This window comes from Benincasa hispida, chromosome 1 (assembly GCF_009727055.1).
Source record: "Benincasa hispida cultivar B227 chromosome 1, ASM972705v1, whole genome shotgun sequence".
NCBI classification, from domain to species: domain Eukaryota; kingdom Viridiplantae; phylum Streptophyta; class Magnoliopsida; order Cucurbitales; family Cucurbitaceae; genus Benincasa; species Benincasa hispida.
The window spans coordinates 41096776-41168864 of NC_052349.1; the positions used below are offsets into that span (position 1 = coordinate 41096776).

At 33.5% G+C, this 72089-nt stretch overlaps 2 protein-coding genes across 2 annotated transcripts; both read left to right on the top strand.

Moving 5' to 3' along the window:
* Positions 1-9749: 9749 nt before the first annotated feature.
* Positions 9750-12889, top strand: LOC120092980 (protein rough sheath 2 homolog). The gene is made up of 2 exons (XM_039051262.1): positions 9750-11224; positions 12596-12889. Exon 1 carries the CDS (start codon positions 10020-10022, stop codon positions 11187-11189), a length of 1170 nt encoding a protein of 389 aa, XP_038907190.1. The 5' UTR covers positions 9750-10019; the 3' UTR covers positions 11190-11224; positions 12596-12889.
* Positions 12890-35787: 22898 nt separating this feature from the next.
* On the top strand, positions 35788-36610 carry LOC120092787. Its single transcript, XM_039050996.1, has one exon. The coding sequence runs from the start codon at positions 36140-36142 to the stop codon at positions 36311-36313; it is 174 nt and encodes a 57-aa protein (XP_038906924.1). The 5' UTR covers positions 35788-36139; the 3' UTR covers positions 36314-36610.
* Positions 36611-72089: the final 35479 nt, after the last annotated feature.

Sequence of the window (72089 nt, forward strand, 5' to 3'; positions counted from 1 at the left end):
TTCTGGGTATGTGTGTGTGTGAATATCTGCCACACACACACAACACAACACAAACACACTGCTCCAAAACCAAAAAAACAATTGATTCAAATTTCACACACCACCTTCTTCTTCTTCTGACATTGCATTTTACACATACATACATTCATTCATCATTCATCCCCACTCTCTCAATTCTTCTTTTTCTTTTTTAACTTCCATCTCTATCATTACAAACTTTGCCACTCCCACTTTTTATTTTTATTTTCTCCTTTTTCCCTTCTTTTAAATCTCATCTCTCTCTCTCTCTAAAAATGTAGAGAAATAATCTAAAAATGTAGGTTTTATTTTCTTATGTTTCGTACCTGTATTGACATCCAGGACCTACTTCCAAATTTGTAATAAAAAAATGTAAATTGATTGACGTTGTCCTCATTCCAATTGTATTTGAAAATTATGTTGATATCATTATAGTTATTGTTAAGCTTACAACATGAGAATTATGAATCTGTCACATTTATTGTTATTGTTACTGTTATGTTAGATCATAAACGGTAACAATAACAGTAGTTGTAAATGTGACAGATACATACGTATAAGTATACGTGATCAAAAGCTACTATTATGTCTGCAATTGTGATCCATTACTGATTGGTAGACGTGAAATTGATTTTTTGGATATATTTGGGACTGATTCTAAAATAGTTAAAATTATTTTTGTTATTTTCAAAATAGATTCTAAATATGGTCTTCGAGTATGTTTGAGAATGATTCTAAAATAGTTAAGATCATTTTTTTAAAAATTTTCAATATCACTTTTAATAATTTAAAATTAATTTTGACGATATGCAAATTGCATTTAAAAGTATAAAATTAAATATTAAACTCATTTTGAGTGTTTAAGGTGTGTTTTGAAGTGATTTTGAAAACGATAAAAATGGTTTTAACAATTTGAAAATCACTCCAAAATCTGAACTAAATAATTAAAAAATTGAATATACATAAACTAAATTGTTATTTTCGTAAAAGTGTTGGGAGTAAAAATGTTTTTTTAACCCACTATTAACTATAAATAAATGAGAGACTTTTCTCCACAACTGGGAAAAACAATTTTCTTTATTAGTTATCTTTTATATTAAAAAAAATCTTTTTATTCAATAATTAATTTCATTCAATGGCCTCTTTATGGCTTAGAAAAATGCAAAATGGACACCCATCCCTAATATTTAAAATCATTTTAATGGCGTTTCCTTTTTCCTTTCTTTCCTTTACCATGCAATTTCATATGGTATTTTTAAATTATATTTAATGGTAATATCTCTTCTTTAAAAAAAAAAATAAAAGGTAATATCGAAATTAACATTGTTTTTCCTTAAATTTAAAGACATGTTGACGATTAAGGAAAAAAATGGCAGTATAGTACTTCCTTTGGAATTTTAACAAACATTATTGATAAATGTATATATAAATATAATGGTACTGATAATTATCTTGAGATTTAAAATGAAAAAATAGTGAATAATTGATTGAAACATTATGAAAATAAAAAATTATAGAGGTTTGAACGTGGATAAAAATTAATTACGCGATGAATTGGTTGTTGTAATATTTAGTCAAGTCTAATCACTATTGCTCGAAAAAAAACCATTTGTTGGAAAATAATAAACATACAAAATGTGCAATAATGGGAAAAAAGAAGGTGCAACAGGAAGTGTGAAATACTTCTTTAATTAATAATTATCTAATTAATGATATCAAGTGTTTTTAATTTTCTAATATGTTCAAAATTAATTTTTTTTTGTAATTACAAATGCAAAACAAAATAGTTTTCCACTTTGAAATTTCAAAATCTTTTAAGCGAGTAACTAGACGTTATTAATTGAATATTGTCATTGGTTATTTATATTTTAAAAGAATACTAGAGGGAAATAAGTGTAATAAACAATTTTTTTTTTCTTAATTACAAAATTTGTGTGTCAATAAGCTTTAAAAGTTGCCATTAGTCTCAAAGTTTGATATTTTTACAACTTTAAAGATTTACTAGATATAAATTTAAAATTTTAGAGTGTCTATCATATATAAAAATTTAAGTTCATATCTAATGAGATCAATTGATTTTTCTATCATTGTGAACTTATAAGATATATTTGATACTTGTAAGAGTTTAAAAACAAAGTAAACATAAATTTCAAAAGTTTAAGAACTAAACTTGTAATTTAACCTTTTTTTTTCCTAAAAATAGTAGATTCTTTTTGTCTTTTGAAAAAAAACTTCAATAAACAACAAGTCAAATCAACCTTCTTTGTCGAAGAGAGCTAGCTGGGAGAACCAATCCAGGATAAAAGGAGAATTCCCAACAACATCTTTAGAACTAGAAGAAGAATTAGAAACAAAACAGCTCCCAATTATCCCAAAACATCATCACGCGAGCCCGACGATGGGCCAACACATTCGCATAATCTGAACGCCAAACAAAAGAGTACCTGAATCGACATGGCCCAAACCCTAATTTCCTCAACAAAACTAGACAACTCTGAAAAATCTAGATTGTTGCGAGAAATGACACCGATAAGGTCTCAGCAATCTGACTCTACAATAACAAAGGAATGAGATCCGACCACAACCACTCATAGAAGAAAATCACCCTCCTAATAACAACAAGGCTTCAAGGATCTTAACGAGCCATTTCATACGAAATCTTTCATAACCCGCCATAAAATTTGGTTTTGTTGTTAAGAGAAATTAGTTATAAGTTACTTTTCATACACACACATACAATTTTTTTTCCAATTTAATTATTGTAGAGGTGTATATTATTAATCAATGACCTTTGACATCGGTAATTTGTGTCTTCCAATAACACATACATCACTTTAATTATTCATTATTAATGCGAATATAAAAAATAATTATCAAATTTTAAACACATATTTTTTTTAAAAAAATCTATATTGAAGAAGACTTGAATTATAGGGAAAAAAAAATAAATTGACGATTATTTTTCTTATCGATATAAAAATGAGTTGCCACTAGAAAATTCCACAAGATTTTTGTTTGTACATATTATATTCAACATATCTCTCGTCCATCCTCATTCACATATTTACTATAAGATAACAACAAATTACTTTGTAGAAAAAATGACGCAAACGCAAATTCCTGAACTGTGGCCCACACTATTTAATTTATTTTTAAAGTTGGAAGCATAAGCGGCAAGTTCAACTTTTCTAGTTTCTAACTTTCACCTTTAAAATTTTAATAATAAAAGCAAGGCCTATGAGGATTTTTTTAAAAAAAAATAATATGTAAGGTAGAAAAACAACCTTCAAATATGTTTGAGTTATATTTATTTTAGTTTGGTCTATGAAGTTTAAAAAATAGACATCATTACGAATTACCATATATATATTAAGAGTGTTTAAAAAATTCAATGACCTAAAGAACCGGTCCTAACTCAATTAGAACAGTTTGGATTGAATTATCATCGAGTTAGTTTAAAAAATGTAAAATTTGTGGGTTGGGTTGGTTCATGGGTTAACCTAAAATAACTCAAGCAAACTCCAACTAACATGAATTTATTATTCATTTTAGAAAATAATTTTTTTAATACAATTATATATACATATATTTATTTTTATTTTATTTAATTCATGATTTTTTTGAATAATTTACTTTCTAACGGCTCTAAAAATAGATAGCACTTTGGAAAGAAAATTTTTACAATATAAATTGAAATCGAGTGGTTAATCTTAATACAACAATTAAATAAATTTGTTTACATATCAACACCCTTGAACACTCTTTGTCCTTTGATTTTAACAAGTTTCTTTACTTTGTTTTTGTTTAACTTCAAAATTAAAATTACATCATCACAAGTTCAATCCTTAAATAAAATCAACATAATTTTTTCCTCCCCTGTCCCGTCCCTTCCCTCATCCTTGATGATACTGTTAGGGAGTAGGTGGTTGCAGTTTCTTGTCTTTGCTTCAAAAAAAAAAAAACTAAAAAATATAACATCATCCAAAAATGCTATCTAAGGTTTTCTTTTATTTATTGCATTAACCCATCTTCTTAAATCAAAGGCTTGTATGAATTGGTTACATTACAACAAATAACTAACTTATGCAAATTTCTTTTAAAACGCCATAGTTTGATTTTAAAAGGAGGTTGCGTGTGTCATTACTTCTAAAGTGTAGCATTTGATTATATGAATTTTAGTTAGGGTGGTAGGGATATAGTTCACACTTATATGGATTGCCAATTAATAATGAATACATAAGTGACACTAAGGTTAGTTTAGATATGAGATAGATATGGTTCAATTACCTGAGTGAGAGAAGGATTGACATTAAAGTGTGATCTTTTACAAGCAAAACTTGAGTAACATATTTTTCAACATGTCTTGTATTTGTCTGCAACATGTTTCATATCGTGCAGATTTTGCCTGGAGATTTTTTTCTTTATATGTTGATATGTGTAGTGCACATTTGCTTGTTTGTTTTCCTATCCTCAGTAACATATTTTGCAATATGTCATGCCTTCCTTTTCTTATATAGATTATTTTTTCATTCCTTGAAGATCTTCTCAAGGTTAAAGCCTATATATATATATATATAATTATAGTATATTGCTGTGGTTTTGTTTAATTTAAGGGTTGACCCTTTACTAGAAAAATTGTGTGAGTGAGAGTTTGGAGCTTAGGGATTGTCTAAGCCCCAATCTTTATGTGTTGTGATTTAAAAACTTTGTATTTCCTGCTGAGGGTCTTTCGAGCAGCATTAGGCTTTGACTGTATGTTTGTGAGTGTACAAATCATCATCGGGAGCAAATGAGAACTTAGGAATGGGTTTTAATATTCTCACCCGAGTGGAGCTCAAACAAAACTCTTTGGAAAAGCTGTCTAATGAAGGTAGGGAATCTCAGCACAGAGCTAAGTATGTATAATGAGGGATCGTTGATAGCAAAAGCTTGAGAAGCTTTAATTGTGGAAGTGAGGAGAGCTCAAACTTAGGGGGAGCCTAAGTTGAAACTAAAGAGTAAAATATACATGAGTCACTAAAGAGAGAGTCTATCAGATAAACACTTTTTTGTACTTACTAAACTCTTTATATATTGAAGTTTATTTCCATCGGGTACACAACCTCCCAAAGGTAGGTGATAATACATCGAACTAGGTTATCAATTTCTATGTCATTCTATTTCTATTCGTTTCTAGGTTGTCTTCTTGTCATCCATACAATTTACGCCATTGTATATAACTTGTATTGTTTTATATAAGACTCATCTATGTTTTTACAGATGATTGTATTTTCTCATTGAATATTTGCAATACGTACACAACTAGTTAAAGTAAAAACCCCTGCACAAAAGTTTAAATAAAATATGAAACTAATAATGAATTTTAAGACACTGTTTGGTAACCATTTGGTTTTTTGTTTTTATTTTTGAAAATTAAACCTATCTCATCCACATTTTTTGTAATAATTTGCATATTTCTTAAGTACAATTGATGAATTCTTAGTCAAATTCAAAAAACAAAAACAACTTTTGGCAGCGACCTTTTTTGTTCTAAATAATTGGCTTGGTTTTTTAAACCATTGATGAAAAATAAATAACAAAGGAAGAAAAATTGGAGATAGAACTGGTGTCTATCGACTTAATTTTAAAAAATAAAAATAAAAGACAAAATAATTATCAAACGAGACCTAAAATTTCGAAAAATCATTTGGAGAAAGTGAGTGAATAAAAACCTGTTATTGTGTGGGTCTAGAGGCCTCATAGTAATTTTTTTTTTCTTCGAGCGCATATTAGACCTTTTCAAATCAATATGATGGAAAGGAAACAAAACAATTAACTTTTTTTTGGTTAAAATTCTTCCAAAACAAAATTTCCTATTTTAAATAAGATAGTTTAAATTTAAGGTTGTTTTCAAATATAAAAACATGAACTAAATTTTTTTAAAAAATATAACAAAATTTCAGAATCTATTAATGATAGCTTATAGACTTCTATCAATGTCTATCAATGACAATGATAGACACTGATGATACAAGTCTATCAGTGTTTATCAATATCTATCATTGATAGATTATAAAATTTTGTTATATTTTGTAAATATTTTCAGTAGTTTTACCATTTCAAATAATTTCCTTTAAATTTAACCTATCAGTTTTCTAATTTAAGTAAAAATAAACATGCAAGTAAGTCATCTAACAGTAAAATAAGTATATTGACCATTTAGAACCATCATTTAAACTGGACCGAAAGTGTCCATCTTTACATGAATCAAATGGATCCTTCAAACCTAACGACCAAAAGTATATTTTTTCCTAAAAAATGTATTTACTTATTTTGGGTTGCATATTTCAATTTCATAGTAATTTTGGTTACCATGTTTTCAAAATCATTACATGTTGTCTCCCTACTTTCAAATGTTTAAAAATATTTTATTATTATTATTTTTTAAAAATATATTTTAAAAATAGTTCCTGTATGTTGATTTTTTATGATAGAATTTAATTTTAGGTTTATGGAAAATATAGAGAATAAAATCAAACCATTAAATGTACATAGAAAATATTATTGCGTTGAACTGGTCAATATATCATGACATAATTTAACCGTGAAAGTTCCATTAATTTGAAAATTGTGATGGTTCACATTTTTACAATGGAAAACTTAAAAAATAATTGAATGGATCTATATAAGTAGTGAACTCCAAAAGTTATAGACAACACATTTTCTTTTTATTTTTTTTCCATCAAAATAGTGATCAAACTTTTAATATTAAACAAAATGTCTCATCTATTATTAACAGAGTGTAGCTCGATTAAGGTATGGTAAATACTAATGATTAAGACCTTGTTTGATAACTATTTAATTTTTTTTTTTTTTTAAAAATTAAGTCGGTAGACACTACTTTTGTCTCCAAATTTCTTTTTTGTTATTTACTTTTCACCAGTGGTTTAAAAATAAAAAATAAAAAAAATAACTTTTAAAAACTTGATTTTGTTTTTTAAATTTGGCTAAAAATTCAACCATCATATTTATGTAAGATGCAAATTATTTTAAGAAATGGGGAGAGAGTAAACTTAATTTCTAAAAACAAAAACAAAAAACTGAGATGGTTATCAAACGAGGCGTGAGAGATCCATGGTTTAGTTTTCCACTCGTATAGTACTGAAAAAACCCTTTGACTTTGTTTGATTAATCGATTGATTTTTTATTTTTTAGTTTTTAAAAACTAAGTATATAAACATCACTAAATTTATTATTTTGTAATCTACTTTTGACCAATGTTTTAAAAAATCAAGTCAAATTTTGAAAATTAAAAAGAAAAATTAATTTTTAATTTTTGTTTTTGTCTTGAAATTTAATTAAGAAATCTACTCTTTTATTTAAAAAAAGATGCAAATCAATATAAAAAATTGAGAAAAAATTGACTTAATTTCTTTAAAAAACGGAATAATACCTTTTTCGTCTCTAAGTTTTGGTTCTAATTTCTATTTTGGTCCCTAAGTTTTAAAATGTTACACATTTAGTCATTAAGTTTTGAGTTTTGTTTCAACTTAGTCCCTAAATTTCAAAATGTTACAATTTTACCCTTGAGATTCATATTTTGTTTCAATTTGGTCTATGAATTTCAATATTTTACATTTTTAATCTCAAATTTTCATTAAATACTTACTTTCAATTATCGACGTCAATTTTTATTAAATTAATTAAAAATAATTAGAAGTGAAAATTTAAATTTAATTTTAAAAGTGATAAAAATAGTGAAATTTAATTAATTATAATTCTAAAATTTTTAATTTATTTATATCAATTAATTCCAAAAGAAAAAAAAAGTGGGTATTTAAAGAAAAATTGAGGTTAAAAGTGTAAACCTCGAGACATATGGACCAAATTGAAGCAAATTCAAATGTCAAGGGTAAAATTATAGCCGGTTGAAACCTAGAGACTAAATTAAAATTAAACTCAAAATTTAAAGACTAAATGTGTAATATTTTGAAATTTAAGGACTAAAAAAAAATTAGACGGAAACAAAAAAACTATTTTTTCAAAAAGAACAAAAATCAAATGACTATGACTATCGACCCTACATTAGTTGAGTTAGTTTTCCTTTCCATAGTTGCATGACAATGAATTGATACTTTTAATTTACCTGATTCGGTTAACTAATTATATTCGGTTTAAGGAAATAAATGTTTAGGTTTTAGGTACGTAAAAAGAAAAAAAGAAAAAGAAAAAAAACTACAAGTGGTGCAGCTTTACCAAATCACAAGGACCAATGACGAAATTGAAAATAAGTTCAACGTCTAAAATTGAGGATTGTAAAAATTTTGGGACCAAAACAATTAGATATGAAAGTTACAACAAAAAAATGCCACCAAGAACTTAGTTGAATTGGTCAAAGCATATATTTTCTATCCACAAGTAATTTACCTATAATAAAGTTATAACCTTTCAAATTAAATAACTAGTTTAGTATTAATATCTCGTTTGATAACTATTTTTAAAAATTAAATTACATCATACTTTTTGGAAAAAAAAATAGACCTTAGAACTTGAGGTCGAGCCACGAACAAAATACAACCACAAGAATTATAACGTATAAGATAGAAAAATAGACAAATTAAATTCACTCGAATACCTCTAAAACACACCTCGAGAAAAACAAATCCCTTAATGGAGGTCGAAAGTCGCTTAGAAAAACAGAGAAACACATCAGACGGAACAACCTTGACAAATTGCCTTAGAGGGCACATGCAACACCATGGACTCGCCTCCAAATATAGTAGATGACAATATACCATACTACTTTCCGTCGTAGGTGATTGATTGCACTAAAATGATAAATTCGGTCAAGTTCCTTGTCCCATTGAGATATCTTTTGGCAACAATCACTCCATGAGAGCACATTCCCACGTAGCCTGTCTAAATGGGCAACCAAAGAATAAATGATCTTGAGACTTGCTCCCTCCAATGCAAATAACACAATCATTGGGGATATTTGAATACTAGTAACTAATACGATAATGTATTTGTAACTACAATAAACCAAATTATGAAAAAATGTCTTAAAATATTACCTCCAACCAAAAGGTGACCAAATTGATGAGCTATATTACTTTCACCAAGCCAAGTTTTAAAAACTTAAAAAAGTCTATCCTATTTAGAGAACATTTGATTTTTGAAATTAAGTCTACTTTCTCTCAATTTCTTGCAATGTTTTACATATTTCCAAAGTAAAAGAGTTAAATTTTTAGTCAAATTCTAAAAACAATAATAAGTTTTTGAAAACTATTTTTCTTTGTTTTAATTTTAAAAAATTGGCTTCTTTTTTTAGAAAATTGGCAAAAAGTAGACAATGAAACCGAAAATTTAGAGAGAAAAAGAATGTTTATAGGTTCAATTTTAAAGAAAACAAAAATAAAAAGCTAATTAGTTATCACATGAAAGAGTAGTTTTTAGAAACTTGTTTTTATTGTTTTGAATTTAGTCAAGATTTTAAATTGTTTAGTTTGAAAATATAAAAACTCTTATAAAGAAGGTGTAAGAAAATTTGCATCTATTAAATCCATGAATGTATAATTTTATTATTCATAACCCTCTAAACTTTTCAGTTTAGAAAAAAAAAACCAAAATTAATTAATGTAGAAGATATAAATTTCAACTTTATGTGAAATGATATTATCTTTTATAATTAAAATCAGGGAACTTATTTAGAATTTAAAATTAAGATAGAAAGTGACAAGGGGAATTTAGGGGAGGCGCGTGACAATGGTGAAAAAGGCGCGTGGGTCTGAAACAGAATTCAGAGCAGCATCGGAGCTCCATAATAGCAACAGTACCTATCATCATCATCATCATCTTCTTCTTCTTCCCCTGCCATTTCTCATTCTTCAAAACCCCCACTTTCCTTTCCCCCCCATTTCCCCAAATTTCCCATTCTCAAAATCTCTACAATGGCTTCCTTCTTCTTCCTCTCTCACCCCTTTTGACCTTACTCTCTCTGCACCAGCTATGGTGTCTATGAAATGAAGGACCGCCAACGCTGGCAGCCTGAAGAAGACGCTCTCCTTCGAGCCTACGTCAAACAATATGGCCCCAAAGAATGGAATCTCATCTCTCAGCGTATGCCTAACCCTCTCCATCGCGATCCTAAATCCTGCCTTGAGCGCTGGAAGAATTACCTCAAACCTGGCTTGAAGAAAGGCTCTCTTTCCCCTGAAGAGCAGTCTCTTGTTATCTCTCTTCAGGCTAAGTACGGTAACAAGTGGAAGAAGATCGCCGCCGAGGTCCCCGGTCGTACCCCTAAGCGTCTCGGCAAGTGGTGGGAGGTTTTTAAAGAGAAACAGCTTAAGCAGTTGCAGAAGGCGCAGAACTTAACTCAGAGGCGCGATTATCAAACCTCTGCCGTCGACGGGAATATTATTCCCATTGCTGCTGGTGTTTCTTCCCCTGAGAAAGCGCTTCAAGGTCCTTACGACCATATTTTGGAGACCTTCGCTGAGAAATACGTTCAGCCTAAGCTTTACGCCGCCGCCACTGCCGCTGCGTTTCAATCTCCTCATCCGCCTCCGCCTCCGTCGCCCTTGGCTAACGTTATGCCTCGTCTTCCCATCCCTGACGCGGATCCGGTTCTTTCTCTTGGATCGGTTAGCTCTACGACGTCTACTTCCACCGTTCTTCCTCTCTGGATGAATGTTAACTCCACCAGTACTGCTTCTTCTTCCACTTCCTCAACCACCCCGTCGCCGTCGGTGAGTCTCACGCTATCTCCTTCCGAACCAGCCTCTCTGGACTTGGAAGTGAACCGGATCGGAGCTCTAGTTCAGTACTGTAAAGAGATGGAAGAAGGGCGGCAGAGTTGGGTTCAGCATAAGAAGGAAGCGACATGGAGACTGAATCGATTAGAGCAGCAACTGGAGTCGGAGAAAGCGAGGAAGAAAAGAGAGAAGATGGAGGAGATGGAAGCGAAAATACAGAGGTTAAGAGAGGAAGAAAGGGCTTATTTGGGTCGAATCGAGAGCGATTACAGAGAGCAGTTGAATGCTCTGCAAAGAGATGCAGATTGTAAAGAGGCGAAGCTGATGGAAGCTTGGTGCAGTAAGCATGCGAAATTGACGAAGCTTGTGGAGAAAATTGGAGTTCAAGGACATGGGTTGGTGGTTGTTTCTGCTAATTCGAAGGATATCGGCCATTGAAGCTCTGCTTCCATGGTGGTGGGAGTTAATTGCAGGTTAGTTTCTCTCTGTACCTGGTTTTACACAGACTGTTTTTTTCTTTGTTGGGAACAATTAGATAAAATTAAGGAAGAAGAAGATTAAAAGTAAGTAATAAAAAGATGAAAAACTCATCTCTCTCTCTCTCTCTCTATCTTCCATTCCAATGGGGCTTCTCCTCAATTTGCTTTTTCTAGTTCTTGTTCTTCATAACATTGATCATATTATTAATTAATAAAATTAAATTCTAGGTGACTGCCATATTCTTATCTTTAGTCTTGTGAATAATCTGTCTGAATTGGCCTGGTGTTGATACATTACAACCATATGAGAATTAATCATCAAAATTGTTAAAAAAAAGTGTACTTTTTTGTTAGTACAATAATTGTGAAAATGGGATAAAGATCCAACCTCTCCAACTCGAAGAGAGAGTATGCTTTGGATTATTAAAATTGGAATCAATCGAGGAGGTTGTGTATAGTTTTGAATCTTTCATCAATTGGTCAAGAGTATATATATTATTTCAACGAAGCACGTCTTGAGAGGTTATAGTGTCTAACACAATCACTAAGAATTTTTTTAGAATACCATTTTAGTTATTGTACATGAAGATTTGTTGAAACCTATGTAGTACATCATGAGTTATTATTTTCACATTAATAGTTAGTTGTTGAACTGATTTAGCAATTATATATCAAGGGAATAAAACTTGCATATTCCTTTAGGAAAAAAGAGAACTTACGGTATTGGAAATAATGTCATTTATATAACTATAACACACTCTAGTAAAAGAGACTCTAACTGAAATTGATTAAATATTGTTTTATATTTGAGCATTTGATTGCATGTATTGGGATGGCTGATATCTGATTCTTTATGCCACTGATTTGACTCTATGAGTGGACTTCCAACCAGCCATTCTAGTACAACTTTTTATACCTCAATGAAATCATACTTTAAAACAATACTTTGTGTGCTAATACAATGTTGAACTGATTTTGCAATAACTAAGAAGTAATATGGTAGCCAATAAAAGTAAGGAAAATGTTTAGGTGCAGTTGCCAAGTGTCAATTTTGTTTTTTTAAATAATATTTTTTTCTTTATGGTAAAAAAAATGAGGAGGAAATAACATTGTAATTGTTTCAACACAACTTTTTGAATCAATTTGTTATATCATCTTAAATCACCTATTGATCTAAAAGTTTAAGTTGATGGATGAAAGTAAATTTAATTTTATCATCTAATAGGTTATGAAAATGGTACTTTAGGATTCCCCAAGCTAGTACAATGGAGGTTTTTCTCAATTACAATATGATTCTATAGTAAAAATAATTGTGCTTTCAACTTTGAAATTCCCTACTCCATAATGATATTTTTTGCTGCCAAGGTATTGAGAATACTCATCAAGCAAAGGAAACAAAGGTTACCTGTGTTTAAAATGTGATTATCTATCCCATGTAAGAGGCGATCATGATAGACAGAACCGAAGGCGATCGGTTGGAGAAGAGGAGGGGTTCAGTCGATATTAGTTTGAGAAAAATCCAAACTAACATTTTTTTAGAAAATTTAAATTGATCAAAATCAACCGATTGATGGCCGATTTGTACTCCTCAACAATCGGGGTAGTTTGATCATTTACTAAATCAACCATAGTCAAATCAGTGGCAATTTGGTGGGAAAATCGATTCTAACCGACTGCTACATACCCCTACCACGTATTACTAAGAATGCATAGCCAAGCACTCATATATCTATAAACAATCTGAATTCTCAAGCAACACTAATAACATAGAGCCGAAATGAACATGGTTCAATTGACATACGAATGTGTTAGTTGTCAAGAGGTTTGCGGTTCGAATTTTCTATCTCGTATTGTACCAAAAAGAAATAGAGGTAATTACATGAAAAGTTAATATAGAGAAACTTGGGGCAATGCCAATTAGAATGCTTTTAGTGTAAATGCTTTTGGTGAAATTAATATACGAAAAGTGAGAGAAATAGTTTGAAATTTGTGTGAACATTGTGTACAATGAGGCCAACAGTACAACCTAATATCAAATTTGTGATTGGGCTTAGATTAACCTTCGATCACCAAATTGATTTTGATCCTTTCATTCCCGAAAACCGGTAATTAATATCAATATTTAATAAATATCTCTAATGAATAAAATTTTAAAATATTTAATTTTTTTCCTTATCAACATCATTTTTTAATTTTCACTTTATTTTTGTTATTTAATAACTGCAATTGATATTCATTTAAAGATACGGGTCTTTTTAAATATAAAAATATTTAAAAATGTTTACACTTTTTAGTAAAAAGTTCCAAAAGTACAACCACTTTCAAAACTTTTTCCTATAAAATATAGATAATTTTGAGGTTTTTTCCATTTATAAGAATTTCCCTTAAAGATATTTCAAATTAATATTTTCTTTATTTGAGTTTTTTTTTTTTTAAAAAAAAAAAATTCTTACATATCCCTACCTAAAGATTGATTACATCTTCATTGAGATTTTAAGTATATGTTGAACATACTAGTAATATATTGTAAAATACAAATAAACATTGCATATACCATAATTTATTTTTTGGTGTATTTACAAATGTACTAGAAAATGTAAATATATATCGTATATATATTGTTCGGTATGTAAGATGATATATTATACAAATTGTTTTATTCATGTATTATCAAATGTAACCTGGTTTATTTTTATAAAATCAAAATAGATAGTGTTGTACATAATATATACATTGTTTTCTCCTTCAAAACTTCTTGTTGATTGTTGTTTTCATTAAGAGGGCGATAAATTTTCAAATTTTGTAGAAACTTTCCTTACTTGTAAATGTAACCGTTTTTCATAATCGTAAAAAACTGCTTATTTTGGTATTACTATTATCTATATGTACATACATATATAGAAAAACTTAATGGTAAAAGGGCTGGAAGTTCATAACGGAAATTTTTTTTTCCCGTGAGAAATCTGATGCCTGCAAATTGGGATGAGGACGGAGACGGAAAAGTCTTTCCCATCCCGTTAGACTTATTTATTATATAGAAAACCCATTAGATCTAAGTTTAGCCATCCTCGCAATTTCAGGAAATGACAACCTTTCTCTATCTATAGAGTCTTGGTACGTAGGCCTTATGTGGAATGGGCCTTAATTGCAGCTTATTTGGGCTTTAGCCAAAAAGTTTGGATCTAAGTCCAACCTTGATGTAGCATATAATGGAAAATTGTAAGATAGCAACAAATGAGGATTTGTTTGAATACATAACACAAATTGGAGATAATAGGATTGATGGTAAATCGTGTACAAGGCACGTGGGTGACATTTTGATGATATTTAGATTGTTGTCAGTTGATTCGTATATCTGGAATATTAAATATAATGTAAGTGTAGAGCTCGATTAATAACTGAAATATAACTACATGTACATGGAGATATTCATTAATAATCGAGATATAAATACAGTATAATTGGAAAGCTTGATTAATAACCAAATTAATCAGATTATAATCTAACAAATTCGATTTCCAAACTAAAAATGAACGTAATTATGTAATTTTCGCCCTCATTTAGAATTTGAATTTATTTTTTAATATTCAAAGTAGATTTTGATAAATACTTTATGAATGGATTCAAAATAAACCAATTTATTCCCCCTTTTTTTTTCCTAATTGATTCAAATTAGTTAGGAATTTAAACTAATCTAAATTTAGATATATAATGTAATTGTAGTGTAAAGTTAAATAGTTTATTTCCATCCATTCAAATTTAATTAGGGATTTTGTCTTTGTTACTTGTTTTTGGAATAAGTGGTGGGTTGGATAAAATCAAAATTTGGCTTAGTTTGGATTTAATAGATGTTTGATATCTAATAAATTATATTTACAATAGATTAAATTTAAATATTTTAGTTTTCAAAATTTTGAAGGCGAGTTTCATAATTTTAGAAGTTTAATGTAATTTCTTTTGATTTTGGATTTTTAGAGGAGAAGATAATTATTTTATTAAAATATGAAAAAGATGTATAGATATTTGGAATTTAAGATGAAAAAGAAAATTTTCCCTTATATATGTGTATGTACGTAAGTACGTATTTTTAAATAAGTTACAGTTAAAATAGTTTTTTTTTTTTGGTAAAAAAGAAACCTTAAGTTTTAGGTTACTAGCGCCCCACAAAGCCGCTTCCAATATATATATTTAAAAAATTATATTTAATTAAGTTTTTGTAAGTTAATATAAAACTAAAAAGAAAAATTAAAGGGAAAAAAAAAAAAAAAAGAAATCTAAGTTTCTACCGTGTCACACAAAGCCACCCCTCTCTTAACGCTGTTGTTTGTGTCATTCTGCTCGACTGCAATCTACCATGAGTCATTGACTGCCTTATGTTGCTTTTGTGCCAAGACTGCCTCCTTCACATTCACCCTCTCCTCATTTTTTTTTTCGATATTTTTTCACATTTATTTACCAGATACCATCGTTACCATCGTCGTACGGTCGTAAGAGGAATCAATATTTAGGTGATATCAAGGTTGTTTTGTAAGATTTTATTAAATTTTTGGTTTTCTATGATATGGTTAGCTTCAATTAAATTTAGGTTTATTTTAAAGTTTGGTAGGAATGTTTTTAACTTCAATACATTTTTTTAATATCTAAGACTTTATTACTTTTAGATTATAAATGTTGTAATATTTAAGTTGAAGAGTTAGACTCGTAATCTTTAAAATTTATTTTTTAGAAATTTATGAGATTAAATATTTTAATTATATCTTTATATATAAAATATCATCATTTTTATTAGAAAATTTTATAATTTTTTTTTAATAAAAAATGTATTGTAAATGATCCATTTAATATATAAAATTTTATTAATGTTGATAATAATATTAGAAGTTTAAAAAAATGAATAAATTAAAAAAAAACGAGAATTTTTTTTTTGCGAGGACCCTGTTGCCCACAAATTTCCCGTGAGGAATCCCGTCCCTATTCTTGAGGAGAATTTTGAAGTAATAGGGAATAAAATAGAGGGCGAAAATGAGGAAGCCTTCTCCGTTCCCATTCAGTGGACATCTCTGTTAGACCTATTTATTTAGACCATATACTATAAAGCCCATTGGATCTAAGTTTAGCCAATCCTCACCCGTCACCATTTCAGGAAATGACAACCTTTCCTATTTATAGTGGTACTTAGGCCTTGTGTGGATTGGGGCTTGATTGGGTTTGAACCAAATTCTTAGACTTCGGCTTATTTGGGCTTTTAACCAAAACGTTTGGATCTAAGTCAACCTTGATGTAGCATATAATGGGGGAAATTGGAGAGTTACTTATGTGATACATTATTTGATTTGTAGGTTTTGATGTCTTTTAATAGTTTGATTTGAGGATACATTTAAATTATATAATTGGTTGGTCTCAAATTTAACCGTAGTTAATGACAATTAATGATGTAAAAGTTTGTGATTGACCAAAAGTTATTGTTTCAAGGAATTGGTTGTGTTTTTTGAACATAAATAGAAAAGAAAAAGAAAAAGAAAAAGAAAAAGAAAAAGAAAAAGAAAAAGAAATCCTTTCCCATCTACTTGCTCAATTATAATTAGGGAAGTTTTGGTCAACGACCTAAAATTTTGGCCCATAATGTTAATGACCCTTTTTTTTTTAAAAAAAAAAGGTCAACTGACCCTTCCCTAACGTCATCACGATATCAGATTACAAGAATTGCCCCTCACGATATTAGTCTCGCTCTCATTTTAATAGATCTCGCTCTCGCTGTCATTCTTCCATCGTGATGTGATTGTTTGTTAGTGTATGAATGATTTGACAATTTTCACGAAATCATTTGTCTAAAATCTCAAATTATTAACACGCCAAACATATAATGATAAATTCTTTAAAATCTAAACTTCATTTGAACTGTGTTTTTTATGAATGGAGTTTTATTGAATAAGGTTTTCTAGAACGAAGTTTTTCCGAACCAAACGGAGTTTTCAAAATGGAATGAACTTTTTTAGAAGCTGGTTTCATTGGTGTTTTTTGGAACGTGGTCTCAAAAAAGGTATGAAAATAGCATAATGAAAGGAGTGTGAGTGAGAGCGATCATTACCAAAAGTACAGGGTTTTGAGTAAAAAAGCAAGAGAGAGCGACAATGAGAGTCACGAGAGCGAGAGCAAGAGAAAGAGACAACGAGAGAGATCCATGTATATTAAACGCTATTTATATGCTTGTACAATTTAATGAAAAATGTTCTCTTGCTTTGTAGGATGATAGAAAAGTGTCTACTCATTCGATACGAAGGTGCTTGGGATGAGAACCAAAATTTGTACATTGGAGGCGAGCTAAATTATTGTGCTTATTACATTGAAGTATGAAGATCTTAAAGCTCACATTCACAGGGTTACAAATGTAAGTTCTTCAGAGTTTGATGTTATCATGAGAGTTAAATATAAGCTTGACTATGAAGCCCCTCCACAGTATATACGGAACGATGGTGATGTTCGCTTCCTTCTTTTCCAGAAGATCTTTGTAGAGTTTAGCTATTTGTAACGCTAAAATCGAACCATGACGGAAATGTGAATATGAGTTATGATGATACGAGGGTAGACAGAAAATACGAGAAATCATATGAGCTTAATCGAGAAGAGGGTGATATTCTATTGTCTATGAACACTCAACCATCATCATTATCAATAGACAATGACGACACAAATCCATGGGACTTGAAAAGAGAAACTCAATGTAATGGACCTGTGCTTGGTAACGAGAGATCAGCAGGATCGACTTCAATGGATTGTGGTCCTTTAGAAGAGCATGATCCTTTCATGGTTGGTAATGAGAGATCAACAAGATTGAATTCCTTGGATTGTGGTCCTTCAGAAGAGCGTGATCTTTTCATGGCTGATAATGAGAGATCAACAGGATTGAATTCTATGGATTGTGGTCCTACAAAGGTGCGTGGACCTACAGTGGTTGTTAATGAGAGAACAACAGGATTGAATTCCACGTCTTCATATTGTAGAGGAGAATTGATTATTCCTGGTACCTCTTCATCTGAGACAGATGTTGAAGTTGGTCAACTTCGTTTTTGAGTAAAAGTGACTTGAAAATGAGATTGTATTTTTTGTCCATAAACAATAATTTTGAATATAAGATAAGGAAGTCAAGTAAGTCTTTGTTCACTATCAAATATATTGGGGAGAGTTGTAAGTGGAGCCTTCATGTAGTAAAAATGTCAGGGTATAATATATTTAAGATCACAAAGTGTATGCAGTCGCATACATGTTCTATTGGAATTTTAAATCATGACCATAGACAAGCAACAACTGTGGTAGTTGGATAGTTAATCAAAGACAAGTTTATAGGCATAGGACGTGTTTATAACCTCGTCACATCGTTGAGGATATGAGAAAAGAGTACGACATAAACATAAGTTACGATAAAGCGTGGCATGCAAGAGAAACCGCTTATGCTCTCGCTAGGGCCTTGTATTAGAGGTTTTGCAAGTTGCTGGCCTATGATAATTGTTGATGGGTTGCATTTGAAAGGAAAATACAAAAGGACCATTGTTGGTTGAAAAAGGGAGAGGAAAATAAATATGCTTGTTTTATGTTATGAGTTAATCTCCATGCGTCGACGGTCATGTGTTCGACTAGAAAATATGAAATATATGTTAAGCTCGTATGCAATGACTTTACGTTCCTATCACAAGTTTTCTTGATTTCTCGCCAAGTATAACGAGAATGCAAGTTTCTCGGGATGATCCGAGGTCGAACACAAGGACTTGTAACTCAATAATTTTTGTGAAGTAATGTGTTTGAGGTGATGAATAAAAGTAAAATGATAGAAGTTAATGGATTATGCGTTACTCCTACTCCTAACTAAACAGATTGAGCAATAGAAGTTTAACTGTGAGAATTGGTAAAGATACAACACCTGTTAACGCATAATAATGTTCATTATGTTAGGTCGCTCGAGTAATCCCAGCTCGCCACACTAACGTGTCGCACACCTCTCGGTGGCCAGTCGCATGCCTACATCTCTATAATGCATGGTTGCGTCGAGCATAAGATCGTGCCTATCTCTAGGAACAAAACTTACTTTGCTTTAATGTGTTCCACTACTTACCCTCTCGGGCAGTTAGTTGCGACTAACTAGCTCATAGACAAGCATTGCTACAGCCTTACACCAAGCGAAGAAGATTAACTCACTATACTCGTGCAACGCACACCTCTCAGTGGGTTGCTACATGTGTCTTATCTCTAGGCTGCACGACTGAATATGCGACTACCTTTGATAACTAAGCGATGAATGTAAACGATGATAAAGAAGAAGAAGATGAAGAAGATGGAGCTGAAGGAACTAAGAGATGCATTGATTATAAAATGTATTAATGTCTTAAGCCAAAATATAATACAATACAGAGATAAGAGGAGAGGTGGAGGGCTGGATGTAAGAAATCTCTTGCTTTTCATCCTAAATGCGTCAAGGCTATTGATGGCGCCATGGATGGATGGTGGAGAAGTCTCTCTCGAGCTCTATCTCCAGCGTAACTCCGGTCGTCACTCGGAATGAGCTGTGGAGGTGAAGAATCCTCAAAGAAAATCTTGCCCATGCTCTCATTTGTGATCACAAGGATCTGCCTTAGGGCAGAAACTCGGATGTTTTGAAGTAAAGATCTAAGGTGCTATTTATAGAGCTCAAACACCGACAACGTGATGATTACGTTCTGACTCACTTCTACCTTTGTTGCGGTATGGGCAATGTCAACGTCACCTTATCTTGTTGATACTCCAAGGTATGCGTTCAAGCTTGTTTCTCCTGAAGCGTCAACGTATTCCACCCACTTGGCGATAAATCTTCCATTACGTTTATTACTCTGTGGACGCAACATTCCATGCGGCAAACTAGTCTTTATGAACCTTTGTATGCGGTTACTCTTGCGGCAGACTGAGGTCGACGCATGCGGTCAATCCCTGCAATGGCTGTAAAAATAGACGCTTTGATGCATGTGAGGATTTTTGGTACTGGTCGACGCAAGCCCACTTTTCCATATGAATTCTTGGTATTATTAACACATATTCTGCTTGTTAGTCCTCATAATTCTAAGTAAAAGGCTACAATAGCTGGTATTTCTATAAGTTATCAACCATGTTGGTCGACGTTTCCATGGATAGTAACAACCAAGTATACCCACTAGCATATGCCATAGTGGATAATGAAACTGATCGAGCATGGAAATGGTTTTTGTGGAATTTGAAGTGTGCTATTGGAGAACCCCTAATTTGGTGTTCGTATCCGATCAAGCAGTATCTATTGACAATGCCATTCGTGTAGTTTTTCCTATGACATTTCATGGATTGTGCATGTACCACATTAAAAATAATATTATTTCGAACTTTAAGGACAATACGGTTGTTGGGATGTTCAAAGATGCAGCCAGGGCATTCCGCATGTCAGAATTCCAAGATATTAGAACCAACTTTGTAGTTTTCGAGATGGTGCTGTAACGAAATATTTGGAGGATATCGGTCTTAAAAGGTAGGCACGTGTTTACCAAACATAACAAAGATACGACAACATGACGTCCAATAGCACAGAGTGTTCAATTCTTTGACTAAAGAATATTGACAACTGCCCATAATGTGCTTATTAAAACAAGTTAGAGGCTTCATTCAGTCATGATTTTATGAACGGAGAAATTATTGGGCATCTCGAACGACATTATACCTGGACTACTGTGGAAATCAATTAATAAGTGAGTGTGATAAGGGCAGATGATATCGAGTTGAAAAAAAAGTACTTGCCAACCCCACAACCCGTATTAACCCTCAATTGTGCTGACCCAATTGAGGTAAGGAGTTTTTCATGGCCTTTTAGCCATGTGTTAGATTTTAAAGATGAAATTGTCCTCATGCATGCGTTAAGAGTTAGCATTTAAAAGCTTCTTCTAAGATGGTTAATCTGGAGGCTAGTAAATTGTCCATTTTTGTTTATATAATTTATTTCCGTATTAAAGAGGTTTAATCACATTGTGAAGGATGATTGGTAAATCAAACGTCATGATTCCACTCAAAGGTCGAGTACATTAAGGATAGAAACGTGTAATGACCCAAATAAGTTAATGATGTAACTTAAGAGCCAAAGAGGCAAACTAGTTTTAGTTATTATACGGATGCCCTACATAATTTAGGAGGTACGATAAAGAAGAGGTATGCTTTCCAACTTATACTATTTTTTACCAGTTGAATTAAATTCAAACCCGATTCTAACTTGAGTGTTGGAGTGAATTTGGTTCAACACCACACTGGTGTTAACTTTACTCATACTTTTGCAGGATATCGAATTACTCTCCTTCAACACAAATACAAATTTATCGTTGATGTGATTTTTGATATCGACAAATATTATCATGAGAAATTTCAACGTCATTTTCATAAAATTTCATTATTCAATCTTAACCATTTTAGCTCATATGAGTTACACATTTTAAAAATTACGTGGATGAAAATTGAAATATTTAAACACATAATTAACCCAATAAGAAGTTAATTTAATATCTTAAAGTTTGGATTTATTTTTATTTTTTAATTTTTGCAAAGGATAAAGTTTGGATATTTTGGAGAAATTAAACTAAATGTTAAGAAACCTAATTCATTGAACTGTGACTAAATATCATTTTTGTTTAATGCTCACAAAATCTTTGATTAATCCAAGACAAAGATATGGTAATTAATGTAAATGATTTAGAGATTTAATTATTATCAGGTTGTTTATTTATTTATTTATTTTTCTTTAGTCTAAATACATAAACGACTTCGTTTAGATGATTGGAAGAATATAGGGAACAAGGAAACGACATGTCGTTACAAAAACCAAGGTTGTCCAGCATGTTAAGGGCACTGCCCCTTCCCTTCACGTGCTTACCACGTGTATGAAAGTTCCCTAACTTTTGGCTCTATAATATTTCTATATTGTTATCAAATTATATAATAAAGATTCAAATATAGGCCATGTATCATCCAATTAAATAAGACATTTTTTAAGTAATTAAATTAAGACTTTATAGATTAGATTGATAATGTGGATATGTTGTTCTCCTTATGAAAGATCCCTTGCAATGGTCCCTTATACATATATGTCAGGTTATATTAAAACCCATTATAAGTTTATAACTGTCTTTTTTTTTTTTTTTTTTCCATCTATATAATCGGGTTGTTGGTTCAAAATCACTTTTGTCCCTGAATTTTCATAAAAATATAATTTAATTATTGCAGATTCTTTTTGTTTAATTTTTAACGATCAAAGTCCGGTTTCATAACCATTTAAGTCTCATTTGGTAATTATTTTGTTTTTGATATATATATATTTTTTTAAATTTAAGCTTGTGGACACCACTTCCACTTCTAAATTTCTTCATTTGTTATCTACTTTTCACCCATGGTTTAAAAAATCAAACCAAATTTTAGAACTAAAAAAAAGTAGTTTTTAAAAAGTAGTTTTTATTTTTGAAATTTGATTAAGAATTCAACTATTGTACTTATGAAAGATGCAAATTATGCTAAGAAATGTGGATAAAATATGTTTAATTTTCAAAAAACAAAAACAAAAAAAATCAAATGGTTACCAAACGGGACCTAGTTTTTAATTTTTTGTTTTTGAAAATTAAGCCTATAGACACTACTTCCACCTTCACATTTCTTCATTTGCTATCTATTTTTTTACTAATAGTTTAAAAAACCAAGATAAAATTTGAAAACTAAAAAAAGTAAAATTTAAAATCGTGTTTTTATTTTTGAAATTTGGCTAAGAATTCAACCATTGTACTCAAGAAAGATGCAAATCATTGTAAGAAATTGGGAGAAAATATGCTTAATTTTCGAAAATCAAAACCAAAAAACGAAATGATTACAAAACAAGACCTAAGTTTTTGTAATTTCAATTTTGTATCAACTTAGTCCCTAAATTTTATTACATAAATTTTTAGTTTTTGTACTTAAAAAGTTGTAAAGATGTAGTTTCTATCATAAAAAATAGTGTTAAGACATAATGAAATTTCTTGTCTAAATAGGTTAAAAAATAATTAAAGACTAATATGTTCAAGTTATAATGTCTAAATAATTAAATAATAAAAATAAACATTTAATTTTTGATAATTTTTATTTTACCAAAGAAATTAAATTGTTACGAATATATAAGTATTGAGATTAAATTGTTAATATAGAAATTAAGTTGTTACAGATTTAAAAAATATAGAAATTAAATTAAATTGTTATAATATTAAAAGTACAATTCTCCAAAGTTTTCAATTATATTGAAGGGAAAAAGCAGAACAATATCTTATTTACTACTAAAGAAAAGAAAAGAAAAAATTATTTACTCTTACAAAATGCATACAAAAGAATAATAAAGATTGTTGGTTGTATTAATTCATTAATGGGCAATATGATTTAGAAAAGTTGATGAGAGAAAGACAATCTAAAATATTTTGGTCATCCTAAATTATATTTGAAGATTATTTTAGATGATGACTAATTGAAGGGAATATTACATTTTTTTCAAAGTATATATACGTTGAAAAGTATGTTTTATAAAGGGCTGTTTTTAAATATAGAAAAATGAATTAAAATATTTATAAAATATAGAAAAATCGTAGAATTATCAATGATAGATAGTTATAGACACTGATAGTCAGTGACATTAATAGACACTGATAGAAGTTTATTAGTATCTATCAACGTTTATAATTGATAGTTTTAAAATTTTGTTATATCTTGTAAATATTTTCAACAGTTTTACCATTTGAAATAATTTTCTTTTTATAAATATATTATATTAACAAATCTGAACAATTATTTATATTCAAATATACTAAATTTACCATCAAGCACATATATTTAAAACATGAAATACAATTATATTTATATTGAATTCATTAACTTTCACATTTTTTATTTTAAATTGTCTACCAAACAAACCTATCTCATATGTTAATGTGGGGTAGCTTCTTAATTTTATCCCTATCGTTAATAGAAAAAGTTTCAATTTAAGCATTTTGATCATAACATTTATCAATTATATTCTTTTTGTCATATTGGATGTTAAATGTGACTAATAGTAAACTTATTGGGTATGATAATAAGTATATTTTAGAAGTAAATTAAAAGAGAAGTTAAGTCTCTCAGAAAGAAAAAGTCAAAATTTAGTCGATTTTTCAAGCGACGTACGAACTCATTAATCCTATGTCATCAAAAACAATTTTAAGACTAAATTGAAAATTTAACACAATAAAGATTGAATCGAAAAAAACACTAGACCATGATTATTAGGATGTAAAGCATACATTATTAGCAAGTTATTTAAGATTCAATCAATTAAACAACTAAGATGTAGCAATAAAAATACTTAATTTCAACTAAAAAACACAACTAAAATGCTTCAAAACCTTCCATCAAAATGTCTAACCAAAAACAGTGTATATATTCACACTCAGCCATAAACCTCTATAAAATAAATAAACAAATTAAAGACAATAATTCAAACTTACAAAGAATATTAATTCTAATTAATTTGACTAACTCAATCTCGAAGAAAAAAAAATTAAAAGAAACAAATTAAATTGTCAAAGGCCCAAACTTCCCCCATGGCCTAATTAGTAAAAAGATTAGAGAAATGGGAGGAACACGAAACATTATGTGGGATTATGTTGAGGATTAAGCTTCACAACACACTATTTTATTACAGATATTTTTTTTTGTGATTTATATTACAAAATCTTCTGACATAGTATAAGCTTTTGTTTTGTTACATTATATTTAAAAGGATAATGTTTTTGTTGATTTTTAGGTTGTTTGCCTGTTCATTTTATTTGTCCTTTGTCTTTGTACCCACAACTTCGTGGAAGCTGCTAACCTTCTGGGGTTCATTCACAAATTAATGTCTCTTAGTACAAAGTATAGTGTACTAAACAAAAGCCATTCAAACTTTGAGATAATATTAAGTACTTTAATTATTCTCTGTCTTGTAACTACTCAACCTTATTTATTTTATTTCTTTATATGATTTTAGTTGAATTTTGAAGATTTCAAACGTATTTTTGAAGAATGTATTTTCCCAGAAAAAAAAATAGTATAATTAATCATAAAGAGTGAAAAAGGGAAATAATAGGACTACATGTAATATTTAAGGAAGTTTTAAAACCGATCTAATATAGAATACACGCAAGTCAAGCTCGATGTCCTAGCAAAACAAATGACATGTGTGCAGAGAAACTAAATAACAAATAATAACAATAGAGATAAGGAAACACAAAGGTTGGTGATCCAGTTCGGTACAATATCGTCTATTTTGAGCGACAGTATGCATGGTGGAAAAAAGAACTTCACTATCAAAAGAAATCAAGCAATTCTAACGAGGTACTTTTCTGTTACTCCTTCTATGGTGACTCACATACAACTCACTTCTTAGTTTTAACTTAGGTTTCCCTATGTTTGAGATCCCCTCATTTCCACAAATGCGCTTCTCCCAAGCTTTGTTTGAGATCCTCTCTAATAGACTCACTTAGGTTCCTCCTAAGCGTGAGCTCCCCTCACCTTTATGAGACAACTTCTCTCGAATTAAGTATGAGATCCCCCCAATACAATGAAACTTAGACTCCCACTGAATATGAGATAAACTATTTTTCACTCATAGTGAAACACAAGAAATGAACATCGGCAACATCCTCAATAGTGAGATTCACAAGATATTTGTTATTAAATCAACAAATAAAGAACACAAAAAGGAACGTAGAGATAGAGAAGATCGACACATAGATATACGTGGTTCACTAACAGTGTGTTAGTTACGTCTATGGGCAGAGGGAGAATAGTATTATTAGGGAGAATGTTTTCAGAAAAGTACGCCCAACGAGACCCCGTACTTGATTGTTCGAAGTATCAACAAACAAATTCAAGGCATTCCAACAATATTCTAGTAGTATATCAGAAAAATCTCAACAAAACTCTTTAAACGAGGCTTAACCACAATAATATTCAGAAGGTCTAACCCTAATAAGAACAATCCCATACTATACATACGACGCTGCCTTGAGGAGATCTTCCAAGATAGAAAAAGAAAACTTTGTTGCAATCAAAAAGGAAAGCAGCATTACAACAGTTCATTGATTGCTTTGACAAATAAGGAATACAAATTTTGCATATATAATGTGAGACAAGATGGTTGACATGTAACAAAACAGGATGTGCAAAGTTTTGCCGATAATAAAATTTGGCCAATCATTCTGTATCGACAATGATGGGATTTATATCCAATATCTAGTAATCTGTAAATTTTCCTAAATAAAGTATTATTTATTTTTCAAATAAATGTTATTTATTATTTGCATAATTTAAAATCCAATAAACTAAGACCCAATGTTATATAATATAACTTGAACAATATGTAGTTGACATATAATAGATTATGTTTAAGTAATAATTTAAAAAAGTCTATAGTATATAGATAAGATTTGGTGTCTGATACTATGGGTACAAACCACTTTGCAAATGTTACAAATGTTGTAAGTGTTATAAATGATTTGATCCAAATTGTTCATGTCAAGACATATAAATGGGAGGGAGTGTTCTATATAATGAGTTTGTATAAGACCGAACGACAAAATACATAATCTCTATTTGTAACACCGTTAACTAAAGAGATTAATATTTTAAACGATAACCATGTAACTCGATCTTAACCCCGAGTGAGAGAATTATAAACTCATAGTCATGAGGATTGTTCTTTGATTTGTATGGTTGAGAGTGGGCTTAGTTGTCGACTCAATATGTTTATCATTTTGGAGATGATATCGAGTGAGGAGTTGGAAATATAGCATCGAAAGTTTGAATTCGCTCATTCTCACCTTTAGGAATAGTAGATAGGTTATTCCCTTAAATACTGATTTCGAGACCTGAACAATAAAGTCGAAGGATATGATTCAAAATTTCCAGGACTTCATTATAGGATCATTTATTTATTTTTGGATTTGAGGCCGAAGGAAAAGAATAATATGATAGTGACATTTTGGAGAAAATTGAGTTTGGAAAAACGAATATATATACATACAGATGAATTGAATCTCTTTATTTATTTCTCTTTTTAATTAAAATTCCATTTGTTCTCCACAATAAGCACAAATTCATTTAACAACTACACATACATAATCGTGTTTAAGGATGGGACAGATATTTCTCTCGTCAACTAGAATTAGTATCCATAGAGAAAATCTTTATATATTACCTTTATAATATACGAAGGTTTCGTTTAATAATTTTTTCGATCTCGTTTGATTATTATTTTTTTAATTTTTTAAAATTTATATCTATTTTTTCTAAAATTTCAAATTATTGTTTTTTACATTCATCAGAGAAACATTTGAATTTTCAATAAAATTCTAAGAACAAAAAATAAGTTTTTTTTTTTTTTTTTAACTTCTCTTTATTATCTTATTTTATTTTATAATTTTCAAAATTTAATTCGATTTTTTAAAACATTAGTAGAACGTGGGTAACAAAACATCGAAACATAATAGCCATTAATTACTTCCATGTATGGTTTCCTTGCTTTGTTGTTAGTTTTCTAAAAATGTTTTCAGAATTCAAGCTTAGTTTTGAAAACTAATGCAAACAGCAATTGATCTAGAAATTTTGTTACCGCGGGCTTTATAATCGAAGCGCTATTAAGGAAGAAAAATCTAAAAAAATATATATAAAGAATAGGGCTTAAACCAAGGTCTAGAAGGGCTTCCAGATATTTACCATGGGGTTGAATGCTAATATTGAATTTTATTTGAATCAAAGGGTTTGGAAAGGTTGATGTTTATTTGAATTTTATTAGATTTAATTCAATTGGTGGAATTATATTTGGAATTCAATTGGTGGGTTTCGCATGCCGATCGTCATCAACGTAACGCCGGTGAACTCGCTTCACAACCATTTCCACTGTGTGCTGCGACCAATTTATGGATTTTTGGGCCAGTTTGCACCTTTGGTTGGGTTTCTTGAAGGCTTTTGTTTACCCATTGATGTTTGGCTCTAATTTGGTTATATCCATTGTGCTTTATATGCTAGAACGAAGTTTTGGAGTCTCGACTACCACTGTCTAGCAAGAATGGTGATCGATTGGTGAGTTGTCGGTAAGCTTATTTTAGGTTCTTGTTAACTTATCTAATTAATTTGGAGGAGTTTAATTATTGATTGGATTCTAGATTTTGGGTTTGAAACCCTTCAGTTTGGCTTATGTTGGTGAAAATTTTGGTTTTTAAAAAGGAAGAATTGCTTTTGAAAATTCCACATTGCTTAGGTTGGATAGTGAACTCTCCTTCATATTCTTCCATCATGGTTTCGACCCTAAGTGCATGCATATTTTAAGAGGAGTGAGAAGATAGACCAATGTGGGTATGGTGGATATCCCATATGCGAGTTGCTGTCATCATCCGTTCGGTTGGACGGACAGGAGAGACGAGGTGTGTGTGAGATGATTTTTTAATAAAAATATATTTTTTTAATTTTATTTTACTTTAATATTTATTTTCCTTTTCTATCGAAATCGAACCAATATATGTCGCTCGCGAGCCTGTCGAGTAGTCCTCCGCGCGCTTAACGCACGCACATGCACGATTAATGGCTCCACGCATTTTTCAGGGTTGCACGTTCTCTGGTTGAGCATTCTCTACATCATCTTCTGTTGACCCTCGAGGTCTATAAAAGGCGCAAGCCTTTTTGGCAGTGAGACATATCACGATTTCCTATTATCATTTCTCTCTTGCTCCTTTTTCTTTTCCTTCTTTCGTTCAAGTTTTTTGAGCAAGCCAGTCTAAAGGGTGTGAGTTTTCGATCGGTCACGGTGTTACTCTGATCGAGATAGTATTATCTATTCTTATTGTTTAATCCTAGGGACTACGAGTAATAATGACATTTCAGTTGAACTGCTTACACACTTAGGCAGAGCTACAAAACGTCTTAAAGAGAGTGAGATCCGTGACTCAGCCTGTAACGAATTTTTGTTTTGCAGGTTCCACATTTCTGACAGCTGCCATTCGTGATTATTCGCTACTGTCAAGTTTCACCGTCCAAAGGTAGCTGATTCCGAAAATTTTAAGACGATTATCTGCTGGTGTTGTGATGGCCCTCATAAGTAATAACGACATTATGACATCCGACCTCAACCATCCATTCCGGTTTGAAGGAGCGAACTTCAAACGGTGGAAACAAAAGATACTGTTTTTCTTTACCGTCTAGAAAGTGGCTGACGCTTGTATCACGAATAAGCCAGCTGTTTTGAATGAAGTTCTGATTGAACAACAAATAAAAGTAGTTGCTGATTGGGAAGTAAAAGACTTTTTATGTAAAAATTTCATTTTAAATAGTTTGACTGATGATCTGTATGATTACTACAGCATTATGAAGACAACAAAGGAAGTTTAGGACGCCCTGCAAAAAAAGTACGATACCGAGGAGGTCGGGTTGAAAAAATATGTCGTCATCTGTTACCTCAAGTTCCAGATGATGGATGACAAATCTGTGGAGGCCTAGTCCCATGAACTGCAGAAGATTGCTCATGAAATAATAACTAAAGGTATGCCTCTAGACGAACAATTTCAAGTTGCTGTTATTATTGACAAACTACCCCCCTTATGGAAGGATTTTAAGAACACCTTGAGATATAAGTCCAAGAAGTTTTCCTTGGAAATTCTTATCACCCAGTTAAGGATTGAGGAGGAAGCCCGAAAGCAACACCAGAAGAAGGAAGTGAACATCGTACCTGGGAGATCCACCTTTGTTGTAATAAAGCCTAACCAAAAGTCTAAGGAGACAAAGAGAAAAGGTCTGAATCGTATTTCCAGCAACCAGAACCAATATAAGAAGCAGAACCCCCCCCCACCCCCCCCCCCCCCCAGAGAAACGGTACAGTTTCTTCGCTTTAATTGTAATAAACGTGAACATATGGCTAGGAACTGTAAGAACATGCGTCGTTCTGCTGGTCAGGCGAACCTGACAGAAGAACTGTTAGTTGCCATGATCATAGAAGTTAATGTGATCGGTGGTTCTAAGGGTTGATGGATAGATAATGGCACTATGAGCCATATCTATCACGACCTTAGTCTCTTTAAAACTTATACTGAAACTAAGGATAAAAATATTCTATTGAGGGATCACCGCTCAATGAGAGTTGCTAGAACCAGTGAGGTGGAGCTGAAGTTTACCTCCGGAAAAACCCTCACATTAAAGGTTGTCTTGCACATTTCAGAGATAAGAAAGAACTTGGTATCATGCTATCTTCTCAACAAGGCCAGATTTACTCAAATCATAGGGGTAAATTTATATACCCTTACTAAGAATAATGTATTCGTAAGGAAAGAGTATGCAACTGAGGGAATGTTTAGATTAAATTTAGACATTAATAAAATGAAATCTTCTATGTATATGTTATGTTATTTGAATGTTTGACATGTTAGACTTTATCATGTTAATAAGAAATTAATTAGTAACATGATTAGGCTGGAAATGATACCTAAGTTATCCATGAATGATTTTGAAAAATGCGAGTATTGTAGTCAGGCTAAAATAACTAAAACTCTGCATAAATCTGTACTTAGGGTATCTGAGCCTCTAGATTTAATTCATTCTGACTTATGTGAATTTGATGGCATCTTGACTAAGAACAGAAAAAGATATTTTATTACTTTTATTGATGATTGATCTGATTTCACTTCTGTATACTTGCTGAAAAACAAAAGTGATGCATTTGATGCTTTCAAATTATTTGTAACTGAAGTAGAAAATCAGTTTAATAGAAAGGTTAAAAGACTTCGTAGTGATAAGGGAACTGAGTACGAAACAGGCAACTTTAGTGAGTTCCTTGACTCATAAGGAATAATACATGAAAAGACTACACCTTACTCTTTTGAAATGAATGGAAAAGCCGAAAGGAAAAATAGAACTTTAGTTGAGCTAGTAGTTGCTATTTTACTTAGTTCAGGAGCCGCGTCTTATTGATGGGGTGAAATCATCCTTACCGTGTCTTATGTTCTGAATAGAATATCAAAGTCTAAAAACACAACTTTACCTTACGAAATCCTCAAGAATAAGAAACCAAACTTATCATATTTTAGAGCATGGAGATGTTTAGTCTTTGTAAGGATTTTAGACCCTAAAAGAATAAAGCTAGCTAGTAGAGCCTATGAGTGTGTCTTTATAGGTTATGCCATAAGCAGTAAAGACTGTAGGTTCTATGACCTAGTAAAAAAAGTGATCATTGAGTCAAACGATGCCGACTTTTTTGAGGATAAAGTTCCTTTTAAATAAAAAATAGTGGGGGCTTGGGATTCAGTAGTCTAACCCTAGTTAGGAATCCTATCCCTACAAAGGAAACCGATTCATAACCTAGAAGAAGCCAAAGAACTAGAACCGCCAAGGATTTTGGGAAAGACATCCAGACTTATAATGTAGAAGAAGATCCTAAAGACTTAAAAGCTGCCCTGTCCTCTGTAGATGCCAACCTATGGCAAGAAGCCATAAATGATGAGATGGACTCTTTTGAGTTAAATAGAACTTGGCACTTAGTAGACCTACCCCAGGTTACAAGGCAATGGGGTGCAAATGGATCTTAAGGAAGAAAATTAGACTTGATGGAATAGTTGACAAGTTTAAAGCCAAGTTAGTGACAAAGGACTTTAGACAAAGAGAAAACCTAGACTTCTTTGTTACCTTCTCTCCTGTTACTAGAATTGCCTCAATCCGTATTTTGTTCTCTCTCATTACCCTTTATGACCTCGTAGTACACTAAATGGATGTAAAGACCGCTCTCCTAAACAGTGAACTTGAAGAAGAGATTTACATAGAACAACTTGAGGGCTTTATAGTCCATGGTCAAGAAAATAAGGTTTGTAAGCTAGATAAATCTCTATATGGTTTGAAACAAGCTCCTAAACAATGACACAAAAAGTTTGACAACCTAATCCTATCTAAAGGTTTCAAGGTTAATGAAAGTGACAATGCATCTACTGTAAGTTTGAAAATAATCTATGCACTATCTCGTGTCTGTATGTAGATGATTTGTTAATCTTTGGATCAAATTTTCACGTTATAAATGATGTGAAATCTACATTGAGTGCATACTTTGACATGAAAGACTTAGGAGAAGCAAGTGTAATCTTAGGCATAAAAGTGATTAGGCCTAAAAAGGGAATTTCTTTGGATTAATCTCACTATGTAGAAAAGATTCTAAAGAAATATAATTACTTTGAATGTAAACCAACATGTACTCCTTATCACTCTAGTGTCAAGTTGTTCAAGAACACTGGTGATAGTGTTAATTAATCCGAGTATGCGAGCATCATAGGCAGTCTTATATATACTACTGACCACACTAGACCTGACATAGCTTATGCTGTAGGATTACTCTATAAGGTTTACAATTAGACCTAATATAGAGCTTTGGAATTCTATAGAAAAGGTCATGAGGTACTTGAAGAAAACCCAAAACCGAAGATTACATTATTAGAAATTTTCCACTATCCTGGAAGGATTCAATGATGCTGATTGAAACTCCCTCTCGGATGATTCAAAGGCTACAAGTGGCTATATTTTTAATATAGCAGGCTGAGTTGTCTCTTGGAAATCCAAGAAACAGACTATTTTAGCCCAATCTATGATGGAGTCAGAAATGATAGCACTAGCAACAGCTAGTGAAGAAGCATGTTGGCTTAAAAGTCTGTTATCAGAGATTCCTCTATGGGAAAAGTCAGTACCAGCCATATTGATCCACTGTGATAGTACTGCAACAATCAAAAAAGTTCAGAACCATTATGACAACAAAAAGAGACGACAAATACGTCGTAAGCATAGTACCATTAGAGAGTTCCTCACTATTGGTGCAGTTAGAGTGAATCATATAAGGACTAATTAAAACTTGGCAGATCTTTTGACGAAAGGACTGGACAGAGAGAAGTTTTCAAAATCCCAGAAAGGATTAGACTAATGCTTATAGAGAGATGAATCACTGTGAGGAAAACCCTACCTGTAGATTAGAGATCCCAAGAAATAGGTTCAACGGGTAATAACCGATCTCAAGTGACATAAAGTGAATCATGCTGAAACTAACATAGAGTCCCCTTCCTATGACCTAGAGTCTGAGCATGATATCATGAAGCGTAAGAAAGGTTGAATTTAGTTCTTAATGAGATCTGTAATTGATGTCAAGTGGGGTACTTGACTACAGGAGTAAGCACAGATTTCGAACTACACCCTAATGATACTATGTGTGAGATGTTGTTAGAGATAGAATTCAAAACCAAGGGTTACTCTAGTTTATTATGAATCATCTACACAATGTAAAGGTTCAAGTCGTAAGACACCTTTGCTTATGCATAGTGTTGTTTAGACTGATATTGTTCGATGAACAATGCTTTTCTTATTTTTTTAAATTTTCAAATGGGGAATCATTGGTGAAAATTTGGGTTTTTTAAAAAGGAAGAATTACTTTTGAGAATCCCACATTGCTTAGGTTGGAAAGTGAATTCTCCTTCATATACTCCCATCTTGGACTTTGGGTTTGGACCCCAAGGGGGTACCCATATTTTAGAGGGAGTGAGGAGATAGACCAATGTGGGTACGGTGGACATCCCATGTATGATCAGTGGCTCCACACATTTTGTGAAATTGCACGTTCTCTAGCCGAGCGTTCTCTATATCATCTTCTGTTGGCCCTTGAGGTCTACAAAAGGTGCAAGCCTTTTTGGCAGTGAGACACAACACGATTTCCTATCACAATTTATCTCTCACTCTTTTTTTTTCTTCTTACGTTCAAGTTTTTCGAGCAAGTTAGTCTGAAGGGTGTATGTTTTCGATCGGTCACGATGTTACTCCAATCGAGATAGTATTATCTATTTTGGCTGTTTTATCCGTGGGACGACGTGGCATTTCAGTTGAAATGTTTGCACACTTAGGCAGAGCGCGCGAACCGTCTTAAAGAGAGCGAGATCTGTGACTCAGCCTGTAACGAGTTTCTGTTTTGCAGGTTCCACATTTCTGACGACTATCGTTCATGACTGTTTTCTACTGTCAAGTTTCACCTTCCGAGGGTAGCCAGTTCCAATAGCTTATATCTGGATTGGATTTCATAATTGAAGCTCAGGTGCAATTCCGGTTAAGCTGACACTTTGGGTAAGTAGTTTGGAGACTTTTGGTTATGCGTTTTGGGTGAATTGGGTTGTGTTTATAAGGATTGATATTAAATTGGTTTATTTGAGAGCGATTCAAGAATATGACTCTAGTCGAAGAGCAATTTGTTTGCTAGTTGTTTGTCATAAATTTGAGGTAAGTGATTTATTACGGTTCGTTCTTGAACCCCAAGTCGATGTTAATATTGTGAATACACTGAAAGTATGTTTTAATTGTGATGAAATGTTTTGCCGTGATTGACTGATGGATGGACTATTGAGACTGTTCTGGATACCCATGAGTTATGTTACTATGATTATTATAATATGTTATGGATCAATACAAATTTGGACATTGTATGTTGCATGATAGACTGATGGTGCCTATTAGCCCTCCTATTGGGCTGTGTACATCCCCTGTGTATGTTTCGGTGTCCTTATGTGATCACCACCTATGCTTATGATTGTGACCCTTTGGGATCACTACCTATGAAAGCATGCCTTTTGGGTTTGCCCCTCATGTTTATGCTTATGCCTATATTCAGGATGCACACCTTTGTCTCGATAGGAAGGCCGACATGTACATCTAGTGGGCCCAATAATAGGTCGCTTACTGAGTATTTTTATACTCACCATTTTCTCTACTTTTTTTTTCTCCAGATAAAGGAAGGACAGAACGACGAATGACAAGAAGAATCCGTGACTGTGTCTTGGGACTTGACATCGCTTCCACATATGTTTTCTCATATTTTCATGGTTTAGTTTAGAAGTCAAACATTTGAATTCTTTGATTGTTTATATGGTTGTTTATTTAATTATATTTCAATTTGAGTTAGGGGTACATCGAGCAGTGAATTTATGTTCTTTGAGATTTTATATTAGAAATTTATTTTATGAAATTCTTTTGTAGTCAAATTTTATGAAAAATTTGTTTTGAGATTTATGCATGCATGTAGTAATAGTCCTATACCCATCTTAGAAAGTCGGGTCGTTACAGATTTAATCATAATCTATTTTACCAAACACAAAAAAGGGTTAAGATTTTTTTGGACCCGATTGGTATAGTTACAAATGCTCATTTTGAAAATGCATGGGATGTAAACAATAAATTAATAAAAAACCGAACATAGAAAATTTTCATGTGATACAATACATACAAAGTAAAATATACTAGACGGTAGTCCTAAGAATTCCATGGTATATGACACACTTAGATAAAATGATCAAAAGTAAAAACATTTTATAGAATATATTAAACCGAAAGGACCTTTTTTCCTTACTAATATTCGAAAACCGAAAGCAAAAGCATCAACCTTTTTTCTTTTTTTTCTTTTTAATTAATCATTTTTACATAAGAATAATATGAATAATATTGAAGTTTCCCAATCCTGAAAAACTAAATGGAAAGAACAAGGAAGCATCAGCCACTACAAAAAACAATGGCTTAACACACAGATCCCAATGCCAATTCTTCTTCTTCTTCTATTTTAATTTCTCCTTTTTCCACTCCAAAATTTAATATATCAATGGGGTGACAAAATTTCTTGGTAGTTGAATCCCCAAATAAATGCCCAAGAGAGAGAAACCCATCATTCTCTTCTCTATATAAATGGAGGGCCCTTCTATTGGCTGACTTCACAAAAGCCCCTTACAAATCAAACAAAGAGAACAAAAGGGTTTTTTAGCAAAAGAAACGAAAAAGAGTAAAATCCAACCAGAGATCAAGAAGATGAGTAGAAGCACTAAAGTTGTTACAAAAACCACCATGGGAGAAGGCAAGAAGAAGGAGAAGAAAGTTTCATGGAGATCAAGATCATCTCTTGGAGGTTATATTAGAGAGCAAAAAGGAAGACTTTACATTATTCGAAGTTGCATCGTAATGCTTCTTTGTTGGCACGACTGACTTTGATGTTCGTGTTGATCATTTTGCTGAAAAGGGCTTATACTAATAGAGATATTTTCGACCGCCCTGATTGAGCTGAGGCTTTTTTCTCTTCATTTTGCCATCTTCAAATGTAAATAGCAGAGAGAGAGAGAAAAAATGGTGGTGCTTCTCTTTTTGATTTCATAGGGAAGAGTGGTGTTAGATTCTAGTTTTAGTTCTTAGCTAATTGATAAGAAACTTGAATTTCATTTCATTTCATTTCTTCCCCCTCTTCCTCAATTTTGTTCCTATTTTTCTTTTTCTTTTGTTTAATTATGCCAATATTTTGATTTTTTTAATCATATTTACTTTTTGCTTAAATTTCATTATTATGTTCTTTTTACCTACAAAAAAAAAAAAAAAAAACATTGGTTGATGTGGAAGATTAAATGATTCAGTATACATATACACACACATATATTGAATAACCGCTTGATGCATGTATGTTCAAATTATCATTTTTATTTTGGTATTAATTATGAACTCTTGTTTCTAAAATTAACTAATATTGGTAAATGTAATTATATATAGTGTAATTATTCTAAATAACAAAATTAATGAAAATATTTTTAAATATAGCAAAATGTCACTATCTATAGAGTGAAATATATTGATCAATGATAAATGGTAGTAGTTACATATTTGACATATTTTTCTATATTTAAAAATAGTCTATATATATATATATATATATATATACTTTTAAGAGTTTTTAGATTCACATTTTTTGCTTCTTTATTTATAATATGACATACTTGAAAAGTAGTGAAATTTGGTGAAAATGAAGAGTGAATTTTGTGTGGCTTTTTAGAACACATTGAAAGTATATTTAGCCAATTTAACCTTTTAAAACTTGTCATAGTGTTTAGTAGATCATAAATATATAATATCAACAATTTAAAACACACTTAAAAGAAACTATTAAAAAGAAGAGTTTTAGTTAAAACTTTTTTCTGAAAAAAAAAAAACTTATAAAAGAAGTGTTTCACTTTAGCATTGCTTTTCACAAAAGCCTACATCAATCAAAAAATAAGCATGGTTGAACAGTTTATGATCATTTATTTGCAAAATTAGAGTATATATTCCAAGGTGTGTATGATGTGGGAAGTATGGGATATATTATTCCAAAGTATTGTTAAATCAAAGTTTTAAAATATCCAATGAACCCTTTGGGAAAAGTTATTAAATACATCTTTAGAAAAAAAAAATTATTTCATTACACACACACACTTTCTATTAAACCAATACTATACAACTCTTGTGAAGTATACCAATACTATACAGCTCTTATTAATGTCAAATAATAAGATATTAATATAATTTTTTTTTGGAAGATGAGATTTGAATATTTCTGCTTCCACATCCACAATAAAAGAACACATATTCTTAAAAAGAAAAAAAAAATATAACAAATAATTTGAAAATATACAATTGAAAGTTTTGGATGTGGACAAAGTTATGGTGAAAACTACATCATTCAATCTCTATCTTTGAAAGAAAGAAAAAACTACTCTTTATTGGCCAAAATGAATAGTGAGCATAGTAATTGAAGTATTGTTTCTTGAGGTTTAAATCTTTATACATATTTCATTTATTATATTAAATAAAATAATTTCTTTTTAAGTAAACTATGAGTATAATTTTTTTCCTTTCCTTTTTTTTTTTTTTTAAAGAATTAGCAGTTCGATCTGTATGACTCATTTGAACAATTTTTTAGGTCCTATTTGACGATAGTTTCATTTTAGTTTTATGTTTTTGAAAATTTTGCTAGTTTTCTAAATTCTTTTATTATGATTTTCACTTTTTTTTAGAAGAAAGGGTTGAATTCGTACCTAAATTCTAAAAACAAAAAACTGTATTTTTTTTTATTTTCAAATTTGACTTAGTTTTCTAAAACATTTTTAGAAATTAGATAACAAAACAAAGTTGTTACGAAATTGACAATTAAAAAATACAAAAGAAATGTAAAAAAAAATCGACACACGGATATACATAATTTATTAGCAGTGTGTTAACTATGTCCATAGGGCAGAGAGAGAACAATATTATTAGGGAGAATGTTTTCTAAATACAAAACGACACAATTAGGGTTAGAGAGTTTATATAGCGCATTTCTCTAACCCTAGGATCATAATCGTAAAACTACAAGAAATAACATATATGATAACTCACGAAAATAAGCTATAATAGACTTTTTATAGCCTTTTCGAAAGTCTTAACAACCCATGTTATTAAAAGTCTGAAACCTTTTATAGCCTTATTTTAAAGCTATAATGGATGCTATTATAAAGTAAGAAGATACAGCTTATATATAATGCTATAAAAACATTTGATAGTCTTTTCTATTAAAGCCATAATATGTTTCATATAGCTAAAATAATGTGCTATTTTAACATATAATAACATTTTTTCCACGCTATAATATGGTATTTATAGCTGTAATTGTATGTTATAGTAATATTATTTAATCCTTTCAATTATTATAAATATTATAATAACTTTTTGATAGCATTTCATTTTTGCTATATAAATCTTTCCATAGCTTTAACTCATGGCTATAAAAGAGGCAATTTTTTTTTCAAAAATAATTTTTGAATTAATTAGATTTTGATATATTTTAGTTCAAGTACCCAATTTTAATTAAAATATACACACATAAAATACTTCATAGCATAACAAATACTAATAACTTTCATTCATAATCTATTAACATTACAAAATAAAATATTCAATAATTTCCTAGAATAAAGTTGTCGTCTAAATGATACAAGCTAGATAAAGTATTTAGTGAATGTATCAACAACATAAGTTAGCCCTCAAAATACAAAGTGTTCAAAATTCACAAAGTGTTCAAGATTATATTTTTACGTAGTTGAGTTGTCATCGTTGGTTATATTTTCCTCTGGTAAGGCATCATTTCATTCACCTACATAAATTTATAAAATCTATATCAATGTACGATTTTGTATACACCAACAATTAATGAATATTAGGTAAATATAGAAAATCTTTAATAAATGTAGATAAATAAGCTTAGAAAATAACATACCAATAATCATTTTTAAGATGACCATGCAACTGTACTGCCCAAAGCTTCTTCAATACATGTCATCTCAGATGTAGGCCTCCACAAATATGCATTGGGTTTCTTTGATATACCAACTCATACTCTAACTACATGTGGACCTATAGGAATGTGATGAACAAGAGTAGTTGGATCATTAGAAGACCAGCGTCCTTCTGCAACAATCTCTCCCGAGCTATACCAATCTTATTACTTGCACTTAATTTGACTATTTTTATTAATAACTGCTCGAGTTATTTTCTATGATTCTATCCCAACAAGTGCATATGCAAAGGAAACACTATGAATCAAACTTTAACATACTAAACTTATATAAAAATGAATATTATCAACTTTGTTTCTCTAAGTACAAACAACTTCAAAATAAATGTAGAAACAATTACACCAAGTTCACACAAACCAAAGGGCAGTAGAGCTAAGTAGGAGGTCCACAAACAAAACCATTTCTAATAACATGATAAGCATAAAAAAAAATCAAACCTCAATAAAAATAATAATTCACATGGTTCCTGTTTTTTTTTTTTATCATATCTTTCAATACAAAGTTCTCCAACTTATATACACATTAGACAACACAAAATCTTCTGTTTATTACAAAATGACAACATGTTTGTAGCTGTAATGAAAAGGAAAATAACAAGATCTTGTGAAAGAATTAACTCAAAGACAGTTAGTGTCTTCATGACTTGATTTTTCATGATACAAGGAATGAATAAATAAGGAAGTGTCCAAAAGCTGATTTCAATTCATCAGTTTAGGCTTAGAAGATCTAAGATCTGGATTTTCTCTTTCGAGTTCAACCTTTCCTAATATCTAAGAACCAATTCTATTTTCATGCAATTAGGATTAATAGATATAGCATTAATTTTCTTCATCCTTAGATCCTATCGTTGTCCTATCATTCTCATGCCTAATCAAACGATAGCTTATAATGCTACATTTAGTTTAGAAACCTCTTTCTCAAGTAGATTTTAAAACTTTAAATCAATCAAATGTTGATCAAGCATTCAATAGAGAAGCACAAACATGACAAAAAGCCAATATGTTGAATTAATCAAAATAGTTTATCCATAAACAATGTTGAAATTGATCAATCCCTAGAACAAAAAAGAAGTTTAGCCACACATGATGTTCAAATCATACAATCTAAACATGCTGGACAGAATAAGAAAGGGAAAAACCAAGGAGAAGAGATTATCCGTTGAGCAAGATCCATTGTTGGCACCAAGTCCACATTGTCCTCTCGATCTTCCTTGCTTAATCCCCACATTTTAGCTATGAAAATCTCTCTAAACGGCAGCCTCTTGGTCTTTGTGACAAATTCTAAACGATCCCTCGTCAAACTCCCTTCAAATGACGGAAAAACAGACAAAATAATATGAAATCGACATAGCACGTGGTGCTCTCTAGAAAACCATCCGCCTAAAATTTTTGGAGCGCTACAGTGTTGCCTACGTTTTCTTGTTTTGCAACCTCGGGCTTGTAGCGCCGAGCATGGCGCTGCTCTTGCTCCGCACTATTTAGCCTCCTTTTTACTTATTCTTTATCCTAGGTCCAAGTTTGACCTTTCTAAGGGATATTCTGGTTTTTTTACTCCAAATTTGACTCGTTCTACTTTGAGTGCTCGTTTCCTACAAAATAGATAAGAAAAACATCAAAGCACTCCTTTATTTAATAAAAATAATAAAAATCTAAGTCTAAGAACACACTTTTTAGATGTATTTCATCAGGGCATTCCCTCTGTCCCAAATTTTGAATCAACAGTCTGGCACTGTCTATGGAGAAAAAGAGTTCTACAACAATCTACATACCTTACAAAGCATGAATACGAGGGATACGTACAAAAATTAAAGAAGATACCGAAGAGGCAAGGCCAAGGAGACCAGGTAAAAGCGAAGAGCAAAGGCCAAGGCTGAGAAGGTTAAAACAAAGAGCCAAGGCCGAGGCAACCAATGTCAAGCAGTTTTACAGGGGATATGCTTCCGTATTAAACAAAAAGCAGCTTTGCATAGGATATGCTTCTCTATCAAATAAAAAGCAGCCTTGTAGGGGATATGCTTACCTATCAAATTTGTAGAGGATATACTTTCCTATCAAACAAAAAGTAGCCTTGCAGGAGATATGCTTCTCTATCAAACAAAAAGCAGCTTTATAGTGGATATGCTTCCCTATTAAACAAAAAGAAGGACTTCCCTATCAAGCTCTAGGGATGGACTTTGTTGGTCATCTCACCTCTCAAGAATCGATATTCATCTTTCTTCTAAAGGTTTCAAGCTAAAAAAATGGTCATTAGCTAATTGCATCACCTCTCAAGGATCGATATTTCATCTTTCTTGAAAAGGTGCTCATAATCTTAAGGAAATTGATTTTCATCTTTTTGAAAAGATTTCGTACGTGGTTGACTCCTAAAAAGGGGATTGGCTTCGAAATAATAGTACCTGGAGGAACCCCTAGATAATCTAGGAACCATCCTGGAACATTGCTAAGGTAACTCTAGGGCCTAGAGCACCATCCAATGAAGTACTCAATATCAACTTTACAGGTTTGATGGGTCAATCTGCGAGTACTTCATATGGACACTGGTGAAAAGTATAGCCTTGTTGAGAGCCGAGCATCAGGGTCACGAAGTACCATAAGTTAGAAGAAATTACACTCTCAAGTCAGGTTTAGAATTTAGAGCTCATAACTATAAGTAGCCAAACCTCGAGACCTAACATAAGAGTGGGGCTAATGTTATGGGTGATTTTGAACCGAAAGATATAATTGATGTTTAGAAAAGATAAAGTCAAGAAGAAGCGTGATATGAGCTTAAAGTGTCAACCAAAGACCAAAATGGGCCTAGGGAAAGAGGATCAGTTTGATTTGACCCAAGCCAGCGACCTCGACCGACACTTTCCAAATTCCCAACGGAGCATGTTTTATGCATGCCCTGACCCAAAGTAACATTTTAGACCCAAGATATAGCCTAAGGAAGATGCTCGACCTCGGGCCTGAGGTTAAGCTGACTTGAGCCAAATATGAAAGCAGGCGCACCCCTTAGTCTGGTCAGTTATCTGATTATCCTAAGGCGACTCGGAAACCATAGAGAACACCCGAGGTCAACTTTCTCTATAAATACATCAATAGACCCTCATATGAGGTAACTGGAGTGCTACTCTCAAACTCTCTAGCTTCCATATTCTTTCACGCTCTACCTTAAGCATCAGAGTGCATATGGTAAACACCACACTGATGTGCAGGTTCTTTCTTTTTATAGACTATGTTCTTCCCCCCTTCAAACTAATTCAACTATGGTATCATGTTAGGGTCAAGTGTGTTCCCTCTTGAAAGGATACATAAGTACCTATTGCAGAAGTGATCGTGTCCCAATTCTAATTTTATAGAACATACAGAAAACACAGAGGACGAAAACGATATATACACAATCTAATAAGCATGCTTTGTATAAAATTAACAAGGAAGAAGAGATCTGAGGATCACATACCCTTGAAGACCAAAGGCTTCACGTTCCTCTCACAATTGTGAACTCTTTGAATTCTTTTGAACTCATGAGCAACCAAAAAGGCAGCAAATTTCTCAATCAATCGAACACCACCATGTGGAAACCTTGATATTCTCGGGGCAGAGAATCGTTGAGAGTATGTGGGCTTCAAGATTAATTTAGAAAAAGGGATGAATGTTCTTGATTTGAGAGAGAGCCCAAGGATTTCATTGCAACACTTATATTTATACTAGAATGAAAAACTCAACCATTCCCTCTTCCATATATTAGTCAATGAGAGAATAACAAGGAACGGGAAAAATTGGGGTGGTTTCTCCACCCGGGGTTGTAGGTATTCGAAAAGGGATTATTTTTCATAAAGTAAATAGATTGTGGATTCTGTGGGCAATCTTCCATTGCGTGCCCATCACCGTAAGTCGCACACATTGCGGTGTTTTGACTAATTGCGTTGACTTGCCCATTTTGTGGTGTTGGGTTGCTGATCGCAATTCCCTGAATTAAGTTCATCATTGCGATCATTTTATTATGTAGTAAAGCAATAGCACCATTACTTACATCGTTATCCTTAATTCTCAGTCTCTGATCACTCTCTTTCCAATCCTCGTGGTTTTTAGAGATACGATCCAAGATATTCTTAGCCTTGTCATATGTTTTGTTAAGCAGACCACTAGCGGCTGCCGCATTGGCAGCGGTCTGCGAAGCGGGATTTAAACCATGAAAAAAGATTTCCATCTGAAGGAAATCTGGCAAACCATTGTGTGGACAATCCCGGACCAACCTCTTAAACCTTGCCCAGGCTTCGCTGAACGATTCGTCCATGTCTTGTTCAAAATTTGTTATGAGTTTCCTTCGTCTAGCATTCTTAGTAAGTGGAAAATATTTCTTCATGAACTTCTCTACGATCTTTTCCCATGAAGTGATCTCTCCCGGCTCGAGGGAATACGCCCATTTTCTTGCCTGATCACAAAGAGAAAATGAGAACAAAGTTAGTCGAACTTCTTCGACAGAGATGTTCGGGAACATAAAAGTATTGCAAATTTCAATAAAGCTTCAGAGGTGGGCGTGCAGGTCTTCACCACGCTGACCTCCGAATTTTTCTGTAGTCTGGATCATCTGCAGCATCACCGGCTTCATTTCGAATCGGCTTTCGTCGAGGGCAAGCCTCATGATTCCTGGAGAGAAATCATAGAGGTTTGGCGATGCATAGTATCTAATGGGTCTATTGCGATCGTTAGCCAGAAGGATTGGATTCTCCATGACGTTGTTTTCGTTTGGTGCTCCGTTTCCAGGCTGCTCTGCCATCTCTTCTTTATCTGAATGTTGTTGTTGGCGGTCTCTTAATCTCCATTTGAACGTCCTCTCAATCTCTGGGTCGTAATTCGCCAGAGATTGAGAGTCTGCAAAGAAATCAGAAAAATTACCGTTAGCACATTATTTTGCCGAAGTCCCCGACAACGACGCCAAAAACTCGATGCGTTATTTTATGAAGTGAAATTATGGAGAAAATGCGATGATGAAAAATGCGTTGAGTACTCAAGTTTTCTCAATAGAGTTCAAGTGTAAACCCTACTGAGTTTCCTGGTAAGTCCAGGGTCGAACTCAGGTACTTGGGGAAATAGTCTGCGGTGGTAATTTTTAGGAAAACTTTGCAGTAACCAAATAAATCAATAGTTGTTGAGGTTGTTGAGGTTGTTGTTTGCGGTAATGAAAATAAACAAATGCAGTGGAATTTGAAAAGAGTTGATAAAATGGAAGATACGATGAATATACATTGAACGGGTTAAGAAGGGTTTCGGCTAACGCTTCCTAGAATGCGTTCATGCTTTGCGATCATGAAACATGCATACAATAGTAAACCATCTCTCAACGCGATTGCTATGGCTTCTAATGCTAGAACACATGCGATATATGCGATAAGTCTATAGGACCTATACATAAGCCTCTATTCTTATTTATGCGATGACGAAGTGACACACACACAAACAAGGCGACCACATAATATCATACCTATCTCTAGTGTGCATGCGATGCAGGTTGGCAAACAGAGCTTATCTCTAAATCCCTATCTCTTGTTTATGCAGTTGTAATCTTGCTCTCTCGAGTCTAGATTCTAACCTAGCTCTCTCAAGTCTTAGGTTCTTTCTTTAGACTCTCTCTCGAGTAGCTCTAAAGGGATGTTTGGCACAGCATAACACAAGATAATTGCAAGCAATGAACTTCCTAGGTCATGTTAGCTTAGTTTTTCTCAACCCATTCGACTAGTTTAGCTACTCATGCGTACTAAGAGAGTGAACAGATGTAGAATAAGAGCTTCCATTGTATAAATATAAAGATGAAATACAAAACAACAATGCAAGAATAGAATAAAGAGCCTGGTAGCAATCTCTTGCTTCCCAGGTTTTTACACTGTCTTTCTACTCGTGTTCAAAAGATAATCTTGCTCTCGCAAGAGTCGGCCCACTCTCTGCTTCTACGCCTTAGAGTTCTCTCTCGAGTTACCCTGAGCGATCTCTGGCGTCTCTGCTCTTCTTTTGCTCCGCCTTAAAATAAAAAGAAAAACTATGGACAACGACGTGCTGAGCTAACTGATCCGAACTCATGAATTTTCGAACCCCTTGTCTGAAGGTTACCTTTGGTATTTATAGCACTTCTGGAATGAAAGGCGGCTTCTCTCTTATGATTGCACAGATGGGATGGCTTTAATTCCCTGACTGATGCGCCGAATATTTGTCACCAAAAGACTGAATATACTTGTTATCGTTAGCGGCTGTCAACTTAATTCGGGTTCGACTGTCATTAGTTTTCTGTCCCATTGTGATTAATTATGCCTTTCATCCAGATGCGCCCATGAAGTTGCGTTGACTCTATGTGGCAATCCTCCTTGAGCAGATGTTTGCGAACACAATTACCACAAAACCTTGCGGTAATGCTGTGCTCGACCATCAATTTCCTATGATCGCAATTTCCGCCTTGTGCCACCGCATATTCTGCATAAAAATACAAAAATCAACTGTTCCTATGCGATGAATGCATGCGACCGCAATGTAATAAACTTAATGCATTTTAGACGCAATCTAACACATTTTATCAATGCAAGCCAACATTGTTTAAGAACTTAACACTATGATAACGTGTATTTCTACACGTTAGCAATGTGTTGGCCAAGAACCATGAGCCCATGGTCTCAGCACGTGAGATCATGGAGTCCCTGTAGGGAATGTTCGAACAGCCATCTAGACAACTCAATCACGAGGCTCTGAAATGCATCTTCAGCTCCAAAATGGAAGAAGACACCTCTGTTCGTGAACACGTGCTGAATATGATGGTCCACTTTAACGTGGTAGAGATGAATGGGTCTAAAATAGATGAGGGCAGTCAGGTTAGCATTATCCTGCATTCATTGCTGGAGAGCTTCCTCCAGTTTGTTAGCAATACGATTGTTAACAAAGTGGACTATACCCTTACTACTCTCCTCAACGAGTTGCAGACTTACCAATCCTTGCTGAAAAGTAAGGAGAAAAAGGGAGGTGAGATAAATATTGTCTCGTCTTCTAAAAGGTTCCATCAAGGTTTGACCTTAGGAACGAAGTCTGTACCTTCAACTCCTAACTTCGGAAAGAGGAAGAAAAAAAAGGGTGGTAAAGCAAAAGAGAAAGTACCTGCTAACCCGCCATCTGTCGCCCAGAAGAAGCATCCACCGCCAGTTAAAAAAGGAACATATTTCTACTGCAACCAGGACGGACACTGGAAGAAGAATTTTCCTTGCTATCTAAAGAAAAGGAAGGCAGCCAAGGCTAAGGCCAAGGCAGACAAAGGGGATTAGATCCTGGCGATAGCTGGAGGTGGTGAGATGACGTTGCTAGTAGGCACCGGGCACGTCGTCTCAGATGTGGCAGTGGGAGGCATCCAGTTAACTTTACAAAATAGGTTTCTTATATTAAAAGATGTCTTTATAGTTCCGAACTAAAAAGGAACCTTATATCTATAAAGTGTCTGTTACAATGCAAATACACTCTTTCTTTTAAATTGAATAAAGTGTTTATTTATAAAGATGGTGTTGATATTTGTACAGCTAACTGGAATATAACTTGTATGTGCTAAGACCGTTAGCCTTAAGTTCCCTCCATAACATAGAGATATTTAAATATGTCATAACTCAATCTAAATGTCAACGAGTTTCTCCAAAAGAAAATGCCCAACTTTGGTACCTTCGATTAGGGCACATCAATCTCAATAGGATTGAGAGATTGGTGAAGAATGGCTTTCTAAGCGAGTTAGAAGAAAATTATTTACCAGTGTGCGAATCTTGCCTTGAGGGTAAGATGACTAAAAGACCTTTTACTGGAAAAGGCTATCGAGCCAAAGAGCCTTTAGAATTAGTACATTCTGACCTTTGCAGTTCTATGAATGTGTGAGCTCGAGGAGGCTATAAGTACTTTATCAGTTTTACTCATGATTACTTTAGATATGGGTATGTTTATCTGATGCAGTGAAAGTATGAACCTTTTGAGAAGTTCAAAGTATTCAAGGTTGAAGTTGAGAATGCTTTGGATAGACGGATTAAAACACTTCGATCAGATTGAGGTGGAGAGTTTTTGGATTCTGATTTCCAGAACTATTTGATAGGACATGGAATCGTTTTCCAACTCTCAGTGCCGGGTACACCTCAGCAGACGGATTTGTTTTCCACTTCGATCAGATTGAGGTGGAGAAAGAGAACCTTGTTGGACACGGTTCGTTCGATGATGAGTTATGCTTCCTTACCGGACTTGTTTTGGGGTTTCGCAGCGGAGACTGCGGTATACATACTCAACTATGTTCCTTCCAAAAGTGTTGTGAGAACAACTCTAGAATTGGGGAATGGGTATAAAGCTAGTTTACGTCACTTTAACATACAGGGTTGCCCAGTACATGTGCTTGAGGCAAATCCAAAAAGTTGAAATCACGATTGAGGTTGTGCCTCTTTGTAGGCTACCCCAAAGGTACACGAGGGGGTTACTTTTTTTGTCCGTCCGAAACAGGATGTTTGTTTACACGAACGCTACTTTTCAGAGGAGTTAGGGAGCACAGTTCACATAGTAAAGTCGTGTTATGTGAGCTTTCCAATGAAACTACTGAAACTTCAACAAGAGTTGTTGAAGGACCTGCTTCATCAACCAGAGTTGTTGATGATAGTTCATCTAGTAGGTCGGTTCTACCTCAAGAGTTGAGGGAACCTCGACGCAGTGGAAGGGTTACGAACCTACCTAATCGCTATCTGGGTTTCACGGAAATTCTCACTTTAGTGGTAGATGGCGACGCTGAGGATCCATTGTCTTATCAAAAGGCAATGAAGGATGTTGACCGCGATGAACCTTGTGTTTACAAGAAGATTGTCAACAGTATAGTAACTTTCTTATTGTTGTATGTAGATGATATACTACTCATTGGGAATGATGTAGGTCTACTGACTGCAGTTAAGAACTAGCTAGCGACCCAATTCCAAATACAAGATTTGGGAGAGGCTCAGTTTGTTCTGGGTTTATAGATCTTTCGGGATCGTAAGAACAAAGTGCTAGCGCTGTCTCAGGCATCACATATTGACAAGATCTTCCTCAAGTACTCGATGTAGGACTCCAAAAGGGGGTTACTACCATTCAGGCATGAAGTCACTTTGTTTGAGGACCTGTGTCCTAAGATGCCTCAAGAGGTTGAGGAGATAAGATGGGTCCTATATGCATTTGTCATTGGCAATTTGATGTATGTAATGCTCTACACTAGGCCAGACATCTGCTATGTTGTGAGAATAGTTAGTAGGTATTAGTCTAACCCAGGCCAAGGTCACTGGAACGCAGTTAAGAACATCCTCAAGTATCTTCGGAGAACGAGGGACTACATGCTCGTGTATTGGTCTAGGGATTTTATCGTTACTGGATATACGGATTCTGACTTTCAGACTAATAAGGACTTTTGGAAGTCCACTTCAGGGTCAGTTTTTACTCTTAATGGAGGAGCTGTAGTGTGGCGGAGCACTAAGCAGGGATGCATCGCCGACTCCACGATAAAGGCCGAGTACGTAGCGGCTTGTGAAGCTGCTAAGGAGGCAGTCTGGCTCAGGAAGTTTTTGAAAGAGCTGGAAGTTGTTCCAGATATGTCTAGGCCCATCACCTTCTATTGTGATAATAGTGGTGCTATGGCAAACTCCAAGGAGCCCAGGAGTCACATGAGTGACAAACACTTATAGTGGAAGTATCATCTGATTTGCAAGATAGTGCATTGAGAAGATGTGATCGTCAAGAAGATCGGCTCAGAGCAAAACGTTGTTGACCTGTTTACGAAGGCTCTCACGGCTACAGTGTTTGAGGGTCACCTTTAGAGCATGGGTTTACTGGACCGCCCGTGGCTGGACTAGGGCAACTGGGAGATTTTATTGTATTGGGTTTTTATGCCCTAGTTTATTATTTTGTACTTGTTTTTTATACACCCCATTTTGCTTTAGGAGAAGAGGGAGATTTTTGGGGTTAATGCCCTAAAGTCTCGTGTCCCGTAGTTTGCAAACCCATTTTTTACGAATGCTTGTGATCTATAATATATGATATTTACTTCATTTCTTGACTTTGCACATTTAGATGTTTTATTTGCTTTACCACAAACCAATAAACTTAAAATCCCTGGTTGTCTTTATGTAACTTAAACATGTATGTAGTGACATACAAGTGAATCATTTCTTAAGTGATAACCATAATGATCTATAGTATATGGATATAGGAGGGAAACCTTATCCTGATAACACTATGGATGTGGCCCGCTTTGTGGCATAGTTGTGACTTATCATAGATTGTCTGATCTTGATCATTCGTATAGGAGACATGCGAGCAGGGGCGTCCTATACAAAGAACTTGTATAAGATCTGACCACGAAGTGTTAACGTCTCATCATATAACCCCGTTCATGATAGAGACTTCACTTTAGGACAGAGACTTCACTTCACTAGGATGACCATAGGTAACATGACCTCAATCCTGAGTGAGTTGGGAACTCCTGCCATTGAGGGCGCCAACTCAAACTTACCATTTTGGGGATTCGTCTGATTTGAGAGCTGAGAGCTCAGTTTTTAAGTCAGTTTGAAATGTTCAAATTGACAAAAGGTAGTTCGATTATATATGATATAATTAAATTTATGTATGAGATACGTTAATTTGGAGAAAATTGGATATAAATATGATTTATATCTACTGGAGTAAAACTACTATGGTTAATAAATGATATTAAACCATAGCTTATGAATATAATGTGATTATATTTGTTATCTATTAATTGGACAGTTATGGGATAATTGGCCAACATCTTTTCTGTTTTCATAACGAATGAGTAAGATGAAGAATTGAGATGCTCAAATAGCTCACAGTGTGTTAAGCATTGGAAGGACATGGTGTTGAAGTGTGTCATCGCTTAGTAAAAATTAGAGCCTATACGATAGTGCTGAACGATCGCTTACCTATATGATAGTGTTGAATGATCGCTTAACGCTTACACCCGCATGCACTATTTACTAAACGATCATTTAGCACCCGAGTTTTTCTAAACGATCATATAGACGATCGCTTAGCTTTTCCTACCTTATCGTATAGACGATTGCTTACCTTTTCCTACACGATCGTATACTTCACCTAAATGATCAAACATTTTGTCTATACAATAGACAAGCCTTTCTCTCACTTGCTTGATCGTTGTATACGATCTCTGTTCCTTCTCTCTTCTACCAAATTTGAATAAAGCCTACCCTTTCTGATTCTCACTCCGAGAATACTGAAGGCTCCGAGTGGTGGTGTCGTCCCTGTTTCCTTCTGTTCATGTGGAGATTGTTCGTGGTAGACGATTAGATGTAGCTGAACGATAGCTTGCCATTTCAGCAAAAGTGAGATTTGCTGTGAAAAAAAAGTCTTCTACTGGTATGATCTCTTGGTCTCTAATTTATTGATCCTTTAAGCATGCCAATAATTTAGCATTGTGAATGCATATCTGTATATTTGAATGTATTTGTAGAAATTATGTCACAATGAATTGGAAAGATCCGCTCCCGCTCATAACTACTCTTGTATAAGAATTCCTTTACCCTTGTCAACCACCTTGGCCTTGTCAGGCCTTTCTCAGCAGCGGGAACCTTCCTCTTCCCTCCTTTATTTTTGTGGATCTTCTTAAAACCAAAAGATGAGAGAACAAACTTAGTTCCAGTGGATGAACCCTTGTGGAACTTCTTGGAATGGGTAACATTTTTCTCTAATTCTATCGACTCTTTACATTTCAAAGAGACCAATAAGTCTGTAACTCATTCAGAAAGGTAGTCATGGTGTACTATATTTTATTCATAATTGCATTGCTCCAGAATTGGAGAAAACTCTTTGGAAGAGATTCTAGAATAAAAGACACCTGACTTTGCACATTGATGACCGCATCGTTCATCCTGGCAACATTGAAGTAAGGCATCAGATCGAGAACATGTTCTCTCACTGACTGAAATTTCCTTGATTCTTGCATTATAAACATACTTGATGAGAGTACGTTTGTCCAAACATCTCTTAGAGGGCCTCCATAATCTGACGTGTAGTGATCATGGCCTCGTGTTTCTTGGTAAGAATGTCAGACTGACTTGCCAAGATATAGACTCAGACCTTGTGATTGGCCTTTATCCAGCTGTCATAACTATCCCTTAATGCTTGGGATGCATTCCGAGTAGGGATTGGAGAACATTCCTCTGTTAAGACGAACTGTAGATCATCTATAACTTGAATCGTGTTCAAGCTAGATTTTCATATCGCATAATTTTCAGCAGTTAGTTTTTCATTCTTAAGTGAGGAAATAATTGTGGAAGACATGCTGAAACGAACAATACACAATTGACGGCATTATTTATATTTGTCTTAACCCATTACACAAAAACAAATATCCAATTAATTCAGTAAAAAACAAGCAATCATAAAACCCTTTTTAAATTATTGATTTAGTTTTTGCATCGATACTTTAGAGGTTTAGAGCAGCAGTCACCGAAGAGTGATTAGCTACCCCTCCTCTAAATTGAGACAATCTCAGCTAATTACTAATACTAGAATAAATTTTATTCCTATAGTTTTTAGCTACCGTTTTTTAGTCAAGGATTCATAACTAGTTTAATTCATCTTGTAAGTGTGAGGTATGGTTCAACAGGCTACTAAAAGGAAAGACAACTATTAAAGATTAACCTAAGAAATCCTATCCATTACTGGAGTTCACATTGTTCCAAACCCTATGATCACGCCCTTCGAAGGGATGGTCGCTCCAAGACGACACACAGGCAAACTATAGGAATTTCACGATGCAACCTAATGGAGGAGACTGTAGGATACATTGACACGCGTCTCTCTCCCACTTACTATGAACACTTTTCCTATTCACCTTGGTATTGACCCATGCAAACACTTTCCGAAGGGAGGTCATACCCAGGGCGACACGAAACCAAACGTGGATCTCACGGTATGAACTCTTAGAGACGTGAGAGCTAAAAATTGATATATCCCATATTTTCTCCCACTAAAGTGTTCTACCAATTTAGGATTTTTATTATACTTAGTTAAAAACCGGCTAATTAATCTATCTAAATCTATGCCTATTATAACTTATATAATAAGGTCTTTATTCTAATGTTCTAGGTGAATTAAACCATTTAATTAACCTAGTGACATTGAATGCTAATAGGATTAAGGTTAATTCAACTCAAGTTTCGGGTCAGTTCCCAAGTAGAGGATGTTCCATAAACCGTCATCTTTAGAACCCCCAACTGAGACAGAACTTCACTGGTAGAGTTTCCTTATAATCTAAAGTCCTTTTTTTTTTTTTTTTTTTTTTAATTAGTCATATTTTATATCTATTAAAATAAATAGGACATAATTCTAATCTTATTAGAATTAAAGTGATCTAATGTCTAGATTAATTTTAAATATTTTAAAATTAATTCTAATTCCTTAAGATCCTAAGTTTGCATGCAACTCTTTATTATATGTCGACGGTTACTAAATATTAATTTTATTACTATTACAAATCAATTATTAGCCCTATAATCTTGTTTTCTATGGTTTACTTGATTAACAATCAAATTCTAATTAACAAGAAACCATATTACATTAATTTCGTAACTTTAGTATAACAATTATATTAAACTATGGATGTGTCATGCTCAAAGCAAATTGATTTTCAATTTTATTAATATAACACTTATATTAAACAACTCATGAAAGTCCACCAAGCATATACAAGACATTAATGAATATAACTCTTTATATTTACCTAACTAATGCTATGCATCATGCTTTTCCAATTTCATATATTTAACAATATCAAAATATATTAAATAACTCATGAAATCATATATACATCATGCATTAAAACCATACATTATAACACTTATAACATATTAAAAATGCATGAACATGCTTATCCTATGGTGGAATTTATCTAAATGACATCCATAAAGCATTTAAATAGCAAATGAATTGGTAATGCCCCTAGGATAAAATAAAGTAATAAATTACAATAATTATGCTAATTTTATCCTAAAATATACTTCTGCCGCTCCAGAACTAGACCAGAAAAACTCGAACCGACCCAAACCACTTCGAGTCGAACTCCCAAACCATGAACCGAGCCAATCCATTGCAAAATCAGACCAAACTATTTTAAACCAGTCGAACCTTACCGAACCACCTTGGACTGTAGTTGAACCACGCGCAACGCAACCCTAGCATCGTATTGTCGTAGCATTGCAATGTTGCGAATACCAGAATGCGTTTCTGGGCAGTTTCTTCGATTCTTATTTGTTTTGACCAAAAATTGGTCTCGATCTTCATCAATTACAACCCTAATTCTAGACACGGACTTATAAAAGACTCAAATTTCATGATTAAATGCCTAAAATTGCAAGGGCCTTTACAATTTGATAGAATAAGAAACATTAAAATCTATGGCCATAAACTATCGTAAACATTCATTTACAAAAATTACATTCACAATGCAATTAATCGCACAAAAAACCCATAAAAAACTTTAGAAATCTAAAATAATACTACCATATGGCTTTGATACTAATTGTAGGGATGAAAGCCCTAACACAGCAAAAGAATATAGGACCATTACTCGTTATTAATTTAGGTAACATGAAATACCCATATACTGGAAAAAGCCAAAAACATTACAGAGATAAAAAATAAACAACCTACTGTAAAAATAATCTAGGTTAAGCATGCATAAAATTAATTTTATAGAGAAAGAGAACAAACTTACTTTTGTAGAAACCTCGATTGAAAATCCCCAAAACTCCATGGGATTATAATCAACGCCCCCAATAGGTTTCCTTCCTATTCTCTGAGAATTGTTAGGTAATGTTGGTTTGTGGGAACCAGATGAAGATGGGAAGGAGGAAAATCTTGTTTAGAGAATGGATTACAAAACTATTTTGTATATCTTGAGATCAATCTCACACACTGCCTTTTGATGAAAAGAGAGAGAGAGAAAGGAACGTGGGACAACATATTGGAGTTATCTGTTTAATTAATTATTTCATTTAAATCATATTAAATGAAACATCTCTCACATAACCTATAGTTTGAATTCAATTAATTTACTGAAATCAAATTTAATTAAGTTAATTAAATCAAATAATTATTAATTCTCCAATTAAATAATTATCAAATTAAATATCAAATATTTAATTTAGCCTACATTTGAATCATATTAAATTTTATTGCTCTTAATGTGCATCAAATACACATTAATTTTAACCAATATTTTTTTAATATGAATCTAATTCATATTAAATTAATATTTGAACTCTTTAAAATATTTAATTCTCTATAAATTAATTTTGAATCATATCCAAAATTAAATTTATATTATAAAGTTTAATTAAAATATAAACTTTATATTATAATGTATCATTATACTTATATTATTTCCCTAAATGAATTATAACATTTCAAATTCTATTCATGACATAATTACCTCAATTCTCTTTACGAGCTAGAAAGAGGACCTCATGGACCTATAGATCAGAAGTTCCAATGATATGGGATTAATTGGCTAAACTCCACATTAATCAATATTCGTTAATTGTGGGTACACTCCACTAAAGACCCACACCTGCACTATTCTGACTACAAATACATTTCTGTGTCCACAAATATAGACCAATAACAACAAGTTAGTCCTTCACGAGTTTTCATAACACCAGTCAAGTCAAATTACCGTTTTACACCCCTGTGTTACTTATGTATCCTTAAGTACTATTGCTTCTCTAATGAATAACATGTTTATGGTCCAACCATTAAACAGATGCCCTCTCGGGCCAATGAGAAGGTAGACCCCTTTGTTCAAGTCTCGGAGACACCACTTAAGGGAACACTCATCTATTTTCTCTAAACTCAGGAAAGAGTGAAATCCATCTTGTATTATTATGTTTCTAGCTCCCCACTCAGTCTTGTCCCCAAAATGGTAAGCTTATTGAGTCGGAGAACTGACCACTCTCACCTATACAAATCAAAGGACAATCCCTCGTGAACAGGAGTTCATAATATACTTGAAATTAAGACCAAGTTGCCTAGGTTATCCTATTGAAAGAGAAACCTAACCAGTCAATGATGTTACAGCTAATAGTTACTATTTCACGGTCTTGTCTTATGCAAACTCATTGCATAGGATACCCCCACTTGCATGTCACCTACACGAACACATTAGATCATTGCATTTGTATCAAATACAAAGTGGGTCATATCCATAGTGTCACCAAGATAAGGTACCCAGCCTTACCCCTATACTATAGACCCTTTAGGTTGTATTTTGAACATTAATCCCTGCATTTCTCCACATACAACTTAAGACTCATAAGACAATCTAGGATGTTAGTTTATTGGATTAAGGGTTATTAAGACAAAATGAATGTAACACAATCAATAACATTTATTGAAATAACATCGATAACTCTTTATTGATGATAGTCAATTATTTATGTTTACTATCTATGAGGTTTAGAGCATAAAACCCAACAAAATGTTGATGGGATCTGGTATAAGGAGAAAGGTTTGCGTAAACTCGAGGGATTGTTCGTGATCATGTTGGTTGATTGATCCTGAGTGGCTATAAGAGTATTAGCAAGGATTGGAGTGTCAGTCTGCTAGAGGTTGGAGCAATTTTTTATGGCCTATCTGCGATCAAGCGAGTGTGGACTAGGTCCAATTCGCCATTAGAGGTGGATTATGATGCTTTGGAAGTTATCAATCTACTGAACAAAAATGAGAGCTCTTTAGCCGAAATCAGGGTTTTCATTAAGGATATTATTGTTTTTTTTTTCTAACTCTATTAATATCTCTATTTTTTATCACATCCCTAGAAAGGAGAACAAAACAATCCATGTTAATGCAACTTTGGTATCCTCTCAAGGTTATTCTATGTTTTGATAAGATACTTTTCGTGATTGTATTCTTTCTTTTATCAAAGATGAGAAAGTGAGAGAGTAGTTTAGTTTGGTTTTCTTTTAGCTATTTTCTAAAAAGAATTTGAAAATATAAGAAAAAATAAATGGTTAGATTTTTTTTTTTTTTTTTTTTTTTTAAAGCAAGCATTAAATGAAAGTCTGAACATTTGGAACACGCTCTGACCGTGTGAAAATAAGGTGGGTCCCAGGGCATTTATGGAAAGAAACACGCTCGCACGTGCAATGAATACGCAATAATCAGCGATCCATCTCTGTCCTACAGCGTCCGTGGACCATTCTGTTTCCTCTTTTACCCCTCAAAATAAAATAAAAACATAAATTATGATTTTAACTAGTTACGTGTATCAATTTTCCACCTAAAATTTACTTAATTTTCACTTTTCATTTATCTACCGCTAGTTAAATTTGCTCAGTAATTTTAATAGATAAATGAAAAAAAAAAATCTCAAAACTTACTAATTTTAATGAAATTTCAACAAATTAAGCTCGTTAAAAGTACACATTCGACAATTAAATAAATATGCAAATATTCACAAAATTTCAAAGTATATCTAGCCTTTTCTTTTGTTACTTTTTGAAAATCCAAATGAATCTTCTAATAAAAAATCTATATAGAAGTTATGTTTTTTTCTTTTTTGAATATTAGATATATATATTTTAATTCTTAATATTACGATTTTTTTTAATATTTAATATATTGTTTTAACATCACCATTGTTGATAACTTTTATTCTTACAAACATATTTATTTAATTGGGAATGATTAAATGGAGATAAAGAGTCATCTAGAAGAAAATTTTTAATTCTCCTTCCAAATCTCTAACAAAAGGTTAGAATTTTCAAGTTTTTCTTCCCCTAGATGATTTTTTCCCACTAAAATATTGCAAATTCACCAATCATTATACCATGTAATGATTTTTTCCCACTAAAATATGTTAGTTGTTATAAGCTGTTTTTTTTTTTTTTTTTTTTTTTTTTTTTTTCATATTCCTTTTTTTGTTTCTTCTTGATTAATTCTTCACTTACATGGGAGAAATCTTTCCACAATTTTTTAGTTGAGGGTAATGGGGTCAAAGAAATGTTTTCAGAGAAGGAAAAAAAAAATGAATAGAACCAGAAAAGAGATTAACAATTTTTAAAATTTGATGGAAATAACACGATTTTAAAGAGGAGAAAGATAAGGGGTGGTTGGGGAAAAAAAAAGTTAAAAATTGACAAGTCTGTAAAACAATATAAAATTAATAAATATATCTATTTAGAATTGGTCACCCCATCAATGTCACATCTCTTTAGTTGGCCAAAAGTGACCTCAAATGTCAGAGATTAAAATGTTTATTTTGAAATCTCAATGATCAAATAGATATTAAATTTAAATTTAAAAGATTGAAAGTTTAGTTTATCTAAAATATTAATACGTAAGAACAACTAAATAGAAAGTTGATAATCAAATGATTAGCTTAGAAAAATAACTCACAGATTAGAAAAGAAAATAACTAGTAAAGGTAAAAATTATATAGTATATATTCAAATTTTAAATAAAGATTGCTAAAATGTGCACATTTTCAATTTGATGAAATAAAAAAAGTGGGGCAAGAATTTGTTTACCTCATTAAATTTATAGAAAGTGTGGAGTGAGTAGAATGAATTTCCAACTTACCACTCGAACGAATGGTTTATGAACACGTGTCTATTATTTTTCTTTTATTCATTGTCGAAGTCTCGACAAAATTTCATCAAAATCTCACATAACATATTTTATCTTGTGTATGTATGCGTGTATATATTGAAAACATGCTTCTTCTCTCCCTTCTACGTTTAATGCTTTAACTCTCTCTTTTTTAATTATGAATGCAATAATTAAAAATCAAATAGTTTGGTCAATTATATAAAAAGAAAAGTGAAGAATAAAGTGTTGAATGGGAAATTTTGGACCAATCACAAATTTTCATGTCATTTCTCAAATAAATGGTGAAATTATAAACCATCAAATTTGGGACCAATTAAAGGTTGACATGTGTCCTAAATTAAAATTAAAGACAAGAATTGGCCAATCCAAATGATGCCATGTGTTTTTGTCTTAATCGTTGGATCAAATTAATTATTTTGGTATAATTAAATATTATTATTTGGACTAGAGTACAAAAGAGCCCAAAAATAGACTTAGTTTGGTCCAAAAGCCAATTAAGACCCAAATTCAATTAATTTGGCTCAAGGGCAAGTACATAGATCAATTAAGCCCAAATCCACAAAGTCCACTGAAAACTCTATAAATAGAGGGATTCTCTTCATTTGTGAGGGTCAGAAGTTTTACACTCTAGAGGGAGAGAGAATTCTCCCAACAATTAGAAGACTCCTTAACTCTTGAAGCTGATCACTCTTTGAAGCTCAAGTCTCGAAGATATGAAGACTTTTCCAAGACTTCAACTTCAAGAACATCATGTGCTCCACTTCAACATCAAGTCAAGATTATACATTCAACTGAGAGAGAATTAGAGGATCAAGTACTAGAGATCGAACTACACCACATCAAATCTACATCAATGAAAATTCAACTCCACGAAATATGTTTCTTCGAAAACCTCATGTGAGCAAATTGCATGCTGATGCGTTATTTTATGAGGTGGAAAAATGGGATGAAATGCGGTGATGGAGTTGCGTTGAGTAATCAAATTTTCTCAGTGGGGTCCAAGTGTAAACCCCACTGAGTTTCTTGGTAAGTCTAGGGTCGAACTCAGGGACTTGGAAAAATGGTATGCAGTGATAATTTTCACGAAAACCTTGCGGTAACCAAATAAATCAATAGTTGTTGTGATTGTTGTTTGCGGTAATGAAATAACTAAATGTGGTGGATTTGAGAAAAGTTTAATTATGCGATAGATGCACCGTGTATGCGGATGAATGGGTTGAGAAAGTCTTTAACTAGCGTTACCTAGGAATGTGTCAGACTATGCGATCATGCTACACCCATGCACAACAAGTCATTTTCCAATGCAAATGCGGTGCTCCTAAGTCTAGGACGCATGTGTTGAGTGCAAAAGTATCTATAGAGCTTATCCCTAAGTCTCTACTTTTTTTCTATGCGATGATGCAAGATGCATGCAAAGACAAGGTGACTGCATACAATCATATCCTATCTCTAGGATGCATGTGATACGGTAATAGCAAACAATGCTTATTCCTAAGCTCCTATCTCTTGATTATGCGTTCGAATCTGACTCTCCTGAGCCTAGATTTTAACCTGAATTTTTCAAGCCTAGATCCTGTCCTTAGACTACCCTCCCAAGTATCTCTAATGGATGATAATACAAGACAAACGCATATAATGAAGATCCCCAGTTATGCTAGCTAAGTGCTTCTCAACCCATTCAACAGATTTAGCTACTCATGCATAATAAACAGAGAGTGAACAGATATAGAGAAGTGAATTCCATTTCTATAAATGAGTTTGAGTACAAAATAACAATAGAAGATAAAGGTCGAGAGCCTGGTAGCAATCTCTTGCTGCCCAAGGCCCTTACACTGGCAACTCTATTCGATTCAAAAGATATTCCTGCTTCCATAGGAGCTGGCCTTCTCTCTGATCTTGATGCTTCCAGCATTCTCCCAAGCTCACCGGAACGATCTATCGACACAACCTCCTTCTCTCGCTTCCGCCTTAAAATAAAAGAAGAACTAAGAACAAGGCTAAGCTAAAGGAAAATTCTCTCGGTGTTTGAACTTTTTTTTTCTGAAGGTTGCCTTCGGTATTTATAGAGCCTTCGGGGTAAAAGACGACTTCTCTCTTATGATTGCACGGATGGGATGACTTTAATTCTCAGACTGATTCAACGAATATTTGTCACCGAAAAGCTGAGTATAGTTGTTATCATTAGCGGCTAGTCAACTTAATTCGGATTTGACCGTCATCAGCTTTCTGTCCCATCGTGATTAATTATGCCTATCACTCGATGCGCCCACTAAGTTGCGACGACTATATGCGGCAATCCTTCTTGAGCAGTTTGCGAACACAAATCACCGTAAAGCCTTGTGGTGATGCTGCACTCGACCGTTGATTTCTTGTGATCGTGCTTTTCGCCTTGCTCAACACATATTCTGCATAAAAAATACAAAAATTAACTGTTTCTATGCGATGGATGCATGCGACCGCAATGTTATAAACTTAATGTTTTTTGGAGGCAATCTAACACATTTTATCAATGCAAACCTTCATTGTTTAATAACTTAGCACTGTGAATTTTGTGTTCGTCACCGCAAGTCGTACACCTTGCGGTGTTTTGATTAATTTCGTTTACTTGCCCAGTTTGTGGTATTGGTCTGTTGATCGCAATTTCCTGAATTAAGTTCATCATTGTGGTCATCTGATTATGCAGTGAAGTAATAACACCATTATTTATGTCGTTATCCTTTATTCTCAGTCTCTGATCACTCTCTCTCCAATCCTCATGGTTTTAAGGATGTGATCCAAGATGTTCTTAGCCTCGTCATATGTCTTGTCCAGCAGACCACCAGCGACTGCCGCATTGGCAGCGGTCTACGAAGCGGGATTTAAACGGTGATAAAAGATTTCCATCTGAAGGCAGTCTGACAATCCATTGTGTAGACAGTCCCGAACCAACCTTTTAAACCTCGCCCAAGCATCGCTGAGCGGTTCGTTCATGTCTTGTTCAAAATCGGTGATTAGTTTCCTTCGTCGAGCATTCTCAATAGGTGGAAAATATTTCTTCATAAATTTCTCTACGACCTGTTCCCATGAAGTGATCTCTCCCGGCTCGAGGGAATACGCCCATTTTCTTGCCTGATCACATAGAGAAAATGAAAACAGAGTTAGTCGAACTTCTTCGGCAGAGATGTTTGGGAACACAAAAGTATTGCAGATTTCTATAAAGCTACGGAGGTGGGCATGTGGGTCCTCGCCATGCCGTCCTCCGAATTGTCTTGCAGTCTGGATCATCTGCAGCATCACCGGCTTCATTTCGATTCGGTTTCCATCAAGGGCAGGCCTCATGATTCCTGGAGAGAAATCGTAGAGGTTTGGTGATGTATAGTCCCTAATGGGCTTATTACGATCGTTTACCAGGAGGATTGGGTTTGCCATGATGTTGTTTTTGTTTGGTGCTCCGTTTATAGGCTGCTCCGCCATATCTTCTTTATCTGGCTGTTGTTGTTGGCAGTCTCTTAATCTTCTTCTGAACTTTCTCTCAATCTCCGGATCGTAATTCTCCAGAGATTGAGAGTCTGCAAAGAAATCAGAAAAATTACCGTTAGCACACTGTTTTGCCGAAGTCCCCGGCAACGACGCCAAAAACTTGATGCGTTATTTTATGAGGTGGAAAAATGGAATGAAATGCGGTGATGGTGTTGCATTGAGCAATCAAGTTTTCTCAGTGGGATCCAAGTGTAAACCCCACTGAGTTTCCTGGTAAGTCCAAGGTCAAACTCAGGGACTTGGAAAAATAGTATGCAGTGATAATTTTTCACGAAAACCTTGTGGTAACCAAATAAATCAATAGTTGTTATGATTGTTGTTTATGGTAATGAAATAACTAAATGTGGAGGATTTGAGAAAAGTTTAATTATGTGATAGATGCACTGAGTATGTGGATGAACGGGTTGAGAAAGTCTTTAACTAGCATTAACTTGGAATGTGTCAGACTATGCGATCATGCTACACCCATGAACAACATGTTATTTTTCAATGCAAATGCGGTGCTCCTAAGTCTAGGATGCATGTGTTGAGTGCAAAAGTGTCCATAGAGCTTATCTCTAAGTCTCTACTCTTTTCTTATACGATGATGCAAGATGCATGCAAAGACAAGGTGACTGCACCCAATCATATCCTATCTCTAGGATGCTTGCGATGCGGTAATAGCAAACAGTGCTTATTCCTAAGGTTCTATCTCTTGATTATGCGTTTGAATTTGACTCTCCCGAGCCTAGATTTTAACCTGATTTTTTCAAGCCTAGATCCTGTCCTTAGACTACCCTCCCGAGTATCTCTAATGGACGAATGAAGCACACATAATACAAGACAAACGCATATAATGAAGATCCCCAGTTATGCTAGCTAAGTGCTTCTCAACCCATTCAACAGATTTAGCTACTCATGCATAATAAACAGAGAGTGAACAGATATAGAGAAGTGAATTCCATTTCTATAAATGAGTTTGAGTACAAAATAACAATAGAAGATAAAGGTCGAGAGCCTGGTAGCAATCCCTTGCTGCCCAAGGCCTTTACACTGGTAACTCTATTCGGTTCAAAAGAAATTCTTGCTTCTGCAGGAGCTGGCCCTTTCTCTGATCTTGATGCTTCCGGCACTCTCCTAAGCTCACCGGAACGATCTATCAACACAACCTCCTTCTCTCGCTTCCACTTTAAAATAAAAGAAGAACTAAGAACAAGGCTAAGCTAAAGGAAAATTCTCTCAGTGTTCGAACTTTTTTTTTGAAGGTTTCCTTCGGTATTTATAGAGCCTTCGGGGTGAAAGATGACTTCTCTCTTATGATTGCATGGATGGGATGACTTTAATTCTCTGACTGATGCTCCGAATATTTGTCACTGAAAAGCTGAATGTAGTTGTTATCGTTAGCAGCTTGTCAACTTAATTCGGATTCAACTGTCATCAGCTTTCTGTCCCATTGTGATTAATTATGCCTTTCACCAGATGCGCCCACCAAGTTGTGGCGACTCTATGAGGCAATCCTTTTTTAGCAGATATTTGCGAACACAAATCACCGTAAAGCCTTGCGGTGATGCTGCGCTCAACCGTTGATTTCTTGTGATCGTGCTTTTCGTCTTGCATAAACGCATATTCTGCATAAAAAATACAAAATTAACTGTTTCTATGCGATGGACGCATGCGACCGCAATGTTATAAACTTAATGCTTTTGACGCAATATAACATATTTTATCAACGCAAACCTTCATTGTTTAATAACTTAGCACTGTAATAAGTGCATTTCTGCCCGTTATCACATGCCCACTGGGACAGTTTCTACCTCCCATTTCTTTTTCTCCAAGAAGTAATGACATCCAAAGAAGTATCTTATAAAATGATTTCTTCAACTAACTCCTCCATAGAGCTAGTTACACACAGCCACTCCAAGGAAGTTCAATGTCAAAAGAGTCAAACATATGTCCACACAAACAAGATGGAAAAATTTGCTCAAGTTGACATCGTCATTGTAGACGATCTTATGTTTGGTAAAATTTCTCTTCATTCTTAGCAAACTAAGGAAACGTCTAACCCTGACGTGATGTCTATCATGACGACTGATGCAGGCATCGGTGAGAAAAGAATGGCTAAAATAGAAAGAAAAATCGACATGCTTTTAAGAACAATAGAAAAAAAGATAAGGAGATTGTTTCTTTCAAGAATCAGATCAAAAGTTGTTATGACACTGAACCAAGTCAAACTCCTACCATGAAAGACAAAGGAAAGACTATTTTGTAGGAAGACTAGTTGCAGGCCTCAACTTCAATTACTTCATTATCTATCCAACAACTTTAAGATATGAATATAAACTCCATCAAAGCTCAATATGGTGGACCTGCTCAAAACTCCCTCTTATATTCTAAGCCCTATACTAATAGGATTTAGAATATCAAGATGTCGAATGGTTACCAGCCAACAAAGTTTTAACAATTCGATGGGAAGGGTAATCCCAAACAACACATTGTTCATTTCATCAAAACTTGTGAAAGCGCTGACACCAGAGGAGAGCTACTAGTCAAGTAGTTTGTTCGAATACTGAAAGGGAATGCTTTCAACTAGTATACTGATCTCAAGCTTAAGACTATTGCCAGTTAGGAGTAACTTAAAAGAGAATTTCTCAATCGCTTTTATAGCAGAAAGCGTATCGTCAACATGATTGAGCTCACTACTACTGAGCAACAAAAAAGTGAACCAGTTGTCGACTACATCAATCGTTGCAAGTTCATATTAGGTTAATATCAAAGAAGCCAATGATTCAAAAGAAATCAAGCAAAGGACTTTTATCTTCAGTTGTATTAAGCCTTCAGCTACTCGATCTTCAATTTTTTTGGGATTGAGTATGGTTAGGAAAAAAGAAGAATACAAGCATTTAATGTTTATTTCCACTCGAACTTACACCTTCCAAAGGTTAAGTGTCTCCATATCAAAGAAAAATAGACCATTAGCATCTGCTTTTGATCATCTTAAAGTGACCTCCGATCAACATAAAAGAAAGATAAAGACCTTGACGGTGAAATCATTTGGTGATTCAAACAATGATGTGAAGATTCATAGTCTTGTTCGTTCATGCATGAAGAGGAAATTATTTGTTGTCATAAATACAAAAGGCTCCTTGACCGTGAAGTCAAAACTCATCATATTGATCAATCATACAAATAAAGAAGATGATCGAAATTATGATGAAAATAAAAACCTATGAAATGTAATTTAAAAAGTGCTCCTTATCGTAAAAGCCTAAACTACGTTATGCTTCTAGTCCACATGAGCTTAAAAAGGGAATGACACAAAAAAATTTGAACTATATTATGACTTAATCCCTATTCATTATAAAGGGTACGGGATGAAGGAAACTTTGAGTTCAGTCCAAACAAATAAAAAAAATATTCTTTTGAACTACAATATGACTTGATCCATATTCATTATAAAGGGTACGTAAGCAGTTTAAAGAGATTTCATTTCAACCGCATTATTAAAAAAAACTCCTTTAGGCTATATTATGACTTAATTCTTGTCATTATAAAGGATACGTAAGCAGCTTAAAGGAAACTCTAAGTTCAATCTAGTAAAAAAAAATATTCAAACTCGAGCTCGATCAAAAATATTTTCAAACTCAAGTTTGAAAGCTTCAATGTCGCATCTTCAAGATCAAGAGTGAAGGATACAACGATGCTTCCTCAAGTTCAAGTTTGGATGATTCACTGATCTTTCTTCAAATTCAAGTTTGCAGTCCTCTTTAGTGCTTCCCCTTTCCCATTTCGATGGTTACATTACTGCTTCTCCATCTCTAAGTTTGATGGTTGGACTGCTGTTTCTCTATTTTCAAGTTTTAGGGTTGTACTGTTGCTTCTCCCCAAGTTTGACGGTTGCACTACTGATTTTCCATCTCTAAGTTTGAGGGTTACACTACTGCTTCTTCATCTCCAAGTTCGATGGTCGTGTGTTGTTTTTTCATCTCTAAGTTTGATGGTTGCATCGTTGCTTCTCCATCTCCAGGTTCGAGGGTTGCCCTACTATTTCTCCATCTCCAAGGTCGATGGTTACATTGCTGCTTGTTCCATCTCCAAGTTCGAGGGCTGCATGCTGCTTCTCGACCTCCAAGTTCGATGGTTGCACTGCTGCTTCTCCATCTTCGAGGTTAATGTTTGCGCCTCTGTTTGTTCCATCTCCAAGTTCGAGCATTACATTGTTATTTCTCCATCTCCAAGGTTGTTATTTCTCTATTTTCAAATTCGATGATATTGTTACTACTTCTCCATTTCAAAGATCGATGGTTGCATGCATTGATGCTGGAAAAGAAGCGTGTGACACATTGGTGTACCTATTTGCGACATATCTGCAATGTATCTGCTGTATATCTGCAACATATCTACTTCATGTCTACTATATATCTGTAATGTATCTACTATGTATTTGCTACATCTGCTATATCTCTGCTACATATTTGCAACACATCGACAACATATTTGCAATGTATCTACTACGTATCTACAACATATCTGCTAAATGTCTTCTATATATCTGCAATGTATCTGCTATATGTATGCTGTATAGCTGCAATGTATCTGTACATATTGGCACTTTCAAGGAGTGAAGGATGCATTGACATTTTTCATCCAACGTGCCCAACATACCTCAACATATTGATGTTTGTCAAGAAACAAAAGACGCATTGGTATTTGTCGTCCAATGCACCCAATATACATTACCACTATTGTTGGAGTTAGTTCACTAACCACAGCGAATGGACTAATATGTCATACTCTAAGTTGACATTTGAGGATGCAACAACTTCACAATAAATGATGGACTAGTGTGTCACACCTTAAGTGGGTACATCGGAGTTGGTGCAGTGATCTCACAACAAAGGATGGACTAGTGTGTCCCACTCTAAGTTGACACATGAGAATGCAATAGCTTTACAACAAAGGATAGACTAGTATGTCACACTCTAAGTTGGTACATCAGAATCGGTGCAACAACCTCACAACAAAGATTAGACTAGTGTGTCACACCCTAAGTTAGCACATGTGGATATAGCAGCTTCCCAACAAAGGATGGATTAGTATGTCACACCCTAAGTTGGCACATGAGGATGTGGCAATTTTATAACAAATGATGAACTAGTGTATCACACCATAAGTTGGTAAGGAACACGGGACTCAATGATGTAGTGCCAATTTACGCCTTGATGTACCCTATAACCTTCATTAGAGTTGATAAAGAAGTGCACCAACATGCCCAACATACTTGTAGGGAAGCGAAAAAAGGAACAAAAAATATAAGTGAACTCTTGGAAGAAGTTTAATTTCCTTGAGACTTATCCTTTGGTAGATTGAATATTCTGCTAAAAAAATTGTAAAAAAAAAAAAAAGTTAGCAAAATTAAAAGAAGAAAATAGTAGGATTTTAGTTAAAAAAAAAGAGCTTCCAGAGAACGAGAAAGAAGAAAAAAGAAAGAGAACCATTAATTAAAAGAGAAAAAGAAAAAAAAACTAAAAGATAAAAAAAAGAAAAGAAAAGGTAAAAAGAGAAAAAAGAAGAATGGAAAAAAAAAAAGGACGTGAGAAGAAAAAAAAAGAAAGAAAAAGGAAGGAAAAAGAAAGAAAAAAAGAAAGAAGGAAAAAGAGGGAAAAAAAAAAAAAAGAAGTAAAAGCCCTAAAAGTCCAACTCTTCTTTCTTCTGCAGATCCTATAGGGCGTTTCTGGCGAGAAAGAAAATAATTGTAGATTGGAGACGACGAAGAAGAAGATGATTCGTTAATCACAATGGCAGTGGTGGACAAGGTCGATTCTGAAAAAACACGGCATGAACTCGACGATGCTCAACCTCGGTGGGATTTTGCCCCTCGATATTGCACGATTTCCAGCATAGGCCATTGAACGGAAGGCCGGAAGGCGCAGACCAGTGGCGTGCAACCCAACAACACACGAAGATCAGTGGCAAGCTCTTTCTCCGACCACTCGAAACTCTCTGAGGCAACGCCTGCTAAACAATTCAAAAGCTGAAGCTGAAAGCTCTCTTTAATTGGATGAATGGCCATATTTTGCTCCATATATACAGAAGAAATATGGAATCCCTCATGTTCCTCCAATTTGGGTAACATTTGATGTGGGATTTGATTGTGAAAATCCTGATTCAATTCAAATAAGGGCAAAATCTACACACAAATCTCAACTCATTTCAAATCAAAATTTGATTATAATCCTAGTTTGATTTTTATCCTTAAACAAATTCTATCAAATGTCAAAATTTTGGTGGAATTTAAAAGCTGCCTTGAATTAAGTTTTTTCTCTCCAAGTTTGAGGATTCAAAATTCAAATTCCATTCAAACCTCTAAATTGGATGGAATTCAAATTTTATTTTGAATCCAAACTTTGATGAAAGTTTATTTCAAAATTTCATTACAAAATCCAAGCCCTTTCAAGTCATTAGAAGTTCAATTTTACCTTAAATCAAAGTTGGAGTATTTTATCTCAAATTCAAATCATCCATGTATGAATTTTTATTCATAAGTCAAATTAAATTGTAGATAAATCCTCAAATTTATCTCACATTAAAATTTGGTCATATTCCAAATTTTATCCGAATTCAAATAATTCAAACTTAGGCTTTTATCCTCAAATCTAATTAAATTGTAGATAATACCTACAATTAATCTCAAATTTAAATAGGGGGCATAATTCAAAATGTTATCCCAAAGTAGAATTGAGTGAACTCAAATCTCATCCTCACGTTCTATTCCAAATTCAAGCTAAGCATCTTAGGTAGAAGTTTAACTTTATCCAAATTCAATTTTGAACCAAGTAGAGGATAAGTTCTACTTAAGTTCAAATCAAAGTTTATGTCAAAAAAATAAAATAAGAACCTTGACCTAAATTCATGTTTTGATCAATTGATATAAAAAAAATTATGTCAAATATACACAATATTCAAGTCGAGCTTTTGTACCAAATTCATAGTTTGATTAAATTGACACATCAAATAAGAGTTAAATTCAAGAGCATATAGCTTGTATTTTGATTCAAACTTTGTCTTTCTCGAGATTCACCCGCCCATACATGTGCATAAATTTCGAAAAGGGACATTTGTTGAATGAAAAATTTTGGATCAATAAAAAATTCCCACATCATTTCTCAAATCAATGGCAAAATTACAAGTCATCAAATTTGGGACCAATTAAAAGTTGACATGTATCCCAGATTAAAATTGAAGACAAGAATTGACCAATCTAAATGATGTCATGTGTTTTTGTCTTGATCGTTGAATCAAATTAATTATTTTGGTCTAATTAAATATTATTATTTATGCTAACAATTAGAAGACTCCCTAACTCCCGAGGCTGACCACTTCTTGAAGCTTAAGTCCTGAAGATACAAAGATTCTTCTAAGACTTCAACTTCAAGAATATCATGTACTCTGCTTCAACATCAAGTCAAACGTTTTGCTTCATCATCATGTCAAACATACGTATTCAACTGAGATAGAATCAAAGGATTGAGTACTAGATACCGAACAACATTCACATAAAATCTACATCAGCAAAAGTTTAACTCGACGAAACATGTTTCTCTGGAGACGTCGTGCAAACATAATAATATATTTGAAAATATTAAAAAATATATATTTATATATATAAATTAAGAAAATTTAAAACTAAACTCAATTATTTCAATCTAATCATTTTTTTCATCTAGATTATGAGATGTCTTTTTCACATTGTTCTTTGGCCGTCCGAATTTAGTTGAACTATTAAAAATGGAAAAAGGTGTACACCCATCTTTTATGCAGTCCGACTAGCACCCAATGAGATTGTGCCAAATGACACCATTTTTTTTTAAAAAAAATGTTTTTTAAAATTTTTTTGTGAGTAAAAGAAATAAGGAGCATAGGGATAGGTGTAGTCTTATTCCCCATTAAAAATAGGTGGTATTTTTTTTTTTTTTTTTCATTTAAAAAGAAACAGAAGATATTAAAGAAAAGTTCAAGGTATGTCGTCGTACTTTTAGCTTGTGTTAAAGAATCAATTGATGTCAAGAGGATGGTAGAAGAAACAAAGTGAATAACAAATGTGAGAACGAGGGAGATGGTGAGGTTTCTATTGAAAATGTACTATTAACCTTTTTTTTTTTTTTAAAAAAAACAATAGAAAAGAAAGGGAGAAATTTGAATTTCTTAAAAAGAAAAAGGAATAAAATATAAGGAGGAATTTTAATTTCTTAGAAGAAGAAGAAATGAAAGAGAGGAATTTGAAGCCAAAATGAGTATATCTTAATTAATTTCTAGTATGTATGTAAACCCTAGAACTTATTACCTTAGTACTTATGTTTGAGATTTATTTGATATTTAATATATTATGTTGTTAACTTAGTAGCTTAACTTGTATGAATATTGCTAGTGTGTGTGGAAGTATAAAAGAGAAAGAAATATTCTAAGTATTGAGAATGGAGGCTCTCGGGTAGTTCTTGAGAGAATCCAACACTTGGAGAAAAATTTGGGAAAATGTATATAAAGGACAAGTAGGCATGGAATAGGCTAAGGCAAAGAATTTTCTAAGCATTGGGGTTATGAGAATGAAGAAGTTAAGCTTAGAAGTGGAAGAATTTTCTAAGTATTAAAACTAGAGGCCCTCGGGTAGATTTGAGAAGTTAAGCTTAGAAGTGGATAAAGTTTTCATTTATTTAATAAATCACGTGTCACTCATCATGTTGTACTATGAAAGCATGTTTTAAAAGATAGTCACTCATTGGGCATTTTAAGCTCACCTTTTCCAAATGTGTTCACTTCTCAGGTAACGGTTGATTCCCTAGAGCCTAGTCGATCTGCCAATTTTCCATAAGCTCAAAGATATTAGATAACTTGAGGTTAGGTGGTCCATCATGTATTGTTTAAATCTTATGACTCTCATGTACATAATAGTGGGAAGGGTAGAACCTTAAGTAAAACTATTGTAATATAAACTCATGTGAAGTTTGTTTTGGATCTATATATAAGTTGTGGATGTTTTTGTTGATAATAAGTTTATATGCCTATAAGTCTTGAATGAGAATATGTGGAGCAGAGGTTATTTATTATCTACCTATTAGGTATAATAGGTGCGAAGGAAATAGGTTTCAAGGAATAGGATATGCAATAGGTATCATAAGAGGGTTGGCAACTACTTTCTTCACATCTATTTCCAGGTTAAGAGGGTAAATTGGGAGTGGGTGTGACAAGTTGGTATCAGAGCATAAGATTTTGGGGGAAATTAGGATCATGCATTATATTAGAGGCATGTAAATATTGTAATGTACCTAATGATTGTGAAATATTATAGGAGCCATGCCTTGAAGAAGTGGCAGACTGAGTAAGTAGACGGAAGATAGGGATCGTGACCCTATTAGAGAACTGATAGCATGGGAAGCAACATCCGAGGGAGAGTCTAGTACTTCTCAGGATAGAGCTGACCCAAACATAGAGGATAGGGTTTTTGACAGAATAGTGCAGAGATTAGTAGGTAGTGTGGGATTCATACAGGTGGATCGAGAGAAGAAATACATAATAGAAAGGATGAAGGCACTAGGTGCAACAAAATTCGAGGGTACGATAGACGTCGAGGTATGGCTAAATTTGGTCAAGAATTGTTTTCATGTGATGAGATGTCCTGATGACCGAAAGGTCAAGTTGGCTGTATTTCTGCTTAAAAAAAGAGCAATGAATTAGTGGAGAGGTTTAGACTCTAGGAGAATCGGTACAGAGGCTATGACTTGGGAAAAATTCAAGTGAGTCTTTAAAGACAAGTACTGATAACTTGTAGAAATACAAGTTATTGTCTCCCAAAAGTTGGAACAATTAGGATTCTTAATGATAAAAGCACACTTGTCTTAAAAGAAAACACATGGAATTATGCAAACACCACTAGTCTTTACAAAAGCATACTTTTTTGATAAAACTACTTCACTAATGCATCTTATTGTAGGATTTCAAGAAAATTCGCTAAGTGTCGCAGGCTAAGCTAACGCAAAGACATGCGTCTGAAGTTGGCCAACGCAGAGAAGGTACACTAGGGGTGTACATAGTCCGGGTTGGGTCGGGTTGGAAGATTTTTGTGAACCAACCCAAAAATTCGGGTTGGCTAATAATGAACCCTATTAGTTCTTTTTTGGAGGGTCAACCCAACCCAACCCAACCCAAAATTTTCATGTTGGGCCGGGTTGGGTCACTGATTCTGTTTTTTTTTTTTTTTCAATTTCACTGTTTTTTCCGTTACTTTTATTTATATATATATATATTCGGGTCGGGTCGGGTCAACCCAACCCTAAAATGGGGTAACCCTTGACCCAACACGAATTTAATATTTTTTAACATTTTTAACCTAACCCAACCCTTGCGGTTGGGGTTGGGTAGTTCGTGTTGGTCGGGTTACCGGGTTTTTTGAACACCCCTAAGATACATTAGTTCGTGTTGTTCCTGTCAAAT

Bases quoted from the DNA above. Each gene is read 5' to 3' on its own strand.
- LOC120092787 (XM_039050996.1), top strand. From the start codon at position 36,140: ATGAGTAGAAGCACTAAAGTTGTTACAAAAACCACCATGGGAGAAGGC.
- LOC120092980 (XM_039051262.1), top strand. From the start codon at position 10,020: ATGAAGGACCGCCAACGCTGGCAGCCTGAAGAAGACGCTCTCCTTCGA.